The sequence below is a fragment of the Triticum aestivum genome, chromosome 3B (genome assembly GCF_018294505.1).
Source record: "Triticum aestivum cultivar Chinese Spring chromosome 3B, IWGSC CS RefSeq v2.1, whole genome shotgun sequence".
In the NCBI taxonomy this organism is placed as follows: Eukaryota; Viridiplantae; Streptophyta; class Magnoliopsida; order Poales; family Poaceae; genus Triticum; species Triticum aestivum.
Window position 1 is genome coordinate 423,651,304 of NC_057801.1, and position 72,089 is coordinate 423,723,392.

Below are 72,089 nucleotides of genomic sequence, written 5' to 3' on the forward strand. Positions count from 1 at the left end.
CATGCGGCCCGTCGTCTTGTGCACGAACAATGCCGCTCGCTAGGCTTTGACTGCCAGAGCGATGTGGGTGTTCGTGGGCTGCGCCACTGGTTCTGTCCGCGACCGCCCCGCTACTTGCTTGCACTGATACGAGCAGTCTTGAACCGATCGCTGTCGTCGTCTTCCTCGTGGGAGCCATGGGGACGAAGAACCGCTAGATTAGCTACTAGACCAGATTTTCACAACTGCGCCCCCTGCCTGGCGCGCCAAAGATGTCGGTGGGAATGACACCTATGGGATCACTGGAATCCCTACTACAGTCGGCGGGCGCGAGGTTGTGAAAGAGCGGGTCTAGGAGCCAGCACAAAGATCGTTTAACCAGGTTTGGGCCGCGAGGATGCGTAATACCCTAGTCCTGCTTTGGTGTATATTTGAGTGTTCTTGAGCTAGCTACGGTGTGTGACTTGCTCAAAAGAGCCGAATCCCCCTCCAGTACGCCTCGGGCCTCCTTTTATAGGAAAAAGCGGATGCCACAGTGGCACACAGGAGGTGGAAAGGTGTACAGTGGCTGAGCTTATCGCCTATCTTTACAGGACAGAATGCATTAAATGCACTCCTTAGGTGTCCCCTTGCTTAATTGGGGACGGGAATGAGGCCCATCCCATCCGTCGCCACCTCGCCTTGCTTCGACCCGCGTCCAGGCCAACAAGGCGTGTGGCTCCATGTAGGCTGGCAGGCTGCTGAGCTGGTGCGGTGGCAGTGTCTTCACGAAGATTTGCATGCCACCATGCAGGTGCTTGCTGAGTTGGTCCAGAGGCCGCACGTCGCCACTCAGGTGCTCTCCTAGCTAGCTTGGCTGGCAGCTGCATGGGAACGGTGGTGGAGTCTCGGCAGGTGCGGGCCTGGCCACGGCCCCGCTGATGTCCTCGGCAAGGGCCTTGCCGGGGCCCCGACAAGAGTCTTGCCGTGACGTCGCAATTGTCCCTGGCAAGGATCTTGCCGGAGGTCTCGTGGATTTCCTCGGCAAAGATCTTGTCAAGGATTGTTGTCTTCTGGTCCTCATCTGATCTCGTCTGTTCATGATCTTCATGAAGATCTGCATGCTACCATGGAGGTGCCTCCTGAGCCTTGGTTCCAATGTGGTTGATGGTGTTGGAACCCTTGGGCTCAAGGGTGGCGCGCTTTGCTGGCGTTGGGAAAGTTGCCCCGGGAAGGCTCTTGCCGGGGCTGCGGAGGCTGTGCCCGGCAAGGGTCTTGCCGGGGGAGTCCACCTTGCCCTCTTGCTCTTTGTGTCTCTAGTCTTGGCGTTGCCTTAATTGTCTTGTGGCTTTGGCTTCCCTCCTCTGCCGTGCTAAGTGTGGCCGTAGGCGCGACTCTGACTGCCCGTGCACAAGTATAGGAGTACAAAGGGAAGCCCCTACTTTTGTACACCGACAGAGAGGTTTTCACATATAAATATACTATCTTGGACATATTTTATGATTGTGAGCACTCATTAAAATATGACATGCTAAAAATTTGATGTTGGACAAGGAAGATAACGTAATGAGTTATCTTTCCTTATATCCGAATAAGTTATATTGTCATGGATCATCCAACATGTTGAGCTTGACTTTCCCCCTCATGCTAGCCAAATTCCTTGCACCATGTAGAGATACTACTTGTGCTTCCAAACATCCCTAAACCCAGTTTTGCCATGAGAGTCCACCATACCTACCTACAGATTGAGTAAGATCTTTCAAGTAAGTTTTCATCGGTGCAAGCAATTAAAATTCCTCTCTAAATATTTATGACCTATTAGTGTGAAGAAAATAAACTTTATATGAGCTTGTGATATGGAAGAAATAAAAGCGATGGACTACATAATAGAGGTCCCTATCACAAATGGCAATATAAAGTGACGTTCTTTTGTATTAATATTTTGCACATCCAACCTTAAAAGTGCATGACAACTCGTGCTTCCCTCTGCGAAGGGCCTATCTTTTATTTCTTTTATCTTCTACCTTCATACAAGAGTCATGTTGATCTTCACCTTTCCTTTTTACACTTTATCCTTTGGCAAGCACTATGTGTTGGAAAGATCCTGATATATATATATATATATATATATCCACTTGGATGTAGGTTTTCATAAATTATTATTGTTGACATTACCATTGAGGTAAAAGGTTGGGAGGCGAAACTATATGCCCCTATCTTTCTCTGTGTCCGATTGAAACTTCATACCCATAAGTATCGCATGAGTGTTAGCAATTATGAAAGACTAAATGATAGTTGAGTATGTGGACTTGCTGAAAAGCTCTTATATTGACTCTTTCCGGTGTTATGATAAATTGCAATTGCTTCAATGACCGAGGTCATAGTTTGCTAGTTTTCAATGAGGTTTCTGATTCATACTTTACATTGTGAATAGATTGTTACTTTAGCATAAGAAATCATATGACAATATATATGTTGTTGTTCTAAGAATGATCATGATGCCCTCATGTCCGTATTTTATTTTATCGACACCTCTATCTCTAAACATGTGGACGTATTTTTCGATTTAGGCTGTCGCTTGAGGACAAGCGAGGTTAAAGCTTGGGGGAGTTGATACGCCCATTTTGCATCATGCTTTTATATCAATATTTATTGCATTATGGGTTGTTACTACACATTATGTCACAATACTTATGCCTTTTCTCTCTTATTTTACAAGGTTTACATGAAGAGGGAGAATGCCGGCAGCTGGAGTTCTAGGCTGAAAAAGGAGCAAATATTAGAGACCTATTCTGCACAACTCTAAAAGTCCTAAAACTCCGTGAAAGTTAGTTTTGGAATATATTATATATATTGGGCAAAGAAAGCACCAGAGGGGGGCCACCTACCAGCCACAAGGGTGGAGGGCACGCCCTACCCCCTGGGCGCGCCCCTGCCTCGTAGGCCACCTGGCAGGCCCCCGATTCCCATATTCTGCTATATGGTGTCTTTTTCCCTGCAAAAAATCATAAGGAAGCTTTTGGGATGAAGCGCCGCCGTCTCGAGGCGGAACCTAGGAAGGACCAATCTAGGGCTCCGGCAGAGCTGTTCTGCCAGGGAAACATCCCTCCGGGAGGGGGAAATTGTCGCCATCATCATCACCATCGATCCTCTCATCGAGAGGGGGTCAATGTACATCAACATCTTCACCAGCACCATCTCCTCTCAAACCCTAGTTCATCTCTTGTATCCGATCCTTGTCTCAAAACCTCAGATTGATACCCATGGATTCCTAGTAGTGTTGATTACTCCTTGTAGTTGATGCGAGGTTGTTTATTCGGTGGAAGATCATATGTTCAGATCCTTAATGATATTCAATACCCCTATGATTATGAACATGAATATGATTTTTGAGTAGTTACATTTGTTCCTTAGGACATGGGAGAAGTCTTGTTATAAGTAATCATGTGAATTTGGTATTCGTTCGATATTTTTATGAGATGTATGTTGTATCTCCTCTAGTGGTGTTATGTGAACGGCGACTACATGACACTTCACCATGATTTGGGCCAAGGGGAAGGCATTGGGAAGTAATAAGTAGATGATGGGTTGCTAGAGTGACAGAAAATTAAACACTAGTTTATGCGTTGCTTTGTAAGGGGTGATTTGGATCCATATGTTTCATGCTATGGTTAGGTTTACCTTAATTCTTCTTTCATAGGTGTGGATGCTTGCGAGAGGGGTTAATCATAAGTGGGATGCTTGTCCAAGGAAAGACAGTACCCAAGCACCGGTCCACCCACATATCATATTATCAAAGTAACGAACGCAAATCATATGAGCATGATGAAAACTAGCTTGACAGAAATTCCCATGTGTCCTCGGGAGCGCTTTGCTTTATATAAGAGTTTGTCATGGCTTGTCATTTGATACAAAAAGGATTGGGCCACCTTGCTACACCTTGTTTACCTTTGTTACTTGTTACCCGTTACGAATTACCTTATCACAAAACTATTTGTTACCAATAATTTCAGTGCTTGCAGAGAACACCTCAACGAAAATTGCTTGTCACTTACTTCTGCTCCTCGTTGGGTTCGACACTCTTACTTATCGAAAGGACTATGATAGATCCCTAATACATCTCCATCATATCTATAATTTTTGATTGTTACATGCCAATATTACTCAACTTTCATATACTTTTGGCAACTTTTTATATTATTTTTGGGACTAACATATTGATTCAATGCCCAGTGCCAGTTCCTGTTTGTTGCATGTTTTATGTTTCGCACAAACCCAATACCAAACAGAGTCCAAACGGGATAAACGGATGGAGCTTACTTTTGGAATATTTATGATTTTTGGGAAGTAAAATCAATGCAAGACGGTGCCCAAGGTGGCCACGAGGCAGGGGGGCGCGCCTGCACCTACTGGCCGCGCCGCTGACCCTCGTGGGCCCCTCGTAAGGCGGTTGATGCTCTTCTTTTGCCGCAAGAAAGCTAATTTTTGGAAAAATATCTGAGCGAAGGTTTCAATCCAGTCGGAGTTAAGGATCTCCGGATATAAAAGAAACGGTGTCATGGTAGAATTTGGGAACGCAAAAACAGAGAGAGACAGAGAGAAAGATCCAATCTCGGAGCGGCTCTCGCCCCTACCATGCCATGGGAGCCAAGGCCTAGAGGGAAAACCCTTCTCACATCTAGGGAGAAGGTCAAGGAAGAAGAAGAAGAAGGGGGGCTCTCTCCCCCTTGCTTCCGGTGGCGTCGGAACGCTGCCGGGGGCCATCATCATCGCCGCGATCTATAGCAACACCTCCACCATCTTCACCAACATCTCCATCACCTTCCCCCATCTATATTCAGAGGTCCACTCTCCCGCAACCCACTATACCCTCTACTTAAACATGGTGCTTTATACTTCATATTATTATCCAATGATGTGTTGCCATCCTATGATGTTTGAGTAGATTTTCGTTGTCCTATCGGTGATTGATGAATTGCTATGATTGGTTTAATTTACTTGTGGTTATGTTGCTATCCTATTGTGCCCTCCGTGTCGCGCAAGAGTGAGGGATTACCACTGTAGGGTGTTGCAATACGTTCATGATTCGCTTATAGTGGGTTGCTTGAGTGACAGAAGCATAAACCCGAGTAAGGGGGTTGTGGCGTATGGAGGGGACTTGATGCTTTAATGCTATGGTTGGGTTTTACCTTAATGATCTTTAGTAGCTGTGGATGCTTGCTAGAGTTCCAATTAAGTGCATATGATCGAAGAAGAGAAAGTATGTTAGCTTATCCCTCTCCCACATAAAAGTTGCTATCGGTCTAGTAAAGTAGTCAATTGCTTAGGGACAATTTCACAACTCCTACCACCACTTTTCCACACTCGCTATATTTACTTTATTGCTTCTTTATCTAAATAGCCCCTACTTTTTATTTACGTGTTCTTTATTATCTTGCAAACCTATCATATCACACCTACAAAGTACTTCTAGTTTCATACTTGCTCTAGGTAAAGCGAACGCTAAACGTGCATAGAGTCGTATCAGTGGCAGATAGGACTTGAGAGAATATTTGTTCTACCTTTAGCTCCTCGTTGGGTTCGACACTCTTACTTATCGAAAGAGGCTACAATTATCCCCTACACTTGTGGGTTATGAAGACCTTTTTCTGGCGCCGTTGCCGGGGAGTCATAGTGTGGGGTGAATATTCTCGTGTGTGCTTGTTTGCTTTATCACTAATTAATTTTTATTTGTTGTTCTAAGTTGTTTTCTATCTTTAGTTATGGATATGGAACACGAAATACCAAAAAATTAGGTGTACTTGCTACTCATGGAGATGGGGAACCTCCTAAAACCCTTGATGCTCGTTATGTGAAAGAAATTATGTACTACTTTGATAATCCTGAGAAAACCCCATTCAATTATGTTATGGGAGACACGTTGGATCAACTTGAATACTTTAGGGATTATCGCTTGACACAAAAAGGGCAACTATTATGGGATCTAATTTATATGTTGCGTTGGTATGCTCGGGATCTATGCTTGAGACATGATTATACTTGTTGCTCTAGGATAAAGTCTCCACACATTCCCTTTTCATGCAAATTCAATGATAATAAAACCTTGGCTTCTTATGCTAATGGTATCTATGATTACTATGATGTGGAACAAATAGAAGAATTTGTTGCTTTTATGGGTGCTTATGAGATTGAATCTATGTTTAAAGAGTTTGAAGATTTTGATGATTCAGTTTACACACCTGAAAATTTTGCTATACTTAGATATTGCTATGAAAATTATGAATACAATTCTGATATTGATGCATTTATTGATAAAGTCTCCGCTATCCAAGAAGAGACTAATATTTTGCAGGAGTCTATGGAAGAAGAAATTGATGAAACTGTGAGCTCATTGGATGAAAACGATGATGAGGAGAATGAAGAACAAAAGGAGGAAGAGCAGATTAGCTACCCGTGCCCACATTCTAACGAGAGTAACTCTTCAACTCATACATTGTTTAATTTCCCTTCGTGCTTACTGAAGGATGATTGCTATGATGATTGCTATAATGATTGTTATGATCCCGTTGATTCTCTTAAAATATCCCTTTTTGATGATGCTTGATATGCTTGTGGCCAAGATGCCAATATGAATTATGCTTATGGAGATGAACTTGCTATAGTTCCTTATGTTAAACATGAAATTTTTGCTATTGCACCCACACATGATAGTCCTATCTTTTTGAATTCTCCATACTACACTATATCGGAGAAGTTTGTGCTTTTTAAGGATTATATTGATGTGTTGCCTTTTACTATGATGATTTTGATAGATATAATATGCATGTGCTTTCTGCTCCTACTTGCAATTATTATGAGAGAGGAACTATATCTCCACCTCTCTATGTTTCCAATATGATACAATTACAAGAAACTGCTTATACTATGCATTGGCCTTTACTATGTGTGCATGAATTTTTCTTTTATGACATGTCAATGCATAGGAAGAGAGTTAGACTTCATTGTTGCATTATATATGTTACTTTGTGATCACTACTAAATTACAAATCATTGTTAATTAAAATTGGCTTTGATATACCTTGGGATCTGGGTGGATCCATTACATGAGCACTATATGCCTAGCTTAATGGCTTTAAATAAAGCGCTGCCAGGGAGACAACCCGGAAGTTTTAGAGAGTCATTTATTTCTGTTGTGCGCTTTCATATAGTCTAAAAACAAAAAAATAAAGAGGGGAACCCAAAACTTTTCAAAAAGGAAAGTGAAAGTGAGAAAGACAAGCATTGTTGAAGTGGGGGAGCTCCTTGAACTTCGTTCATGCTCATAGAGACTTTGTGAATCTTAATTACAGAAACTTTTCATCAAACATAATTATCCCCTTGTACAATTCCATTGTATTATAAAAATAATGTGCTAAGGTTTGCCTTTAGGATGTTTACATTGCTTGTTGGTTTGTATGGTGCAGGACAGAAACTTTGGCTGTAGTGCGTGATTTTACATTTTTTTACTGGAATGCCAAACGGTTCTGATCATTTTTGCACTGTCTTTCTATACAAATTTTTTATTTTTTCTTATTTTGGTAGAATTTTTGGGGTACAATAAGTATGGTAAATGTTCAGATTGCTACAGACTATTCTGTTTTTGACAGATTCTGTTTTTGATGCATAGTTTGCTTGTTTTGATGAAACTATCAATTTCTATCAGTGGATTAAGCCATGGAAAAGTTATATTACAGTAGACACAATGAAAAAATAAAATATGAATTGGTTTGCAATAGTGCTTAGAGTAGTGATTTGCTTTATTATACTAACGGATCTTACCGAGTTTTCTGTCGAAGTTTTGTGTGGATGAAGTGTTTGATCGAGGAGGTCTCGATATGAGGAAAAGGAAGAGAGGCAAGAGCTCAAGCTTGGGGATGCCCAAGGCACCCCAAGTAAATATTCAAGGAGACTCAAGCGTCTAAGCTTGGGGATGCCCCGGAATGCATCCCCTCATTCTTCAACAAGTATCGGTATGTTTTCGGATTCATTTCGTTCATGCGATATGTGCAAGTCTTGGAGCGTCTTTTGCATTTAGTTTTCACTTTTATTTTATGCACCATGCTGGTATAAGATAATCCTTGGTTGATTTATAGAATTCTCATTGCACTTCACTTAAATCTTTTGAGTATGGGCTTATAGAATGCTTCATGTGCTTCATTTATATCTTTTGAAGTTTGGATTGCGTGTTTCTCTTCACATAGAAAACCGTCATTTGTAGAATGCTCTTTTTCTTCACTTATATTTGTTAGAGCGTGGGCATATCTTTCGTAGAAATAATTAAACTCTCTTGCTTCACTTATATCTATTTAGAGAGATGACAGGAATTGGTCATTCACATGGTTAGTCATAAAATCCTACATAAACTTGTAGATCGCTGAATATGATATGTTTGATTCCTTGCAATAGTTTTGCGATATGAAGATGGTGATATTAGAGTCATGCTAGTGGGTAGTTGTGGATTGTACAAATACTTGTGTTGAAGTTTGTGATTCCCGTAGCATGCACATATGGTGAACCGTTATGTAACAAAGTTGGAGCTTGAGGTATTTATTGATTGTCTTCCTTATGAGTGGCGGTCAGGGACGAGCGATGGTCTTTTCCTACCAATCTATCCCCCTAGGAGCATGCGTGTAGTACTCTGTTTCGATGGCTAATAAATTTTTGCAATAAGTATGTGAGTTCTTCATGACTAATGTTGAGTCCATGGATTATATGCACTCTCACCCTTCCATCATTGCTAGCCTCTTCGGTACCGTGCATTGCCCTTTCTCACCTCAAGAGTCGGTGCAAACTTCGCCGGTGCATCCATACCCCGTGATACGATACGCTCTATCACACATAAGCCTCCTTATATCTTCCTCAAAATAGCCACCATACCTACCTATCATGGCATTTCCATAGCCATTCCGGGATATATTGCCATGCAACTTCCATCATCATCATATACATGACTTGAGCATTCATTGTCATATTGCCTTGCATGATCGTAACATAGCTAGCATGATGTTTTCATGGCTTGTCCGTTTTTTGATGTCATTGCTACGCTAGATCATTGCACATCCCGGTACACCACCGGAGGCATTTATATAGAGTCATATCTTTGTTCTAGTATCGAGTTGTAATATTGAGTTGTAAGTAAATAAAGTGTGATGATCATCATTATAGAGCATTACCCCATAAAAAAGGAGAGGCCAAAGAAGCCTAAATAAAAAAAGGGGGGCCAAAGAAGCCCGCCCAAAAAAAGAAGAAAAAAAAGGGGCAATGTTACTATCCTTTTCCACACTTGTGCTTCAAAGTAGCACCATGTTCTTCATATAGAGAGTCTCCTATATTGTCACTTTCATATACTAGTGGGAATTTTCATTATAGAACTTGGCTTGTATATTCCAACGATGGGCTTCCTCAAATGCCCTAGGTCTTCATGAGCAAGCAAGTTGGATGGACACCCACTTAGTTTCAGTTTGAGCTTTCATACACTTATAGCTCTTAGTGCATCCGTTGCATGGCAATCCCTACTCCTCGCATTGACATCAATTGATGGGCATCTCCATAGCCCGTTGATTAGCCGCGTCGATGTGAGACTTTCTCCCTTTATGTCTTCTCCACACAACCTCCAACATCATATTCTATTCCACCTATAGTGCTATATCCATGGCTCACGCTCATGTATTGCGTGAAAGTTGAAAAGGTTTGAGAATGTTAAAAGTATGAAACAATTGCTTGGCTTGTCATCGGGGTTGTGCATGATTTGAATACTTTGTGTGATGAAGATGGAGCATAGCCAAACTATATGGTTTTGTAGGGATAACTTTCTTTGGCCATGTTGTTTTGAAAAGACATGATTGCTTTATTAGTACGCTCGAAGTATTATTGTTTTTATGTCAAATGATAGACTATTGCTTTGAATCACTTGTGTCTTAATATTCATGCCATGATTAGATACATGATCAAGATTATTCTAGGTAGCATTCCACATTAAAAATTATCTTTTTTTATCATTTACCTACTTGAGGACGAGCATGATTTAAGCTTGGGGATGCTGATACGTCTCCATTGTATCTATAATTTTTGATTGTTACATGCCAATATCACTCAACTTTGATATACTTTTGGTAACTTTTTATATTATTTTTGGGACTAACATATTGATCCAGTGCCCAGTGCCAGTTCCTGTTTGTTGCATGTTCTATGTTTCGCAGAAACCCAATATCAAATGGAGTCCAAACGGGATAAAATGGATGGAGCTTATTTTTGGAATATTTATGATTTTTGGGAAGTAAAATCAACGCGAGACGGTGCCCGAGGTGGCCACAAGGCAGGGGCAGGCGCGCCCCTGACGCACGTGGGCCCCTCGTAAGGCGGTTGACGCTCTTCTTTGGCTGCAAGAAAGCTAATTTTTGGAAAAATATCTGGGTGAAGGTTTCAATCCAATCGGAGTTACAGATCTCTGGATATAAAAGAAACGGTGCCAGGGCAGAATCTGGGAACGTGGAAACAGAGAGAGACAGATCCAATCTCGGAGGGGCTCTCGCCCCTCCCATGCCATGGGAGCCAAGGCCCAGAGGGAAGCCCTTCTCCCATCTAGGTAGAATGTCAAGGAAGAAGAAGAAGGGGGGCTCTCTCTCCCTCTTGCTTCCAGTGGCACCGGAACGCTGCCAGGGGCCATCATCATCACCGCGATCTACACCAACACCTCCGCCATCGTCACCAACATCTCCATCACCTTCCCCCATCTATATTCAGCGGTCCACTCTCCCGCAACCCGCTGTACCCTCTACATAAACATGGTGCTTTATGCCTCATATTATTTTCCAATGATGTGTTGCCATCCTATGATGTTTGAGTAGATTTTCGTTGTCCTATCGGTGATTGATGAATTTCTATGATTGGTTTAATTTACTTGTGGTTATGTTGATATCCTATTGTGCCCTCCGTGTCGCGCAAGAGTGAGGGATTCCCACTGTAGGGTGTTGCAATACGTTCATGATTCGCTTATAGTGGGTTGCTTGAGTGACAGAAGCATAAACCCGAGTAAGGGGGGTTATGGCGTATGGGATAAAGGGGACTTGATGCTTTAATGCTATGGTTGGGTTTTACCTTAATGATCTTTAGTAGTTGGGGATGCTTGCTAGAGTTCCAATCATAAGTGCATATGATCCAAGAAGAGAAAGTATGTTAGTTTATGCCTCTCCCACATAAAACTTGCTATCGGTCTAGTAAAGTAGTCAATTGCTTAGGGACAATTTCACAACTCCTACCACCACTTTTCCACACTCGCTATATTTACTTTATTGCTTCTTTATCTAAACAGACCCTACTTTTTACTTACGTGTTCTTTATTATCTTGCAAACCTATGCTATCACACCTACAAAGTACTTCTAGTTTCATACTTGTTCTAGGTAAAGCGAACACTAAGCGTGCGCAGAGTCGTATTAGTGGCACATAGGACTTGAGAGAATATTTGTTCTACCTTTAGCTCCTCGTTGGGTTCGACACTCTTACTTATCGAAAGAGGCTACAATTATCCCCTACACTTGTGGGTTATCAATCCCCTATACTTCTGGGTCCTCATGGGCCACCATATTTCACAAAAAAAACGTTTCCCCCTGACTGCTGGGACCCATCAGCTACATCTTCGCATGCAAGGAAGTGCGGCCATATTACGGGCCAAAAAAATGATTCTCCCCCTGACAGCTGGGACCCACTAGCAATAACTTCGCACGAAAGGAAGTGCCTTCTTATCCTCCCTGACAGTCGGGACCCACCTAGTCGAAGGGTACGTAGCGTTGTCATTCTGGTCACGAACGTGTACGTACATACTGTCGATCGGTGTGTCTGCAGGCTGTAGGGATGAACTGTGGCCGAGTAAGGAAGGGCACGTGCCGTAGTAGAGGCGCGGACGTAGCATGTCACGCAGTCCCGTCAATATCGTGTACACGTACATACAACCAGGGTGCAAGAAAGTAAATACGGCCACATATGTACATACGGGCGGGGTCTCGAGTGCCTACTCGCGCATACGTACGGCCAGGGATCATGTACATGGAGAGGCAGCGGAGAGCAGTGACGACATCCTGTTCATCGACAGCTAACTAGCTGGGTCGGAACTGAGAAATTGCATCGTCGTGTTCATCAGGAGGCAACAGAATGTGTCGTGTTCATCGGGAGCCAACCGGCTTGGATGGAACAGCCGAAACGAGGCCTGGCGTACCGCAGAATGGAGGAAACGGCCTTCTATTCGACCGCCTATGGTCGAAACGGGATCTTGTTCATCGGGAGGGGTCTGGCATACCGCAAAACGGAGGAAACAGACTTGTGTTCGAGCTCCTACGATCGAAACAGGGTGCTGTTGATCGGGAGGGGTGTGGCGTACCGCAAAACGGAGGAAGCGAACTTCTCGTCGACCTCCTACGGTTGAACGGGGGTCCTGTTCATCGGGAGGGGTGTGGCGTACCGCAAAATAGGACTCCACGGGCTACTGTTCATCCATCATCTACTGCCTCGCTCCAGCCTCCACGGGCTACTGTTCATCCACCGTCGACCTCCTCTAGCCTGCACCTGCAACTGTTCATCCATGGCGTCTCCCTCCTTCCTCCACCAGCTACTGTTCATCCATGGGCTCCTGTTCATCCAGCCTCCACCGGCTACTATTCAGCCACCCATCCACGGGCTACTGTTCATCCAGCCCTCCACTGGCTATTGTTCAACCAGCCCTCCACGGGGTCCTGTTCATCCACCCCCAACCGGCTCGATCGGGGTCTTGTTCATCGAGCGACAACAGCCTCTACCCCACGGGGTCCTGTTCATCCAACCCCCACCGGTAACTGTTCATCCAACCCCCAACAACGCTCACTGTTCATCAAGAGGCAGCATGTCGACCGGCTTCAATTAGCAGCAGTAGCGAAGGAATCGCTCGATCGGATTCAGTTAACAGCCACAGATCGATCGATAGCTCGGGTTCAGTAACGCGTAGCTAGTGCAATCACTCGGGTTCAGTGGGCGAATGCCTCGCTGGGGCTCAGTTAGAGCCGAACGCCTTGCACCCAGGCACGTACGTGTACGAGAGAAACATGCAAACCTCCATGCATCGCTCGGCCCCGACCACCCGCCGTAACCGGGAACTCCCCGAAATTTTCCTCACCCTCGCTTCTACCACGATTTTTCCCGTCATGGACGGCCCAAAGAATGTCATGCAGGTGCATCTCCGGCCCACCCAGGATGGAAAGCCCATTTTCTGTCATGATTTTTTTCATAGAAGTAGGAGCCCACCACATCTATGATTATACCGGGTTTTGTCATAATTATCGTCATAGAAGTGTCATAAGTATAACAGAAAAAATCGTTCTGCCCAAAATGTCACGGATGTGTATTTTTTTGTAGTGGTTGTTATTGATTGCAATAAAGGCAATGTCACTTTTCATGTTAATGGTAATGAGCATACGGTGCACTTTCCAAAGAAACAACCTCAATTGAATAGCATCAATTCTATTCGAAAATTTCAACAATTACTATTGGAGGTTTTGACTTCCCTATTCCTACTGTCAAAAATAAATATGATATTCTTATTGTTGGGGACATGCATATCCCCGTTGAGGTAACCTAGTGTCCTGCAAATATTCTCCTCTTTCATGTCATTCAGAAGAGGTTTGTTAATAAGACTTGATCAACCTTATTATTGGATTCCTTTTGACGGGCATGTGATGAATTTAGTAAACACAACTTTCTGTACCCACTTTTTACTTTATGTTATTTTGAATTAATAAAGTAGAATGCTATTGTCTTACTGTTTTCTGAATTATCGGTGCAATAAAAAAAGGCCAAAAAATAAAAGTTCTCCTGATGGCCTAAAAATTTAGTATGATTTTTTATGCAATATCTGAAAATTTTTGGCACTGAACATACCCCAGGGGGGGTTCACCTGTGAGCCACAAGCTCACAGGGCGCGCCCACCCCCTGGGCACGCCTAGGTGGCTTGTGGGGCCCATGTAGGCCCCCTCACTTATTCCAGCACCCATCCACTTTGTCTTCCTCCAAAAAAATCACTCCATTTCTCAAACCCATGTTCTTGCTCATCTTCCTGCCATTTTTGATCTCCTTGATCAGAGCTCTGTCTCCGAATCTATTTTGGGGGATTGTTCATTGGTATGTGGCTCCTCCAATGGTCCAATTAGTTCTTGTCCTAGTGCTTTATATATTGCAAATTTTTTTTGGTGTGGTGGCCATCTTCTTGAGCTTGCATGTTAAATTTATATGGTCCAAGGTAGTTTTGTTGCATGATATAGCCTCTGGGCACTTATGTGACTAGTTGCTATCAATTTTATTGACTTTTTTAAATTTTATTTTGAGTCACTAAAAATTTCAGAAATTTTCAGAGAAAAGAAAAACCATGAGGATGTGGTTAAGGGGCTCATCAAACCGTAATTCGAAGGAAACTTCAGAGGAAACTCCGGTGGAGAAGCCCAAGTACAACCTTCCGCGTGCGGCGGAGGTTCGGCAATGCGAATGGCCAAGTGATACATTCTTGAAGGAGGAAGGAATTTATGATGATTTCTATCATTTGGCGGACAATGCGGGCATCATCCCTTTCCTCCAAGATAAGTGCGACCAATACCTCCTACTCACTAATACCTTTGTGCAAATTTTTTGTTTTTATCCTAGGAAGGATCCACCCACGGTAGAATTCCACTTGTATGATGAGCCTAAGGAAATGACATTATATGATTTTTGCAATGTTTGCAAAATACCTTATGAGGGCCGTATTAGTGAGCCATGTCCTAGTGACATGGAGGATTTCATCGCTGAAACTACTGTAGGGGAGGAGAGAGGAGTGTCAGAAGCTAGAGTGGCTAGTTTACATTTTCCTGTTTTACGTTACTATGCATTATTTGCCGGGAGATGTTTGATTGGTCGTGGGGAGAGTGGAACTCTCAGTGCACCAGACCTTGCTATTTTGCGCCATGCTTTATATGTTGACATAACTTTTAGTTTGGATGTTGTTGTTGCTCGGCGGTTGTCAGTGTCAAAACCGGCGGATCTTGGGTAGGGGGGCCCAAGCTGTGTGTCTAAGGATAGATGGTAACAGGAGACCAGGGGACGCGGTGTTTACCCAGGTTTGGTCCCTCTTATGGTAGGTAAAACCCTACTCCTGCTTGATTATATTCGACGAGTATGAAGGTTACAAGAGTTGATCTACCTTGAGATCGTAATGGCTAAACCCTATATGTCTAGCCTATGAGTATTCTGATAACGGTGAAGAAGAAAGCCTCTATAGACTAACATCTCCAGTTTATATACACACGGGAGGGGCCTAGGGTTTGTACAATGTCGGTTCATTAGGGAAGGAAACTTCCTGACTCTATTATTGCCGTCTGCGTATTGAGAAGTCCCATCCGGACACGGAGGATACTCTTCAGTTGATCTTGTATGGCCCATCCAACCCGGCCCATACTCCCGGGCCGGACACCTGAGGACCCCCGGATCCAGGACTCCCTCAATAGCCCCCGAACTTGCCTTCAATGATGATGTAGTGTGCGGATACAAGTCTTCGGCTTTGCAAGGCAGGTTCTCCATCATATTCCGGATTGATGATAGTCCAGCATCGATTTCTATGTCCAGTCTTTATGATTCCTTCCTGCCGTCGCCTTGATTTCCATGCGTCTGAGTGAATGCGAACGGTCTGTTATCCTTGTATTTTAATATTTCCAATAGGCACAGGCAGCGCCTATATAATGAGGCTAGATCTTCAAAATGCCATCTCACATCGCCCCAAGAGCAACAGAGCAAGCCACGAAAAAAATTCAAACCATGCCTAGTGTCCCTGGCTCCTCCTCGCATCCTCAGGGCCCTCAAGAGGGGGATTGGTAGAGTTGCTCCGTATCTCACCTCCAGCTCAATCGGCTCTAGACACAAGGATATCCCCCCCCCCCCCCCCCCCCGCAGATCTAGTCCCCATATAGGCAGGGTTAACTTCTATGCGTGATGACGCATTGGCAGAAAATTTCCCCAATCCTAGTCAAGGAGAGAGGGTGTGCTTCATCTCGTTCCTTCTGAGGGGCATGGGATTCCCAATCCACCCCTTCCTCGGGGGTCTACTGGAGTATTACGGGATCCAACTACACAACCTCACACCAGGTTCTATTTTGCACATTACCGGTTTTGTCGCCCTTTGCGAGCTATTTTTAGGCTATGAGGCTCATTTTAAACTGTGGAAGAAGTTCTTCTGCCTCGTCCCCCACCACCAGGGCGGAGGGCCCATATTTGAGGTGGGCGGTACCGAAGTATGGCACATAGCCGGATCCGGTTACCCAGTCGGGACTCCAAAGAGGGGGTCCGACGAATGGTCTTCGGAATGGTTCTACATTGATGATGTTCCTCTTCCGAACCCTGTTCAGCGCGGGCTTCCCAAATTCTCAGTGCTCCTTTAAAGAAGTTGTTCAGCTGGCGCCCCAAGTCCCCTAGACAAGAGGATAGTCCGGAAGTAATGAGATTGGTCAGCAAGGTCAGATTATTGACCCATTTCGGACTCTCCATCGTTGAAGTCGTGGCCATTGCAATAAAGTGATGTATCCAGCCTCTTCAGTCCAGAGTGGGACCTTTATGGAACTACAACGGGGAGGACGACGCGTCTCCCTATACGCGAAAGGGTCTGGACAACCAAGACGCATTGGCGGCCATGCTTATGGACTTCTATAAGGGAGAGCAAGAAGACTTCGTCCGATTACAATGCCATGACGGTTTCTCCACACACAACCCCATTGATTGGGTAAGTTTAGTCATTCAGCACCTTTTTTATCACTGAGGTGCATTAACTGAATAATCTGGTTGTTTCAAAAACAGTCATGGAGGAAGGTAGTCGAGAACATCTATCGTCCTCCTCCGCAACCAGAAGACCACGCACGTCACGAAGACCCCGGATTCCATGAAGATCCGGATATATTGTTGAATTTGAAGACGAAGTCAACTACCAGGCGAGCCTTGACGGCTCGGAGGTAGTCATCATGGCCGACTACCCCGATCTCTACCCCTTCATCAAGGTAAGTGTCCGGGAATCAAAAAGGAGTGTCATTTCCGCACATGACTTATTCTCCGTGTTGGGCCGCACTTCACAGGATCGGCGCTCAGCGAACCGTACCCAAGGACGGGCAACAAGAAGAAGAACGACACCCTCAAGGTGTGGTCGTGCAAAGTGAAAGGAAGCCGGGAGCACCAGTAATCCTGCTCCATCACCCAAAAGTTATGTGCCTTATTTCATATTTAGGCGTGAAGCCGAATTGTCATTTTTATCCTCCTTCTATTATCTCAGGAGGGGTACCCGGCGGACCATAAACAAAATCCCGGCTAGCCAGGCCGCAGCCAATCCGGCGCCGGAGACGTCAACTAGGACCAGGGCGCATGCTGACACGGCGCAGACCCATCTGTCCCATCAAGAACCGGATGAGGTGTCTGTCACCAACTCCGAAGTAGAAAGTGCGATGAATCACCGACACTTGAAAGGAGCTTTGCGCATCTTTGCTTTAACAGAGCTGGAGTTTACCGCTCTTAGCACTGCGTGGGCGCATACATCCGAGCTGCCCAGGATAGACTTACAGGATTTGCTCGCCTGCTCTCAAAAGATATACAGGTATAAACTTAGTAGATAGATAGCAGTAGCCCCGAGACATAAAGCGGGTGGAAAACCCGATTTGAGGATCGTTTATGACCGTAGGTTCTCAAGGAGAAGAATAGTGCATTGTCCCAGGAGCTCGAGACAAGCCGTACACAGCTAAATGCCGCTGTCTCCGATCTTGAAGAAATGAAGAGTGCCCCGATGTATTTTGGCAAAGATAAAAAACTAGAAAAGGAGGTGAAGAAGCAGGCCGAAGAGATAAAGAGCTTAAAGGCTAAACTCTTGGAGGCACGACAGGAAAAGCAGAAGCTGAAGGGCGGCAGGTATGACTTGAGAACCATCCGAATTATTGATATAATCGTATAATGCGAAATGTTATAGTTCGGTTGATATAGGTATGTTGACCGGCCGCCACGAGGAGGAAGTGTCCGGGCTGCAAAGCGATGTTCTAAAGGAACTAGCAAAGGCTCCACGAGCATGCCCGGAAGGCCATGAAGAATATGGCCAAAGCCTTATGGCCCTCCAATGCTACTCCAGAAAGTATGGAGGGGTTGGTAGATCTATTCAAAGGTGCTCGGTGTCACTTCGAGCTGTGACACGTCTGCATGCCGTGAAGGTGCACGAGAGGCATGGACCATGGTGAAGACACGCTACACCGGACTCGATCTGAACCATATGGCCCGAGTTGGACCCCAAGGACCTGACAGGAAGGAAACTCCTGCAAGCTTGGTATATGACCAAGTAATGACAGTGGCGAAATATTCGCAACAAGATTGTAAATTAGATAGTCTACTAGATGGTGTAGAAAGAGAGTAGGCATTCGACTTCTATGTAACAATGTACTTTATGACCGAACTTATCTCCTACCGAACTTTATAAAATTTTTGTCGTCGCAGACCTTCGGCTTCCACCTTCGAACCAAGAAGTTGGAGTGTTTCCATATACCATGTTTAACTAAGAAACTTTTAGTATCTTTGGAAACCAGGCAATCCGGTCATATTGCTCAAACAGACAAAAAGTGTTCGGGGAGTTATATTATATTACTTTTTAATGTAAGAAACATCTTCCAAGAAAAATAGTTCCGTTAGGGGTTCCTTTCCTTGGGCTGGCATGCCAAATGATGCATGCCTAGGCTCGTATCCGAAGTACGGGCAGCCAATTTCATAGTTTGTCCAGAAACAGTCTATTCTATATGTGCCGACCAATTATTCCCTTAAGAATGCTAGCTTTTGGCTTCACCAGTCTGAGGTACAGGTCCAGATAACCCAGTTGTAGCAATCACAGAGGTATTCCCTTCACACCCTAGCCAAACAATCTAGAACATAGGGTATAAACACAGGAGCAAGGCAACCCAGCTTGGCAAAAACTTAAGTCATTGAGGTGCATAAAATGGCAGAAGCAACAACCATTATGGACAAAAGAAGCTTATAAGCTTTTCAGTAAAATGCTTCTTCAAAAGAAGCCACCATGTATGGTGGGGTGTATACATTTAAATATGTGTACCCCAAACAACGCGGTCAATCCGAACATACATTTGAGAAGAAAAGGGAAAAAATTAAAAAGGGAGAGAAAAAAAGGAAAAAACCTAGTTTAAAATGAAACCTAAGGAGGCCGAACTATGCGTAAAATCTTCGAAGCCGGGCAGCGTTCCATGGGTTCGGCTCAAGGCAATTATCCTCTGCATTGCGAAGGCCATAGGCTCCTCAAGTAAGGACTTCATCTATGACAAAGGGGCCGTCCCATTTGGGTTTGAGCTTATCCTTTTTCTTCTCTGTGAGGCGTAGAACAAGTTCTCTGACATTGTATGTCTTGGCCCGCACTTCTCTGCTTTGGTAACGCCTAGCTTGTTGTTGATAGAATGCAGAACGGGCCTTAGCAACATCGCACTCTTCTTCAAGTCCGTCTAGGTCATCCTGCCGATCTAGTTCGGCTTCTCTCTCTTTGTACATGTGCACTCTAGGTGAGCCATGAATAATATCGCAGGGTAATACGGCCTCTGCGTCGTAGACCATAAAGAAAGGTGTGTATCTGCCTATCTGGTCATTCGGTTGGGCGTGGTCCGGAGTCCCCAAAGTACAGAATCGAGTTCCTCAACCCAGTGCTTGTTTGATTCTCGTAAAGAGCACACTAGTCTAGGCTTAATACCACTCATGATCAGACCATTGGCATGTTCAACTTGGCCATTTGTTTGAGGTTGGTATACTGATGCATAGTCAAGTTTAATGGCCAACTTCGCGCACCAAGTTTTCACCTCATCAGCTGTGGAATTAGAGCCATTATCAGTGATGATACTGTGTGGGACACCATAACGGTGGACTACGCCGGATATAAAGTCAATCACTGGTCCGGCCTCAGCTGTTTTTACAGGTTTGGCCTCTATCCATTTAGTGAATTTATCAACCATCACTAGCAAGTATTTCTTTTTGTGGCTTCCCCCTTTAAGGGGTCCAACCATATCAAGCCCCTAGACCGCAAAGGGCTAAGTAATGGGGATTGTTCTTAATGTGGTGGGAGGCTTTGATTGGCAAAAAGCTGTCAGCCCACGCAACATTGGACAAGGGCTTGAGCGTCTGCTCGAGCCGTGGGCTAGAAAAACCCTGTCAGAAATGCCTTGCTTACGAGGGCTCGAGCTGCGGCATGATGACCGCTGAGGCCAGCATGTATTTCTACCAAGAGCTGCCTTCCCTCTTCTTCGGAGATACGCCTTTGAAGGACTCTCGTAGTACTTATTTTATATAGTTCTCCCTCATGTACTTTAAAAGTTTTATAGAGCCGAATTATGCATCGAGCTTCATTTTGATCATTGGGAAGCTCCTGCCTATTAAGGTAGGCTAGAATGGTTCGGTCCAGGGAGCGATAACCGCCATGATATCATGAGCAGAGGGTGTTATCTCGATGTCTAGACCCCCGACGATGTTTGCATTGTGTTTGGCGGCTGGGGGTGAGATCAAGTCTGTGTTGCCTTCTCTGCTCTCACCCTGCCACACAACAGATGGATTAAAGAGCCTTTCCACAAAGGTGTTAGGTGGCACAGGGTCGCGCTTAGCACCCATACAAGCGAGGATGTCGGCTGCCTGATTGCTCTCTCGAGCGACATGATGAAACTCCAGTCCTTCGAATCAGGCTGATTTTTTTAGTATGGCATTTCGATATGCCGCCATTTTTGGGTCCTTTGCATCGAACTCTTTGTTGACCTAGGAAATTGCAAGGTTGGAATCACCGCGTACCTCCAGGCGTTGTATACCCATAGAGACAGACATGCGAAGACCATGTAGCAGCGCCTCGTAAAAATTGCGAGGTTGAAATCGCATACATAATTTGTAGTGCACAGCAGACCGTGTCCCCAGTAGGGGATGTTAGGCTGACGCCAGCCCCCAGTCCGGCCAGCATTTTAGAGCCATCGAAGTACATAATCCAATTGAAGTATGAGCTATACTCTTTGGGGAGTTCAGCTTCCGTCCATTCAGCGACAAAGTCGGCCATTGCCTGGTATTTAATAGCCCGACGTGGCTTGTATGCGATTTTGAATGGTAAAAGCTCGATGGCCCATTTGGCTATGAGGCCAGTGGCGTCCCTGTTATTGATAATGTCATTGAGTGGTACTTCAGATGCCACTGTGATTGAACACTCTTGAAAGTAGTGTCGCAGTTTACGGGATGCCATGATTGTGTAGATTGTCTTCTGGTAGTGGGGGTATCGGGATTTGCAAGGTGTAAGGACCTCCGATACATAATAGACTGGTTTTTGTGTGGGGAATTTATGTCCCTCCTCCCCTCGTTCGACGACGAGCACAACACTAACCACTTGGTTAGTCGCCGAAATATATAATAACATGGGCTCTCCAACACCTGGTGCAGCTAGGATTGGGTTGCTTGCAAGAAGGGTTTTAATTTCTTCCAGTCTGGCTGTGGCAGCGTCCCTCCATTTCAAGTTGTCTTTGCGTCGTAATAGCTTGTAGAGTGGCAGTGCTTTTTCTTCCAATTTGGAGATAAAGTGGCTTAAGGCCGTGATGCAACCAGCTAGCTTTTGGACTTGCTTTAGGTCTGTTGGTATGGCCAATTGTGATGACGCTCAGATCTTTGTTGGGTTTGCTTCAATTCCTCTATGGGAAACAATGAACCCGAGCAGCTTTCCGACCGGAACTCCAAAGACACATGCTTCCGGATTAAGCCGTATGTCGTATGTTCGAAGGTTGTCGAAGGTGAGGCGAAGATCTTCCACTAGTGTCTCGACATGCTTTGTCTTGATGACCATGTCGTCCATATATGCTTCGACCATTTTTCCTGTTTGCTTTTCTAGGCAAGTTTGAATCATGCGCTGGTAGGTAGCCCCAGCGTTTTTGAGTCCGAAGGGCATAGTGCTGAAGCGGAAGGGACCGTAAGGGGTGATGAACGTGGTTGCATCCTGGTCCAATTCTTCATATTAATCTGATGGTATCCGCAATAGGCGTCGAGGAAACACAAAGAGTCGTGCCCTACAGTTGTGTCCATAATTTGGTCAATGCAAGGAAATGGGAAGGGGTCTTTAGGGCAAGCCTTGTTAAGGTCCTTGAAATCGACACACAGGCGCCAGGATTTGTCCTTCTTTGGTACCATAACCAAGTAGGCTAACGAATCCAGATGTCTAATTTCCCTAATAAACCCAGCCTCTAACAACTTTTCCAGCTCTTCTCCCATGGCTTGATGCTTGGGTTCGGAGAATCGTCGTAGTGTCTGCTTCACAGGTTTGAATCCCTTGAATACATTAAGATTGTGTTCGAACAGTCTTCGTGGGATGTCGGGCATGTCTGAAGGGTGCCAGGCAAAGATATCCCAATTCTCTCGCAGGAATGTGCATAGGGTGGCGTCCATTGCCGGATCCAGCTGTGCTCTAATAGATGCTATTTTATTAGGGTCCATCGGGTGCACTTGGAATTTGACTATTTCCTCGGCTGGCTTGAAAGGTGGATTTGGATCTCTTGTCGAGGATCACATCATCCCTATCCACCATGGACCGCAGGGTGGTTAATTCCTCCGCCGCTAGGGCTTCGGATAGTGCCTCGAGGGCCAAGGATGCAGTTTTGTTTTCGGCACGAAGTCCGGGTTGCTCGAAATTGTGATGATTCTATTAGGACCGGGCATTTTGAGTTTCATATACGCATAATGGGGTATAGCTTGAAAGTATGAGAAAGCATCCCGACCGAGGATGGTGTGGTACCCACTATTGAAGGGGACCACATGAAAGAGCAACTCTTTGGATCTATAGTTCTCAGGCGTGCCGAACACCACATCCAGTTTAATTTTTCTCGAGCAGTCTGCTTCGCGGCTGCGGATAATACCTCTAAAGGTGGTATTGCTTTGCTCGATGCGTGATCTATCCATCTGCATTTTGTCGAGCGTGTCCTCATAAATGAGGTTAAGTCCACTGTCGCCGTCCATGAGCACTTTGGTAAGCCTAAAACCATCAACAATGGGGTTTAGTACTAAGGCGGCGGGTCTCGGACTAACCGAGCCTTTTATTTGTCTTCGGTTGTAAAGGTTATTCTCGCGTCGTTCCATGTGCACAGTGTGGTAACTTCGTGGACTTCGGTGAGGTCGCGGAGCGCTCGTTTGTGTCGATTGTTCAAAGAGAAGGTCTCAAAGACTGTTAAGACGTTGAAGTTGTCCTTCTCCGGTGGGTATTTCTCTGGAGTTGTAGTGAGGATGGCCTCTCCACTTTTTGCTACTTGCCGGAGTACCCAACATGTTCGGAGGCTATGGGTTGGGATTCTGTGCAGAGTGGCATGAATCCGGCAGGGCTTGTCCAGCAGTTCGTCAAGAACGGACTTGTGTCCAGTGAAGGGTTTATTTTTCCTGCCCGTAGACTGGTGGTCGGGTGACCCGCCAGGATGTGTCCGTTTGGTCCAGGCCGCACATTGCTTCAAGCAGCGGGCTCCAGTTGATTATTCTGGGCCCTCCATGTGCTTTCCATTGCACAGTACTTTTCTACTACTTGTGATAATTCGTGAAACTCTGTATGTGGCGACGGTCGAGGGAATTCAATATTCCCTCGTCGGTGCAGTTACGGTGAAAAACTGAAATTAAGTCATCGTTCGAGCAGTCTTCGATCGTGCTTTTAACAAGCAGGAATCTGGCCCAAAAGTGGTGGACCGTTTCTTGAGGTTACTACCGCACATACATCAGGTCGTATATATCTGGAGGACCTGATTTCCTTGGAGAATATAGATTGGGGTGGGTGGTGGATTAAATTTTGGATCCTGTCCCACATCTGTGTTTGGAGTGAGAACGGTTTCCGAGGCAGCCGGTTCGCGTCCAGTTAGGCACAAGGGCTCCGGCAATCCTATGCTTGAACCAAAGTCTGGAGGGCATAACCTCCCATTCGGAGGGGAAGTATCCGGCTCAAGGGATTTGGAGACCCGAACGTACTTGGTTTTCAACATGGGGATGGAAGTGTCTTTGGCCGGTTCCTCAACAACCGCCACGAGGTGGGTGACCGGCGGGCGATTAATTTTCCTCTGGTCAGGCTTGAGCCCAATCCGATCATAGTCTGTTGAGACCCCCAGGGCGTCGATGCGGTCCAACAGTTAGTTTAAAGACGAAACATCCGCCGGATCCAACTTTTCGGAGTACTTAAGGTCGATGTGAAGACGGCGTCCAGCGGCCATGGGAGGAGTTGCAAGCTCGACGGACGCACAAGCCCTTTTGGTGAAGCCACCGAATTGGAGGGTCTGACCAGAAGCTAGGCATCCTCCAGAAGTGATAATGTCGCTGATGACTAGGCGAGCCATAGATCGCTTTTTGTTGACAACTCGGCAGAGCTCTCAATGAAAGCACCAATGTCGGTGTCGAAACCGGCGGATCTTGGGTATGCAGGCCCAAGTTGTGTGTCTAAGGATTGATGGTAACAGGAGACCAGGGGACACGGTGTTTACCAAGGTTCGGGCCCTCTTAAGGGAGGTAAAACCCTACTCCTGCTTGATTATATGCGACGAGTATGAAGGTTACAAGAGTTGATCTACCTCGAGATCATAATGGCTAAACCCTAGATGTCTATCCTATGAGTATTCCGATAACGGTGAAAAAGATAGCCTCTACGGACTAACCCCTCTAGTTTATATACACACCGGAGGGGCCTAGGGTTTGTACAAGGTCGGTTCATCAGGGAAGCAAACTTCCGGACTCTATTCTTGCCGTCTGCATATTGAGAAGTCCCATTTGGACGCGGAGGATAATCTTCAGTTGATCTTGTATGGCCCATCCAACCCGGCCCATACTCCTGGGCCGGACACCTGAGGACCCCCGGATCCAGGACTCCCTCAGCGGTTACACACAAACCATTTGAAGGGTAGTATTTTTGGTGGTGTTTATGCCTCTCACCTCGCTAAATACTTTGAGATTCCTATTAGGCATGACGAGGAGGACGAGATGCGGCTACCCACCAAATATTTAGATTATGCCAGTATGGTAGCGCATCATTTCGTTGATAACTATAGGCACAAACGACTACACTATAACTTAGTATTCAGTCAGGGCACCTGTGAGATTATTACCTTGCCTGCACCCTCTTTGTTTGATATTCATTCAAGTAGGTACATTATTATTCCCAAGGACATCTACGCGTATTGAGAACTGACGTAACCCCCAGTACCTGAGCCAGCACCAGCACCTGAGACATATCATGAGCCTGTTAATTAGTGGGAGCCACAGGAGCTCACCAACCAGTGGAGAGGTATCTCTGGGCCCTCTTGGTAATACTCATCACTATAAGCATTCAAAGCATTGTGACTAATGAGTTAGTTACGAGACAAAGTATTACAGAATGAGTAAAGAGACTTACTGGTAATGAGATTGAACTAGGTATGATGATACCGACGATCAAATCTTGGGCAAGTAACATACCGATGACAAAGGGAACAATGTATGTTGTTATGCAGTTTGACCAATAAAGATCTTCGTAGAATATGTAGGAACCAATATGAGCATCTAGGTTCCACTATTGGTTTTTACTAGAGACGTGTCTCGGTCATGTCTACATAGTTCTCGAACCCGTAGGGTCCGCACACTTAACGTACGATGACGATTGGTATTCTGAGTTTATGTGGTATGATGTGCCAAAGTTTGTTTGGAGTCCCGGATGTGATCACGTACATCACGAGGAGTCTCGAAATGGTCAAGAGATAAAGATTGATATATTGGACAACTATGTTCGGACTCCAGAAAGTGTTCCGGAGAAGTTTTGGATAAAAACGGAGTGTCGGAGGGTTATCGGAACCCCCGGGGGAACTAATGGGCCTCGATGGGCCTTAGTGGAAAGACAGAGGGGCGGCCAGGGCAGGCCGCACGCCCCCTCCCCCTTGAGTCCGAATAGGACAAGGAAGGGGGTGGCGCCTGTCGGTGTCAAAACCGGCGGATCTCGGGTAGGGTGTCCCGATCTGTGCGTCTAAGGCTGATGGTAACAGGAGGCAAGGGACACAATGTTTTACCCAGGTTCGGGCCCTCTCGATGGAGGTAAAACCCTACTTCCTGCTTGATTGATATTCATGATATGAGTAGTACAAGAGTTGATCTACCACGAGATCGTAGAGGCTAAACCCTAGGAGCTAGCCTATGATGATTATGATTCTGTCTCTAAGGACTAAACTCTCCGGTTTATATAGACACCAGAGAGGGCTAGGGTTTACATGGAGTCGGTTACAAAGAAGGAAATATAATATCTGGATCACCAAGCTTGTCTTCCATGCAAAGGAGAGTCCCATCCGGACACGGGACGGAGTCTTGAGTCTTGTATCTTCACGCTCCAATAGTCCGGCCAAAGTATATAGTCCGGCAGTACGGATACCCCCTAATCCAGGACTCCCTCAGTAGCCCCTGAACCAGGCTTCAATGACGATGAGTCTGGCGCGCATTTCTTCTTCGGCATTGCAAGGCGGGTTCCATCTCCGAATACTCCAAAGTAATTATCGAACACCTAAACCGTGTCTGAATCTGCAAGATGATCTTCACATACCGCGGTAGAGGGCATAGCACTTCATAAATCTGATCTGCTGGCAATTTTTGTACGTTGTGCCCCTGCATCATGGCCCGGCCCAAAATGAACCAGTTTTTCTTAGCCCGCTTCGATACGCGTTGTGAGGCGGTTTTATTGGCACGCCCTGCCAAAGCAGAGATCGTGCTCCCCTTATCGTGGGATCTTCCATTAATATAGGCGCATGCGTCCTCACGACGTCTGTTGGTATGACTCTGTGTTTTTGGGTAAGTCCCGAGCGGTTACGCTGAGGACGCTTGATATTCACTCTCTTTATAAAGGGTCCGAGGCCTATACCTCTTTTCCACCACCCTTGCGCCTTTTCGCATCTCGAGTTCTAACACCCGAAACCCAAGCTCAAGCACCCCGGATCCTCCACTATGTCCGGATCCAACCCTCAAGGCCGGTGGGTGGCCTCCTCAGTCACAGAGGAGGACATTACGAAGCTTAGGGAGGTCGGATATCTGAGTGCGGACATCCAGCACAGGCTTCCTGCTTCGGGGCAGGCCATCCCTACTCCCGAGCCCAACGAGAGCGTCGTATTTGTTTCTCACTTCCTCCCCGGCTTGGGCCTCACCCTTGATCCCTTTGTGAGAGGGCTCATGTTCTATTACGGGTTAGATTTCCACAATCTAGCTCCGGACGCTATCCTCCATATCTTGTCGTTCATCGTTGTGTGCGAAGCTTTTCTCCATGTCACTCCACACTTGGGCTTATGGCTCAAGACCTTCAATGTGAAGCCGAAGATGATTGAGGGGTGACACGCGGAGTGCGGAGGTGCCGTAATAAGCAGGAACGCCGATGCCCCATGGCCAGAGGGTTCCTTCCGAGAGGTGTCCGATTTATGGCAGCGGAGGTGGTTTTACGTCACGGCTCCCAGAGGCACAAAGTGGGTGGCTGCCCCCGACTTCCGTTCGGGCCCTCCGTCACAACTGGCGTCATGGACCAATGTAGGACGGGATTGGGGGTCTTCTAGTGATGTACCAACACTGCAGAGCCGTATCCGGGAGCTTCTTGAGAGGGACATTAGCCTTGTCAGCACAATTCAGGTAATGCTATTCCGACGGATGTTGTCGTGCAAACACCGGCCTCTCCAGATGTGGGAGTTCAATCCGGAGGGTCCGTGGACTATTCTGCACTTCTTTGGCCTGACACTCGAAGGGATGTGTAAATTATTCTTCGGACCACAAGTAAAGTGTCCGGACACCACCGAGGATGCGGGCCTGAGCTGCAATCGCCCATATACCCAAGTAAGTAACCCCAAAACCGAACACTTCGTTTATATTTATTATAATCATTATTCTGAAAATCCTCCGTGGCCAGGAATGGCTCAGCAAGGTGGAGAGAATCAGGTGTCCGGTGCCACTTCCCGAAGGCTCGCCTAGTCCCACGATAGCCAAGATGCTTGGTCGGGTGCTTAGCAAAATGCCCTCAGGGAAAGACGAAGGGAAGAACAGAGAAGCGGAACTTCACACATTGGGCATCCAAACCGGGGGAATTACTACCTCCCCAAAGGAGGATAGTCGGGGAGGGGAATCTAAGGCCTCCTCCCCTCGTGGGAAGAAGAGGGCCGCCTCCGGAGATTTGGAGACGGAGGTGCCCAAACAAGGGAAGAAAGCTTCACCAGGGGGCCCTGCCCTGAAGGGCGCCCTCACCGCGCCATGCCCGCCAACGGGCCAGCCCTCAGCCGAGCTATAAGTTAATCGTAAATACGAAGGTACCGCTTTCTTCTCCGAGAACACTAACCCGGATCAATTCTTTGCAGTCCGGCTAGCAGCTCTTCTCGACAGAGTTCATCATCAGGGGATCTCCTTCCGGAGATGATGGAGAGTGAGACTCCACCGACCTCTCCGCCTCATGAGGCGGGCGACCCCGAGGTGTCGTCACGGAGGAGTCCAGATTTGCTGAAGCCAGGAGCTAATACTTTGGCTGCCCTGAGCCCGGAGCGTTCGACTCCCACGGGGGGCGATAGGAAGGGTCCAGCACAGTTCGGTGTCCGGCTGGACACACTGACGGGTCTTCCGGAGCGAGCTGCTCTCCAGGAGGAGCACCGTTCATTAATGAGCATGGTGCTTGAGAAGATTTCATCCGCCACCAACGGGTTGAATGAAGCTTTTACGAGCCTGCTCAGAGGCTTCGAGGTATGTAAGGAAAATACATAATTTTTGACTGTGATGCGCGCGCTAGGTGTGCTCCATATGGATAGTAGCCCCTGAGACTCTGGTTGCCAGCCCTAGGCGGCAAACGGAGGATCGCATTTTGAAGTAACGATCGCACTGTATTTATGCGCAGGTGTCTAAGGATCCGGCAGCTGACCGGTCCGTTGATGTTTCCAAACTGAGGAGGCAGATTGGAGTTATTGATGCCGACATCACGCTTGTGAATGAGCGGTTGAACGAGTCACAAGGTATGTGCTGTACTTTCCTTATTATTTATAGGAAAAATTGAAACGAGCATAATATTGATGTGATGTCCTTGGACAGCAGATGGTGCTACTGCCGTGGAAGCCCTGAGGGCGGAATTTGCCCAGGCCAAGGAACAAGCTCGAGCTAGCAATGCGGCTGCCCTAAAGGCGGCCGAAGAGTTGAGAGCCGAACAGGCTGCTCATCGCCGAAGCAAAGACAAAATAGCCGAGATGGCTGTGGAGCTGAAAAATGCCGCCAACTGGTATGAGCTCCTTGAGAGGGAGAATTAGGTGAACTTGGCTGCCCTGAAGAAGGCACTTGATACGGCCAAGGAGACGCGGTCTGAAAGCAGGGATGCGCGGGAGCAGCTTCGCCTGGCTGGAGAAATCGTGGCTGGAAACCCCTACTTATTGCGGATGAAGTTTTTAGATCCGAAGTATGCTCCCCTGGATCAACGCTGGAGCCCTGCAGACGTGTACGCGGACTTGACGAAGAGTACGGCTGATGCGGCCAAGTTTTTCGAGGATCAAGATGATAAAGAAGTGGAGAAGTTGTTTGATAACCCACAAGTATAGGGGATCGCAACAGTTTTCGATAAGTAAGAGTGTCGAACCCAATGAGGAGCTAAAGGTAGAACAAGTATTCCCTCAAGTTCTATCGACCATCGATACAACTCTACGCGCACTTGACGTTCGCTTTACCGGAAACAAGTATGAAACTAGAAGTACTTTGTAGGTGTTTTTGGATAGGTTAGCAAGAAAGTAAAGAGCACGTAAACAAAACTAGGGGCTGTTTAGATAAAGACACAACTAAAGTAAATATGGCGACTATGGAAAAGTGGTGGTAGGAGTTGTGGAATTGTCCCTAAGCAATTGACTATGTTACTAGACCGGTAATCACTATTGCAATTCTATTTGAGGGAGAGGCATAAGCTAACATACTTTCTCTAATTGCATCATATGCACTTATGATTGGAACTCTAGCAAGCATCCGCAACTACTAAAGATGCATTAAGGTAAAACCCAACCATAGCATTAAAGCATCAAGTCCCCTTTTATCCCATACGCAAACAACCTACTTACTTGGGTCTGTGCTTCTATCACTCACGCCACCCACCATAAGAAAATCATAAACATATTGCAAACCCTACAACGGGAATCCCTCACGCTTGCGTGACACGGAGGGCACAATAGGACAGCACCAATAAAACATGCAACTCAAACCAATCATAGCAATTCATCAATCACCAATAGGACAACGAAAATCTACTTAGACATCATAGGATGGCAACACATTATTGGAAAATAATATGAAGCATAAAGCACCATGTTCAAGTAGAGGGTACAGCGGATTGCGGGAGAGTGGACCACTGAATATAGAAGGGGGAAGGTGATGGAGATGTTGGTGAACATGACGGTGGTGTTGGTGAAGATTGCGGTGATGATGATGGCCCCCGGCAGCGCTCCGGCACCACCGGAAGCAAGGGGGAGAGAGCCCCCCTTCTTCTTCGTCTTCCTTGACCTTCTCCCTAGATGGGAGAAGGGTTTTCCCTCTGGTCCTTGGCTCCCATGGCTTGGGAGGGGCGAGAGCCCCCCGAGATTGGATCTATCTCTGTGTTTCTGTGTTCTAAGATTCTACCCCTTCACCGTTTCCTTTATATCTGGAGATCCGTATCTCCGATTGGGGTGAATCTTTTGCCCAGATCTTTCTCATAAAATTATCTTTCTTGCGCCAAAAGAAGAGCATCAACCGCCTTACGGGTGGACCACGAGGGTCAGGGGCTCGCCTGGGGGGGTAGGGCGCGCCCCTTACCTCGTGACCACCTCGGACACCGTTTCATGTTGATTTTAATTCCCAAAACTCATAAATATTCCAAAAAATCTCCGTCCGTTTTTATCCCGTTTGGACTCCGTTTGATATTGGGTTTCTGTGAAACAAAAAACATGCAACAGACAGGAACTGGCACTGGGCACTGGATCAATATGTTAGTCCCAAAAATAATATAAAAAGTTGCCAAAAAGTAAATGAAAGTGAATAATATTGGCATGGAACAATCAAAAATTATAGATACGATGGAGACGTATCAGCATCCCCAAGCTTAATTCCTGCTCATCCTCGAGTAAGTAAATGATAAAAAAAGAATAATTTTTGATGTGGAATGCTACCTAGCATAATCTTGATCACATGTCTAATCGTGGCATGAATATTAAGACACGAGTGATTCAGAGCAATAGTCTATCATTTGACATAAAACAATAATACTTCGAGTGTACCAATAAAGCAATCATGTCTTTTCAAAACAACAAGGCAAAAGCAAGCTTATCCCTACAAAATCATACAGTTTTGCCATGCTTCATTTTCGTCACACAAAATGCCCCCATCATGCACAACCCCGATGACAAGCCGAGCAATTGGTTCATACTTTTTAACGCGCTTCAGCTTTCTCAACCCTCACGCAATACATGAGCGCAAGCCATGGATATAGCACTATAGGTGGAATAGAATATAATGATGGAGGTTAGGTGGAGAAGACAAAAAAGGGAGAAAGTCTCTCATCGACGCGGCTAATCAACGGGCTATGGAGATGCCCATCAATTGATGTCAATGCGAGGAGTAGGGATTGCCATGCAACGGATGCACTAAGAGCTATAAGTGTATGAAAGCTCAACAAAAGAAACTAAGTGGGTGTGCATCCAACTTGCTTGCTCATGAAGACCTAGGGCATTTGAGGAAGCCCATCGTTGGAATATACAAGCCACGTTCTATAATGAAAATTCCCACTAGTATATGAAAGTGACAACATAGGAGACAATCTATATGAAGAACATGGTGCTACTTTGAAGCACAAGATATGAGACACTACATGAAGAACATGGTGCTACTTTGAAGCACAAAGGGGGGAAAAGAGATAGTAACATTGCCCCTTTTTTTGGTGGGCTTCTTTGGCCCCCTTTTTTATTTAGGCTTCTTTGGCCTTTCCCTTTTTTTTCCTTTTTTTTCTTTTTGTTTTTTTATGGGGCAATGTTCTATAATGATGATCATCACACTTTTATTTACTTACAACTCGATATTACAACTTGATACTGGAACAAAGATATGACTCTATATGAATGCTTCCGGCGGTGTACCGGGATGTGCAATGATCTAGCGTAGCAATGACATCAAAAAATGGACAAGCCATGAAAACATCATGCTAGCTATCTTACGATCATGCAAAGCAATATGACAATAAATGCTCAAGTCATGAATATGATGATGATGGAAGTTGCATGGCAATATATCTCGGAATGGCTATGGAAATGCCATGATAGGTAGGTATGGTGGCTATTTTGAGGAAGATATAATGAGGCTTATGTGTGATAGAGCGTATCGTATCACGGGGTTTGGATGCACCGGCGAAGTTTGCACCATCTCTCGAGGTGAGAAAGGGCAATGCACGGTACCGAAGAGGCTAGCAATGATGGAAAGGTAAAAGTGCGTATAATCCATGGACTCACATTAGTCATAAAGAACTCATATACTTATTGCAAAAGTTTATTAGCCCTCGAAGCAAAGTACTACTACGCATGCCCCTAGGGGGATAGATTGGTACAAAAAGACCATCGCTCGTCCCCGACCGCCACTCATAAGGAAGACAATCAAAGAAACACCCCATGCTTCAAATTTATCACACAACGGTTACCATACGTGCATGCTACGGGACTTGCAAACCTCAACACAAGTGTCTTTACAATCCACAACCACCCACTAGCATAACTCTAATATCACAATCTTTATATCGCAAAATTATTGCAAGGAATCAAACATATCATATTCAGCAAGTTTATGTAGGATTTTATGACTAACCATATGAATGGCCAACTCCTGTCATCTCTCTAAAAAGATATAAGTGAAGCAAGAGAGTTTAATTCTTTCTACAAAAGATATGCCCACGCTCTAACAAGTATAGGTGAAGCAAAAGAGCATTCTACAAATGGCGGTTTTCTATGTGAAGAGAAACAGGCAATCCAAACTTCAAATGATATAAGTGAAGCACATGAAGCATTCTATAAGGCCATACTCAAGGGATTTAAGTGAAGTGCAATGAGCATTCCATAAATCAACCAAGGACTATCTCATACCAGCATGGTGCATAAAAGAAAAATAAAAACCTAATTGCAAAAGACGCTCCAAGACTTGAACATAATGCATGAACGAAACGAATCCGAAACATACTGATACTTGTTGAAGAAAGAGGGGATGCCTCCCCAGCATCTCCAAGCTTAGACACTTGAGTCTCCTTGAATATTTACTTGGGGTGCCTCGGGCATCCCCAAGCTTGAGCTCTTGCCTCTCTTCATTCTTCTCACATCGAAACATCCTCGATTAGACACTACATCCACACAAAACTTCAACAGAAAACTCGGTAAGATCCGTTAGTATAATAAAGCAAATCACCACTCTAAGTGCTGTTGCAAACCAATTCATATTTTGTTTTTGCATTATGTCTACTATAATATAACTTTTTCATGGCTTAAACCCACTGATATAAATTGATAGATTCATCAAAACAAGCAAACTATGCATCAAAAACAGAATCTGTCAAAAACAGAACAGTCTGTAGAAATCTGAACATCCACCATACTTATGTTATCCCAAAAATTCTACAAAAATTAGGAAAAATCTACAAGTTGTATATCAAGACAGTTCAAAAGGAATCAGAACCAAATGACATTCCAGTTAAAAATGTAAAATCGTGCACTACAGCCAAAGTTTCCGTCCTGCACCGTACAAACCAACAAGCATTGTAAACATCCTAAAGGCAAACCTTAGCACATTATTTTTATAATACAATGGAATTGTACAAGGGGGTAATTATTTTTATTGAAAAGTTTCTGTAATTAAGATTCACAAAGTTCCCATGGGCCTGAACAAGTTTAAGGACGTCCCCCACTTTCACAATGCTCGTCTCTCTCACTTTCACTTCTCTTTTTGAAAAGTTTTGGGTTCCCCTCTTTATTTTTATTGTTTTTAAACTATATGAAAGCACTCAACAGAAATAAATGACTCTCTAAAACTTCCGGGTTGTCTCCCTGGCAGCGCTTTCTTTAAAGCCATTAAGCTAGGCATATAGTGCTCAAGTAGTGAATCCACCCGGATCCCGAGGTATATCAAAGCCAATTTTAATTAACAATGATTTGTAATTTAGTAGTGAGCACAAAGTATATATCATGCAACAACGAAGTTTAATTCTCTTCCTATGCATCGGCATGTCATAAAAGAACAATTCATGCACACATAGTAAAGGCCAATGCATAGTATAAACAGTTTCTTGCAATTTTATCGTGTGGGAAACATAGAGAGGTGGAGATATAGTTCCTCTATCATAATAATTGCAAGTAGGAGCACCAAGCACATGCATATTACATTCATCAAAATCATCATGTGCAATGGTAAAAGGCAACCCATCAATATAATCCTTAATAAGGGCAAACTTCTCCGATATAGTATATTCGGGAGAATTCAAAAAGATAATAGGACTATCATGCGTGGGTGCAATAGCAACAATTTCATGTTTAACATAAGGAACTATAGCAAGTTCATCTCCATAAGCATAATTCATATTGGCATCTTGGCCATAAGCATAGAAAGCATCATCAAAAAGGGATATTTCAAGAGAATCAACGGGATCATAACAATCATCATAGCAATCATTATGGCAATCATCCTTCGGTAAGCACGAAGGGGAATTAAACAATGTATGAGTTGAAGAGTTACTCTCATTAGAAGGTGGGCACGGGTGATCAATCTGCTCTTCCTCCTTTTGTTCTTCGCTCTCCTCATCATCTTTTTCATCCAATGAGCTCACAATTTCATCAATTTCTTCTTCCATAGCTTCCTGCAAAATATTAGTCTCTTCTTGGAAGGCGGAGACTTCCTCAATAAATTGTTTAACATAGGCATTAGAAGCATAATTCTTATAGCAATATTCAAGTATGGCAAAATTTTCAGATTTGTGAAAAGTAGCATCATACGTTTCAATCAAAGAAGCAATTTCCTAAGCACCCTTAAAAGCAACTAATTCTTCAATTTGTTGAACATCATAGTAATTGTAAACACCCTTAGCATACGAAGATACGATTCCATTATCACTAAACAAGCATTGATAGGGTAGGTGTTTCTTAGGGTCTTCAGAACAACAAGTAACATCATATATCTCACATAAATTCCAAGCATAGCATTGCAAACGTTGAATTTGACCCCATAATAGTTTCCCTTTTTCAGATATACGGTGTCGCACATAACAAGCATGCTCATCTAAAGATTTGCCCTCAACTAAGCTAGTTGGGCTTTCAGCACGAGCACATAGGGATCAAAGATGATCCAAGTAATAAGCTTCAGCAGTGTGATAGATTTTGAGTGGTTCTTCAACAACTGGAGCAGTAGGTACAACTAATTTTTTTGGTATTTTGCGTTTCCTACCCATAGCTAAAGATATAAAACAACTAAGAACAGCAAATAAAAATTACTTAGTGATAAAGAAAATAAGCACACACGAGAATATTCACCCCACGCTATGACTCCCCGGCAACGGCGCCAGAAAAAAGGTCTTGATAACCCACAAGTATAGGGGATCGCCACAGTTTTCGATAAGTAAGAGTGTCGAACCCAGCGAGGAGCTAAAGGTAGAACAAATATTCCCTCAAGTTCTATCGACCACCGATACAACTCTACGCGCACTTGACGTTCGCTTTACCGGAAACAAGTATGAAACTAGAAGTACTTTGTAGGTGTTTTTGGATAGGTTAGCAAGAAAGTAAAGAGCACGTAAACAAAACTAGGGGCTTTTTAAATAAAGACACAACTAAAGTAAATATGGCGACTATGGAAAAGTGGTTGTAGGAGTTGTGGAATTGTCCCTAAGCAATTGACTATGTTACTAGACCGGTAATCACAATTGCAATTCTATTTGAGGGAGAGGCATAAGCTAACATACTTTCTCTACTTGGATCATATGCACTTATGATTGGAACTCTAGCAAGCATCCGCAACTACTAAAGATTCATTAAGGTAAAACCCAACCATAGCATTAAAGCATCAAGTCCCCTTTTATCCCATACGCAAACAACCTACTTACTCGAGTCTGTGCTTCTGTCACTCACGCCACCCACCATAAGCAAATCATAAACATATTGCAAACCCTACATCGGGAATCCCTCACGCTTACGCGACACGGAGGGCACAATAGGACAGCACCAATAAAACATGCAACTCAAACCAATCATAGCAATTCATCAATCACCAATAGGACAACGAAAATCTACTCAGACATCATAGGATGGCAACACATCATTGGAAAATAATATGAAGCATAAAGCACCATGTTCAAGTAGAGGGTACAGCGGGTTGCGGGAGAGTGGACCGCTGAATATAGAAGGGGGAAGGTGATGGAGATGTTGGTGAAGATGACGGTGTTGTTGGTGAAGATCGCGGTGATGATGATGGCCCCCGGCAGCGCTCCGGCGCCACCGGAAGCAAGGGGGAGAGAGCCCCTGTCACATCCTCTGGTATGCACTAGGCTAGCCCTTTATGTGTGCATCATGTTTAAATTTTCAAATGAACTTGGAATGGGGATTGTTCAAACCCTAGCACCAGATCAAATCAAATAGGTTCAACCTAAAATAATCTTCAATGAACCCAAAATGCCTTTGGAAATGTTCATGATTTTTGATAAAGGTGAAAACCTCTGCCAAAAATGATGAGCATATTTCTTGGCCATTTATGGATTTTTGAATTAACTCATATTATATTTGAATTGGGGCATTTAAATTCTATAAAAATTTTAAATGCTCTAATAATTCTGAAAATAGTTGAGGGCTATTGGGAATAATCCAGTATGTGCCCACAATTTATTTCAGGATTTTATAAAGTGATTTAGTATTTTACTAAATCCAAAAAAACAAAGACAGAAAATAGAAAACATTAATAAAAGGAGAGAGAGAGAGAGAAAGGTTTACCTGGACTTACCCGCAGCCCACCTAGCGCCCAACCTGGCCCAGCACTGTGGTTGAGGCCCAGCCCAACTCCCCACCGTCTTCAACCTGTGCCAGTAGGCAGAGGCATGCCGACGCGCGCGCGCCCGAGCTCCACCTCCTGCTTCCACCTCCGGCTTCCCCCTGGCCTTGTTCTCGTGCCTGGGAAACGGCTAGCACACCCCCTCGGCCTCTCCCTTGCCTCCCTTCTCTCTCCCTCTCACCCCCTGATCTTTTCCCCTCATGGCCAAAGCCGCCATGGCCACTCCGCTGAGAAACACCGCGGCCAGCCACTCCCTCGCTCCCTCTCCATGTTCCGAGATCCGTATCGTCGCCAGCTTCCTCCTCACTGGGCCACTTGGTGCTTGAAGCCCCGGGACGCCGCTAGCACCGCCGTTCCCCTCTTCGGTCGCCGTGGATCATCGTCGTCGATTCGGGAGCTACATAGCATCCCCGACCTCACCCTCGCACTCGTTGGCCTCGATGTGAGCCTCCGCACCGAATCTCTCTCTCCCCTATGCCGATTTCTTCCTGTAACCGCGGGCTCCATCGAGCCCGAGAGTTCCTCGCCACCGACCATGACGCCGCCAAGGCTAGAGCCCACCCGCACCGCGTATGAGCGTGCCAACGCGACCATCACGTCTGCAGGAGCCCGTAGCACCCAACTATTCTTGCTCCCGTGCACCACAACGCCGAGCCCGAGCTCGCCGAGCTGCGGCCGCCGCGATCGAGCTCCCCGCCGTCGCCTCCGGCTGCCCCAGGCCCGGCTGGCTCCACCACCTGACGCACGCTGGTCTACGCTCTCGAACGAGCCCAGCCACGCTGCAAACGGGGCACCACAGCCCGTGCCCGAGAGACCCGCCGCATCTGCTGCCGCCGGCGGCTAAACGCCGGCGTCTTTGGCCTGGGGTTTGACCTCCCCTGGGTCAATGACAAGTGGGCCCAGGCCCCAGCTCATTTTAGTTAAGTGTTAACTAAACTTAATTAGCGTGCTGATACTGACATGTGGGCCCGGGGCCTTAACTAAGCTCGATTAGGATTCGATTAGTACTAATTAACTTACGTTAGTTAGTTAGACACTGCCATATGGGTCCCACTGGTTAGGTTTGACCTGGACCGACCCGTTAACCTGCTGACGTCACTCAGACATCATGCTGACGCAATAAGTCATTTTCTGGATTTAATTTAGTTCAGGAAATTCCAGAAAATGCCCAAAACTTCTAAAAAATCATAGAAATTCAACCGTAACTCCAAATGAAATAAATTATATATGAAAAATGATCAGAAAAATCCAATCTATCCATCTGTACTGGTTTCATGCATGCTTAAACAACTTAAGGATTGGCTCAAGCTTCAAGCTCAAGACTCTTCATTTTACATTTTAGTGGTCCAAGATCACATTAAGTCTATAGGAAAAGCCAATACTATCAAGGAGGGATGAGGTGTTGCTTAATGAGCCTCTTGCTTCATGTGCTTAGTGATATGCTCCAAAACCCTCAACTACTTTCCCACATCCACAAATGATCTAAACCTAAAGCCAAAATCGGTCACACCGATTCTTCCTATCCGGCGCCACCGATTCCAAAAGTCATAGACACTGCCACAAACCCTAAGCAAATCGGTCTTACCGATAGGGATCTCGGTCTCACCGAGATGGGATTGTAATCTCTCTGTGTATGTCCATTATCAAAATCGGTCTCACCGAGTTTGAGCAATCGGTACTACCAAGATTAGAATGCAAACTCTCTGGAAAACTTATTACCAAAATCGGTCTCACCGTGTTTGAGTAATCGGTCCCACCGAGTTTGCCTGACCAACTCTCTGGAAAGCTTATTACCAAATCGGCCTCACCGAGTTTGTGTAATCGGTCCTACCGAGATTACGTTCTGCCCTAACCCTAACTGAGTCGGTCTCACCGAGTTGCATTTCGGTCCCACCGAAAACCCTAACGGTCACATTATTTGCTGAATCGGTCTGACCGAGTTTAACGATTCGGTCCCACCGAGTTTGGTAGATTGTGTGTAACGGTTATATTTTGTGTGGATGCTATATATACCCCTCCACCTCCTCTTCATTCATGGAGAGAGCCATCAGAACGAACCTACACTTCCAGCATACATTTTCTGAGAGAGAACTACCTACTCATGTGTTGAGACCAAGATATTCCATTCCTACCATATGAATCTTGATCTCTAGCCTTCCCCAAGTTGCTTTCCACTCAAATCTTCTTTCCACCAGATCCAAAACCTATGAAAGAGAGTTGAGTGTTGGGGAGACTATCATTTGAAGCACAAGAGCAAGGAGTTCATCATCAACGCACCATTTGTTACTTCTTGGAGAGTGGTGTCTCCTAGATTGGCTAGGTGTCACTTGGGAGCCTTCGACAAGTTTGTGGAGTTGAACCAAGGAGTTTGTAAGGGCAAGGAGATCGCCTACTTCGTGAAGATCTACCGCTAGTGAGGCAAGTCCTTCGTGGGCGACGGCCATGGTGGGATAGACAAGGTTTCTTCTTCGTGGACCCTTCGTGGGTGGAGCCCTCCATGGACTCGCGCAGCCGTTACCCTTCATGGGTTGAAGTCTCCATCAACGTGGATGTACGATAGCACCACCTATCGGAACCACGCCAAAAACATCCGTGTCTCCAATTGCGTTTGAATCCTCCAAACCCTTCCCTTTACTTTCTTGCAAGTTGCATGCTTTACTTTCCGCTGCTCATATACTCGTTGCATGCTTGCTTGATATGTATTGTGAATGTTGAAATTGTGCCTAAACTCCACTCAAACTTAAAGAAACTTAAAAACTGCAACTTTGGTACTTAGTGTCTAATCACCCCCCTCTAGACACCTCTTCTCAAGGTCCTACAAGTGGTATCAGAGCATTGATCTCCATTGCTTTGGTTTAATCACCATTGGAGGAAGATGGATGAGTCTACTATTGGGAGTCTTAGACATAGAGTGCCTATTCTTGATGGAGAGTATTTTCATGAATGGAAAAATGAGATGCTTGTTATTTTCAATCAATATCATTTTAACAAGTACACTGCTAGCCCTTGTGCACCTTATGTTGATCCTATGCATCCTACCCATGATGAGTCAATTGACATGATTAGGAATCTTAGAACTGCCGAACTTATCATTAGAGGATTGCCTAGAAACTTGATTGGATGCTTGCCTACTTTTAAATGTGCCTACACCATATGGAAATTTCTTGAGGAATGATTTCCCGATTATTCCTTGAAGAATCTTGATGAAATTCTCCATAAGTCTATTGCCTTGAGTAAGATGAATACTAGTGAACCTATGTTTGGTGATCGTCTATTTGAGCTTACAAACCTTATGCGTGCCAAAGGAAATGTTGGTATTATTAGTGACATTATTTCCAAAGCTATAAGAATTCATAAGCAAGATTATTGTCAAACTCATTCTAATGAATTACCCTCTTTAGGACTTGATCCACCACATGACGATGTTGAACATGGATACTATGATGAGGATGATGATAGTGACTTCGATCTTGATGATGCAATGAGACATTTTGGTCTTATGGCAAATCTTCGGGGATATATGTCAGGAGGAAAGGAATGGGTTCTTGATAGTGGATGTACCGATCACATGACCGGAGATAAAGACATGTTCCGTGAGCTTGCTGATAATGATAGTCCTCGAAAGTATGTCACTTTCGGTGAAAACTCAAAGGGTAAGGTGGTTGGCCTCGGTAAGGTGGCCATATCACATGATAGCTCCATACAAAATGTCATGCTCGTTGAATCTCTTGGTTACAACTTACTTTCAGTATCTAGACTTGCTGATTTCGGTTTCAATGTTCTATTTACTGAAGTAGATTGCCAAGTGTTTCGTCGAGATAATCATAAAATGGTCTTCACCGGTGTGCGTAGAGGTGATCTATACGTTGTTGATTTCACTAAAAAAGGCTCAACCTAAAACTTGCTTCATTGCTAAATCCTCAAAAGGTTTGTTGTGGCATAGACGACTAGGTCATGTTGGTATGCGAAACCTTGACAAGCTTATTAAAGGAAATCATATCCTTGGAGTTAACGATGTCATATTTGATAAGGATAGACTTTGCAGTGCTTGTCAAGCAGGTAAACAGGTTGGAGGAAGGCATCCCGTGAAGAACATCATGACCACAAGGAGGCCACTCGAGCTAGTTCACATGGATCTCTTCAGTCCCAACTCCTACAAGAGTCTCGGTGGAAATTCTTTTGGTCTAGTTATAGTTCATGATTTTTCAAGATTTACATGGGTGTTCTTTCTCGATGATAAATCGCAGGTCCAAAAGATCTTCAAAAACTTCACTAGGAAAGCCCAAAATCAATTTGAAGTGAAGATCAAGAAGGTTCGCAGTGACAACGGAACGGTGTTCAAGAATGCAAATGTGGAGACCTCTCTTGACGAAGAAGGGATTTCACATGAGTTCTCGGCTACGTACACAGCTCAACAAAACGGAGTTGTTGAGAGGAAGAACCAGACGCTCATCGAAATGGCGAGAATGATGCTTGATGACTACGACGCCGAAGCACTTTTGGGCGGAAGCAGTTGAGACAGCTTGTCATGCAACAAATCGCTTGTATCTTCACAAGCTACTCGGCAAGATGGCATACGAGCTCCTCACCGGTAACAAACCCCAAGTTGGATACTTTCGAGTATTCGGCTCAAAGTGCTACATTCTTGACAAGCATCGTCGCTCTAAATTTGCTCCTAAATCTCATGAAGGTTTCCTACTAGGTTATGGCTCAAACTCTCACACTTACCGTGTCTACAACAATTTCACCCGAAAGGTTGAAGAGACGGTAGATGTGAAGTTTGATGAATCTAACGGCTCACAAGTAGAGCAATTGCCAATTGATGTAGGTGACAAAGATCCTTCGGAAGCAATTCAAGACTTGGCTATTGGCAAGGTTCGTCCAACGGAGGTGAAGGAGAGTACCTCGTCCGTCCAAGTGGAAGCTTCAACTTCACAAAAAGGTGAACCAAGAGTTGATACGGAAGCATCCACAAGTGGGACACACCAAGATGAAGAAAATGAGGAAGTGCATCAAGATGAACGTCAACGACCTCCTTCTCCACCACGACAAGAGAACGACAATGCCAACAATGAAGAAGGCCAAGAAGAAGAAGAACAAGATGAAGAAGATGTTCAACGAAGACCCAAGCAAAAGCTTTCACGAGTTCGAGCAAGAGTTGCTAAAGATCATCCCGTCGAGCAAATCTACAATGACATTCAAACCGGGAGAATCACTCGCTCTAAAACTCGTTTAGCTAACTTTTGTGAAAACTATTCTTTCATATCTAGCATTGAACCTATGAAGGTCGAAGAAGCATTGGAAGATCCGGATTGGATAAATGCATGCATGAAGAGCTACATAACTTTGAGAGGAATCAAGTTTGGACATTGGTTGAGAAGCCCGACAACAACCACAACGTCATCGGTACCAAATGGGTGTTTCGCAACAAGCAAGATGAAGATGGACAAGTAGTTCGCAACAAAGCACGTCTCGTCGCCCAAGGCTACACACAAGTCGAAGGTATGGACTATGGTGAGACTTACGCCCCCGTTGCTAGACTTGAGTCCATTCGCATCTTACTTGCCTATGCTAATCATCATGATATCACCTTGTACCAAATGGACATTAAAAGTGCTTTTCTAAATGGTGAAATAGAGGAGGAAGTTTATGTTAAGCAACCTCCCGGCTTTGTCAATCCTAAGAAACCCAATCATGTTTACAAACTTCACAAAGCTCTTTATGGTCTTAAACAAGCTCCTAGAGCTTGGTATAAATGCTTGACCAAGTTCCTTATTGAAAAAGGCTTTGAAATTGGGAAAATTGATTCTACTCTTTTTACTAAAAGGGTTAATGGAGAACTATTTGTGTGCCAAATTTATGTTGATGATATCATATTTGGTTCAACTAACCCTCATTTTAGTGAAAAGTTTGGGAAGCTAATGTCGCAGAAGTTTGAGATGTCTATGATGAGTGAACTCAAATTCTTTCTTGGGTTGCAAATCAAGCAAACTAAGGAAGGTACCTTTGTTTCTCAAACAAAGTACACCAAGGACTTATTCAAGAAGTTCAATATGCAAGAATGCAAAGGTATGTCTACACCCATGCCTACTAGTGGACATAATGACTTGACCAAAGACGGTGAACCGGTTGATCAAAAGGTTTATCGCTCTATGATCGGTTCATTGTTATATCTATGTGCTTCACGTCCCGATATCATGCTAAGTGTGTGCATGTGTGCACGATATCAAGCTGCTCCTAAGGAATGTCATCTTAAGGCCGTGAAAAGGATAGTGAGATACTTAATCCATACACCAAACTTTGGCATTTGGTATCCTAAGAGGGCCTCTTTCGATCTTGTTGGCTATTCCGACTCGGACTATGCCGGAGACAAGGTTGATAGAAAGTCCACTTCGGGTACTTGTCAATTTCTTGGTAGATCTCTTGTGTCTTGGTCCTCCAAGAAACAAAACTCGGTATCCTTATCCACCGCCGAAGCTGAATATATTGCCGCTGGTTCATGTTGTGCTCAATTACTTTGGATGACCCAAACTCTTAAAGATTATGGGATATATGTGAGACATGTTCCATTGCTTTGTGACAATGAAAGTGCTATCAAAATTGGTCATAATCCTGTGCAACATTCTCGAACTAAGCATATTGAAGTTCGTCATCATTTCATTCGAGATCATGTTGCTAAGGGTGACATTGATCTTAAGCATGTTCGCACCGAAAAGCAATTAGCGGATATATTCACTAAACCTCTTGATGAGAAAGTGTTTTGTAGGTTAAGAGGAGAATTGAACATCATAGATGCTTCAAACTTGGAGTAGAAACTCCATTGGATACATGCAAGACATGAGCTTATGACTAATCCTTGATATTTCTCTTATGATGAATATCTTATGTCTTGGATATATTTGTATCTTGCATGTTATCTAACCCATGTAGGTACTTGGTGAAATCCAACTCCATGAGATTGTAATCTACTCACATCTTGCGCAATCTCTACATCACCAAGTCTCTACACTATGGTGGTTGAAGACAAGGAAGCACAGAACCACTCAAACATATCCTTTCACAAATTCTATGTTGAGCTTCACGATTGACATTTTTGGATACACAAGTGCTCTTCCTTGCAAGAACTAACCCATGTAGGTAGATGGACTCAAATTCCAAGTGGTGCTCCAAACTCTTGATGAGCTACATCAACCTTGAGCAACCCACACAAGTTCAACTACATGGACTACACCACCAACCAAGGTATGTTATTCCATCTTAGAGAAGCTTTACTTCAAGTCATGAGCTAAAGCAACTCGACAAGATGTTAATACATCAAGATGCTTAAACGAAAAATGGCAACCCCATTTTGAGCTTAAACGATGAGTATGACCTATGATCAAGTGATCTCACTTGACTCCTAAGTCAATATACTCTAACATAGGTGACTTTGTCGCCGACCATCTCTAGATGAAGTTCTCTTGTGTTCTTTTCTGTGTTTTTGCATTTGCCTCATGCATATTTGTTTCCCCTTTCAAAAAAAACTTCATCTAGATTTCTTTATTTCTGTTTGTTCTGCATTTTCTGCATTCCAATTCATTGCACATCTTTCAGTAAATTCCTTGCAAATCTTTGTGAGATCTTACTAGTCTAGTGAGCTGAGGTGACAAGTGTTTTCCTTGCGATGAACTCGGTTTCACCGATTTGTTATTTTCGGCCCAACCGAATCTTTTCGGTACGACCGAAGCATACCACTCGGTGCCACTGACTTCATAACAGGAAAAACAGTTTGCCACATAATTCTGTGTTTCTTCTGATCCAGCTCCATTCAATGAATCTTGTCCTCTACAAGCATCACATTTTTTATCATTGCTTTGTCTGTGTCTCAAGGACCAAACCCATTCGATAGATTCCAGAAGACCCTTCTTGGAAATTGATGTCAAAGGGGGAGAGAGAGAACATCAAAGCTTATCATCTGAAGAGAGAGAGCATCAAAGCTTATCACCTTCTTGAGAGAGAGAGATATCATCTCCTAAAGGGGGAGAGAGACCTTCTAGGGGAGAGACCCTCAAAGGGAAGAGAGAGATCTCCAGGGGGAGAGAATACTTAAGTAGAAAGTATTTCTCAAGGATCCCAGATGCTTGGTGTTCAAGAGGAGAGATGTTCACATGTCTTCTTGAGGGGAGAGACATGTTCATTTGATCTGTTGTGCTTATTTGCATTAGCATGCATCAGCTCTGATCGTCATTCATATCTATCAGCTCTGATCATCATTCATATCTTTCAGCTCTATTTTTCCTTCAGCTCTGATTTTCTGTTCCCTATCTTCTCCCAGTATCCCATGTTAGATTTAGGGGGAGCAAGACATCTAAGGGAAAGAGATCATTTAAATTCATTGCATATCTTTACTCTTGGGGACATGTCTAATCCAATGTGGTACTCAGTACACACTCTCTACATGTCATCCTAGTCTTGGTATTCTTGTGGTTTCTTCTGTTTGCTCTAGCTAGTAGAAGTATCTGTGTTATCTAACCTTGTTTACACAGGTTCATTTAATCCTAAGACAACTCAAGACTACAAGGTAAGTGTATGCATCACAATCATGTGTATGAGGAATTCTTGCTGATGTACATATTGTTTGCAAGAAGGACTCATGAGCATGAAGGTATTTTCTTCAACATTCTTTGCTCTGATGCATATGGCCAAGATACATGTAACACATTGCCTGCTCTATCATGTTTATGCTCTCACATGCTTCTACATTCCATATTCACATGATTGCATACATGTAGGGGGAGCCTATGTTTGTTACATGTCTTTCCAAAGCTTTACTTGCTATTCTTTATATCTTTATCTAAAGCTTTGATGTATGTTGCCATCAATTACCAAAAAGGGGGAGATTGAAAGCACAAGTGCTCCCTAGGTGGTTTTGGTAATTAATGTCGACATATCTCTTGTTGGACTAACACTTTATCTAGTATATTTCAGATAAGTTCAACAATGGAGTGGCATGGACTAAAGGACGTGGGAACTCCTTCAAGATGCTAAGGACAAAGGATTGGCTCAAGCTTCAAGCTCAAGACTCTTCATTTTACATTTTAGTGGTCCAAGATCACATTGAGTCTATAGGAAAAGCCAATACTATCAAGGAGGGATGAGGTGTTGCTTAATGAGCCTCTTGCTTCATGTGCTTAGTGATATGCTCCAAAACCCTCAACTACTTTCCCACATCCACAAATGACCTAAACCTAAAGCCAAAATCGGTCACACCGATTCTTCCTATCCGGCGCCACCGATTCCAAAAGTCATAGCCACTGCCACAAACCCTAAGCAAATCGGTCTTACCGATAGGGATCTCGGTCTCACCGAGATGGGATTGTAATCTCTCTGTGTATGTCCATTATCAAAATCGGTCTCACCGAGTTTGAGCAATCGGTACTACCGAGATTACAATGCAAACTCTCTGGAAAACTTATTACCAAAATCGGTCTCACCGAGTTTGAGTAATTGGTCCCACCGAGTTTGCCTGACCAACTCTCTGGAAAGCTTATTACCAAATCGGTCTCACCGAGTTTGTGTAATCGGTCCTACCGAGATTACGTTATGCCCTAACCCTAACCGAGTCGGTCTCACCGAGTTGCATTTTGGTCCCACCGAAAACCCTAACGGTCACATTATTTGCTGAATCGGTCTGACCGAGTTTAACGATTCGGTCCCACCGAGTTTGGTAGATTGTGTGTAACGGTTAGATTTTGTGTGGAGGCTATATATACCCCTCCACCTCCTCTTCATTCGTGGAGAGAGCCATCAGAACGAACCTACACTTCCAGCATACATTTTCTGAGAGAGAACTACCTACTCATGTGTTGAGGCCAAGATATTCCATTCCTACCATATGAATCTTGATCTCTAGCCTTCCCCAAGTTGCTTTCCACTCAAATCTTCTTTCCACCAGATCCAAAACCTATGAGAGAGAGTTGAGTGTTGGGAAGACTATCATTTGAAGCACAAGAGCAAGGAGTTCATCATCAACGCACCATTTGTTACTTCTTGGAGAGTGGTGTCTCCTAGATTGGCTAGGTGTCACTTGGGAGCCTCCGACAAGATTGTGGAGTTGAACCAAGGAGTTTGTAAGGGCAAGGAGATCGCCTACTTCGTGAAGATCTACCGCTAGTGAGGCAACTCCTTCATAGGCGACGGCCATGGTGGGATAGACAACGTTGCTTCTTCGTGGACCCTTCGTGGGTGGAGCCCTCCGTGGACTCACGCAGCCATTACCCTTCGTGGGTTGAAGTCTCCACCAACGTGGATGTACGATAGGACCACCTATCGGAACCACGCCAAAAACATCCGTGTCTCCAATTGCGTTTGAATCCTCCAAACCCTTCCCTTTACTTTCTTGCAAGTTGCATGCTTTACTTTCCGCTGCTCATATACTCGTTGCATGCTTGCTTGATATGTATTATGAATGTTGAAATTGTGCCTAAACTCCACTTAAACTTAAAGAAACTTAAAAACCGCAACTTTGGTACTTAGTGTCTAATCACCCCCGCCCCTCTAGACACCTCTTCTCAAGGTCCTACACACCGATGAAGAGATATAATATCTTCATAAGTGCCAGGCAACCAAAACCCCCTTGTTCATTCCGATACAATCCCACTCTCTCGCTCCTACTCTCTTTTACTGCACTAGGACAACAATGATTCAACTGTTACATGTTGCGGTAGTTGAACCCCTTTCCTCTGCATGACCTGTCATTGCCACAGTAAATAGATGAAACCCACTAGCATGAGTAGGAGTTGTTTGAGCCCTGATGTGCCTACTCATTCATGCTTGTTTGTCATGCCTGCTACTGCTTATAGTTGAGTCAGGTCTGATTCATCAGGGATGAATCGGAGGTGTGTGAACATGTCCTACTGTGTGTGAGCTAAGTGTGTGAACATGATTTGGTAAAGGTAGCAGTGAGAGGCCATGTAGGAGTACATGGTGGGTTGTCTCATTGAAACCGTCCTCAGGAACTGAGTTCTGTGTTTGTGATCCATGAATAGTTACTACCACACATTGGGTTCCGGTAACTCGATCCCTCTCGGCTTATTAATCAACTTGATCTCTGTACAGGAGTTGCAATTAGTTTCTAGTGTTTGTAGGTAGTGTTAGTAGTCTACCAAGTGGCACCCAGTACAGGTGGGCTTGGGATAGACTAGGCACAGTGGCCCGGTGTACCAAGTGGCACCCGGATGGTGGGCTTGGGAACCCTGCACACATCATTTGGGGCCGTGAGCGACACCCCGGCCGGATCTCCTTGTGGATGGAACCCGAATAGGCGATAAACCTGGACGAGAGACTTGTGTGGTTAGTCAGGTCGTGGCCGACTCCCTTGCCATGCTTCCGCTTGAAGGTTGCCGAGATACACGATGTGTACATGGTGGTAAGTGGCGAGAGCGTGTGTGAAGAAGTACACCCCTGCAGGGTTAATATGATCTATTTGAATAGCCGTGTCCGCGGCAAAGGACTTCTGCGTTACATGTATAGTTCATATACAAGTGAAAGTGGATACTCTAAAATGTGCAAGATAAGCATGAGTGCTATGGATGGCGTTCTCGTAGGGAGACGGGAGCGGATCCATAGTGGTGTATTGTTATGGTGAATATGTGGACTCGTGTGCGCCACCTCAAAAGAGTTACATGAAGTCGTAGTTTAGGATAGCCACCGAGTCAAAGCTGGCTTGCTGTAGTTAAACCCCACAATCCCCTTTGTTGATAATGATGCATATGTAGTTAGTTCTGATGTAAGTCTTGCTAGGTACATTTGTACTCACGTTTGCCTATTTTATGTTATTGCAGAGACTTCCGTCTCACTAGTAGTTCCATGTGGACTTCGACGTTTAGCTTATTACCTCAGCTACGATCTTGTGCCCTCGTCAGGATCTGGTAGATAGTCAGGCTTCTCAGCCTTTTTCTTTTGTAGATGTCTGTACTCAGACATGTTAAGCTTCCGCTTGTGCTTGACTTGTATGCTCTGAATGCTGGGTCGAGAGACCCATGTTTGTAATATCTCGCTCCTCGGAGCCTATTGAATAAATACTTGAGTTGTAGAGTCATGTTGTGATTCCATGTTGTATTTTCACATATCGAGCATATTGTGTGTATGTTATTGAAATGCTTGGTATGTGTGGGATCTGACTATCTAGTTGTTTATCCTTGGTAGCCTCTCTTACCGGGAAATGTCTCCTAGTGCTTCCATTGAGCCTTGGTAGCCTGCTACTGCTCCCGAACACTTAGGCTGGCTGGCATGTGTCCTTCTTCGTTCCTGTGTCTGTCCCTTTGGGGAAATGTCACGCGGTGTCTACCGGAGTCCTGTTAGGCTGCTACAGCCCGATTTACCGGAGTCCTGCTAGCCCAGTTGCTACAGCCCGGATTCACTCGCTGATGACCGACACGTTCTTTGCTGGGTCATGTATGCCTGTCCCTGTAAGTTAGTGCCACTTTGGGTTCACGACTAGCCATGTCAGCCCGGGCTCCTTGTCATATGGATGCTAGCGACACTATCATATACGTGTGCCAAAAGGCGCAAACGGTACCAGGCCTGGTAAGGCGACACCCGTGGGAATACCGTGCGTGAGGCCGCAAAGTGATATGAGGTGTTACATGCTAGATCGGTGTGCCATTGAGTCGGGGTCCTGACAGATTTGGTATCAGAGCTTGACTGCGTGTAGGATTACCAAGCCAAACTAGTCTAAGTTGAGTCTAGAAATTCTTGAGTTATATGTAGGGGAATTGATTGTGGAAGGGAACGTAAGGATCTTTTACTCCTTTACCTTATGCCCTTCTGATCTGAGTCAACCTCTTCTTTTCTACGGGGATTAAGAACTAGGCCTTCTCATCTATCTATCAGGATGACGAGTTACTATGATAGAGACTTATACGATTGATGGATTTAAGCCCCAGTTCAGTTTCTACTACTTTCTGTGCTCATAGTTGGTCTCGGAATCTTGATATTGTGCTTCTGAGTGGTTATGCCACTATTTTGCAGGATGTCTCAAATATTTTTGAGCATTTACAGTCGTTATGCTGTCCAAGTCATCCCAGGTTTCTAAATAGTCTAATGCATTTGCAATTCCTTCCTTCTGTTCTCGATGTTCCTTTGAGCCAGATTAACCACACTAATCAGTGAGTTGAGGTACTCTATTGCCTTGACGTATATGTTGGAGCTATTATTATGACCCTAGGTGTCTAGAGTATCACCTAGTAATCTAGCCATGTTTTGTGTTTCCAGTGTGATGATTCTGTCCTTTATTCTCGAAAGCATCCCGTGATGTCACTTAGTAGTAGGTACTCTATTACTGGGTTTTTGAACCCAAGATTCACTCCACTTACTTCATGTTGATAGTGTTTGCTAGTCCCTTCAGGATATTAGTAACCTTTGCAATAGTCCTCGAGGTTCGTGGTATTACCTTCTTCCAAGTACCATGAGCTGTTTATGGCAGAAGTTCCTCACTGAACCGAAAGATCACAACCAGAGTGCTCTTGACTAGTTCTCGATTCTATGTTGTTATTCCGCCACTTCTACCTTTCTGCATGGGTTATCCAGAAGAAACCTGTTGAACTTGGTTCAACATACTAATCTATGCATCCACAACTCAGAAAGTTACATGTTCCTTGAGTTGTCCCTCTTTAGTTGTATTCTGACCCCGTCTATCAATTGATAGTCAAGAGTAGTCGTGCACTCTTGTTATCGATGCCCATTACTCCTGTTGTTCATCAAGCCATTCTAATCGGAATGACTAGGAGAAACAAACTCCATAACCTCATCCATATCTAGGATTGGGTCAAAGCAATTGTATTCCGCAGATCAAAATGCCAATCCAGCTTCTGCTCTGCTCTACCTTGGAGTGTTACCATCTTTATGTCAAGAGCGTCATGAGAATTGCACCACCTCTTATGAATTCTTGACGCAGTAATACTTCTTGCCATCATTGTTAATCCCTCAGTTCCCGTGTTATTGTAACCGGAATGCCGACAAGTGAATCGTGATGTGTGAAATCAATACTGCTAGCAACCCCGTTGCTTGGTAGTTAATGGACAATAATCTCATTCTTAGCGTGTTGGTATTGAATCATCATTCTAAGATAGATTGTGCTACCTAGTCCTTATTTCTGGTGCACTCTTCGATCAAAGAGTTAGGATTTTTAAATCCCTTGCTTATTTGATCATATCGTCTTGCTCTAAAAAGCAAGATTGTTCTCGAGCTTAGTAACATATTGGCGGTTCGTGATTTTCCAAATATCTTCCCAGAAGTGTTACCAAGTTATCCCCTGACTGTTATGTTGAGCTCGTGATCAAGTTGGTTTTCTTATAAACCACCCCTTCTCCAAGAATCTGTGCTGGATACCCTAAGCTAATTGGTTAAGCTGAACAGCAACTTGGAGAGTTGGAAGATAAAAGCTTGCCTAACTTAGTTCATTTCCAAAGGGATATCTTGTGTTTGTGTGTTTGTTGTAGAAAGATGATTTCTTCATCGATTGGTCCTCGTGATCAGTTGTTGAACCTATCGTCTTGCCCAAACCTTGATTTGAGTGTGGGCCGTCGTCAAATCAAGTTAGAACCAACGATATTTGTAATGTTGTTTTACTCGTGGTTGATTCCTCGAGCATACACCCTTACATCTTTTGGTCTGACCAATACTATCACATTGTTCACATAATGGTGGAAGTCCAGTGATATGGAAATTCCGGTGAGTTGTTGTTGAGTTCATCAGTGGCATTTTGTCTCCTCCATGATTCATGTTGAACATCAAGATAGCGTTGGAAACTTTTGTAAGCATTATCTTCATGTCCCATTCGTGAAGAATATGTTGGATGAAAGAAGTGGCTTTCTCTGATTCACGTGCATTTGGTGCAAGTTGTCGTCGTGAGTTCAAGAAAGATTGTTTTTGTTTCCTCTGGTACTATCCCAAGTCAGTCATGCATATGCGAAGTATGCTATGGTTTGACAGGCTCGCAACCTTCATTCCATACGTATCCCTAGCACACCAAGCCACTGATTGATTTGTTCAAGGAGAAGAAGCTCCTTCTTAAGAATCATGACTTATATTAGGACTTCGTTATCCTCGTTGATGGTTTCCCTCCTGAACTCGGTAGTGTTCTATTATAAGACTACTATGTGGTCATGCTTGTCTGAGACAGCGTGTTCACATGCGTGTAGCAGAACCAGCTCATGTTTTGGAGCTTACTACCGTAGTTCATTTCCCGAGAATCTCGCAACTTCATCTCGTTGATTTGTGTTGCAAACTTTAATTTTTCTTTCTGGACTTGACGTGTCTGGAATATTCTGACACCAACCAGATCTGAATCTCAGGCAGATATGATGGTTGGAAATGTTTCCCGAGAATTATAATATTGGTCTGTCTATAACCTGGTAAAGTGGATGTATTGGCCAACACACCCAGCCGGAAGACCTATGATTGTAGTATCTTGATTGAAGAAGTTGGCCACCTCCCCATAAGGATTTCGTAGGATTTACTGCCCAGTCATCCCTTATGGATTTTTGTATTTCCGAAGTCCAACCTTTTACTTGATGTTCTAGATATCAAACCATATCTATGAATGGGATATGCTATTGCATCAAGGAGAACATTATAAGCGGAGTGCTAAATGTCTCTTGGTCGATTATCAAGATTTTGTGGCCTTGGCATTGCTAAGGTGAAATCTGAGAAGGTTATCTTCCTTTGCATCTGCATCGTCCATCACTATTCATCATGGTAGTATGTTGTGTTGCCAGGATGCTTGGCACGGATGTTGGTAAAACCTTGATGAATATGGAAATGCTCAAGTTCTTGAGAGCACGCTCAGTCACTAGGTTATATCCTCGGTATCAAATCTGAATGTGCCTCCCGTTTCCGAGTTGTGCTATAACCATAGCTCCCTTTCCGATCAGAGTATGCAATTTCTTCGAACTTCTTCACACGATCGTTTGTGATTTTCCTTAGGCTGGTTTACAGAATTTCAATGATCTATGCATCAAAAGTAATTCTTTTGCCACTTATGGGAATAATTCTACGGGTCACCTTCCCTGAGGTGCCCTATTATGAGATCATGGCAACTTATCTCCTCGCCACTTTGATCCATACTCACCATCTATATAAGTGTGGAATTGTTGTCCACCTAGTGAACCCTTGTCATCTGTTCCACTCCATCCCTCTAGATGTGTGCTTCGTGTCTCAACTTGAGAGATGTTGCTATGTCTCATTCTGTGAGTTGATCCTGAGTTGTTCGATCTTCGAGAAGATCGATCCTTCTAGAGTTTTCCTTTTCCTCTTGTTGTCATGTTGGTTGGAGTCCCCAGAGCAAGACCTCGAGACAAAGATGGTGATCGAGTCAATGTTCTTATGAAGTGCAAGCTGGATCGTGAAGATTGTGTTAGTTTGCATTCCCCCCTTCATCTTACCATACGCTTGAATCTCGGGACGAGATTCTTGTTTAGTGGGGGTGAGTTGTCACATTCTCTGGTATGCACTAGGCTAGCCCTTTATGTGTGCATCATGTTTAAATTTTCAAATGAACTTGAAATGGGGATTGCTCAAACCCTAGCACCAGATCAAATCAAATAGGTTCAACCTAAAATAATCTTCAATGAACCCAAAATGCCTTTGGAAATGTTCATGATTTTTGATAAAGGTGAAAACCTCTGCCAAAAATGATGAGCATATTTCTTGGCCATTTATGGATTTTTGAATTAACTCATATTATATTTGAATTGGGGCATTTAAATTCTATAATATTTTAAATGCTCTAATAATTCTGAAAATAGTTGAGGGCTGTTGATAATATTCCAGTATGTGCCCACAATTTATTTCAGGATTTTATAAAGTGATTTAGTATTTTACTAAATCCAAAAAAACAAAGACAGAAAATAGAAAACATTAATAAAAGGAGAGAGAGAAAGGTTTACCTGGACTTACCTGCAGCCCACCTAGCGCCCCACCTGGCCCAGCACTGTGGCTGAGGCCCAGCCCAACTCCCCACCGTCTTCAACCTCTGCCAGTAGGTAGAGGCGTGTCGACGCGCGCGCGCCCGAGCTCCACCTCCTCCTTCCACCTCCTGCTTCCCCCTCGCCTTGTTCTCGTGCCTGGGAAACGGCCAGCACACCCCCCTCGGCCGCTCCCTTGCCTCCCTGCTCTTTCCCTCTCACTCCCCTACTCTTTTCCCCTCATGGCTGAAGCCGCCATGGCCACCCCGCTGAGAAACACCACGGCCAGCCACTCCCTCGCTCCCTCTCCGCGTCCCGAGATCCGTATCGTCGCCAGCTTCCTCCTCACCAGGCCACTTGGTGCTTGAAGTCCCTGGACGCTGCTAGCACCGCCGTTCCCCTCGTCGGTCGCCGTGGATCATCGTCGTCGATTCGGGAGATACAGAGCGTCCCCGACCTCGCCCTCGTACTCGTTGGCCTCGCTGTGAGCCTCCGCACCGAACCTCTCTCTCCCAGATGCCGATTTCTTCCTGTAACCGCGGGCTCCGCCGAGCCCAAGAGTTCCTCGCTGATGGCCATGACGCCGCCGAGGCTAGAGCCCACCCGCACCGCATATGAGCGTGCCAACGCAGCCATAACGTCTGCAGGAGCCCGTAGCCACCAGCTATTCTTGCTCCCGTGCACCACAACGCCGAGCCCGAGCTCGCCGAGCTCCGGCCACCGCGGCCGAGCTCCCCGTCGTCGCCTCCGGCCGCCCCAGGTCCGGCTGGCTCCACCACCCGACGCATGCTGGTCTATGCTCTCAAACGAGCCCAGTCACACTGCAAACGGGGCACCACAGCCCGTGCCCGAGAGACCCGCCGCGTCTGCTGCCGCCGGCGGCTAAACATCGGCGTGTTTGACCTGGGGTTTGACCTCCCCTGGGTCAATGACAAGTGGGCCCAGGCCCCAGCTAATTTTAGTTAAGTGTTAACTAAACTTAATTAGCCTGCTGATACTGACATGTGGGCCCGGGGCCTTAACTAAGCTGGATTAGGATTCGATTAGTACTAATTAACTTAGGTTAGTTAGTTAGACACTGACATATGGGTCCCACTGGTCAGGTTTGACCTGGACCAACCCGTTGACCTGCTGACGTCACTCAGACATCATGCTGACGCAATAAGTCATTTTCTAGATTTAATTTAGTTTAGGAAATTCCAGAAAATGCCCAAAACTTCTAAAAAATCATAGAAATTCAACTGTAACTCCAAATGAAATAAATTATATATGAAAAATGATCAGAAAAATCCAATCTATCCATCTGTACTGGTATTATGCATGTTTAAACAACTTAACCTTACTGTTTAGCTCAAAACACGTTAATGCACTTTATAAACCCATAACTTGAGTTTGCATTTGAATCTTTGATTCAAATGAGCTCAAACCACCCTGGTTGTAGATGTATTAGCCAAACACACTCATTTTGCCATGTCATATCATGCATCATATTGTTGCATTGCATTGATCGTGCTTCTTCTCTTTTTGCTGGTATTGTTCCTCCTCGGTAGACGTTGTTCCAACGCTGTGATCGTTGACACCGATGAGGAGATATACTATCTTCAGAAGTGCCAGGCAAGCAAAACCCTCCTTGTTCATTCCGATACAATCCCGCTCTCTCGCTCCTGCTCTCTTTTACTGCATTAGGACAACAACGATTCAACTGTTACATGCTGCGGTAGTTGAACCCCTTTCCTCCGCATGACCTGTCATTGCCACAGTAAATAGATGAAACCCACTAGCATGAGAAGGAGTTGTCTGAGCCCTGATGTGCCTACTCATTCATGCTTGTTTGTCATGCCTGCTACTGCTTAGAGTTGAGTCAGGTCTGATTCATCGAGGATGAATCGGAGGTGTGTGAACATGTCCTACTGCGTGTGAGCTAAGTGTGTGAACACGATTTGGTAAAGGTAGCGGTGAGAGGCCATGTAGGAGTACATGGTGGGTTGTCTCATTGAAGCCGTCCTCAGGAACTGAGTTATGTGTTTGTGATCCATGAACAGTTACTACCACACATTGGGTTCCGGTAACTCGACCCCTCTCGGCTTATTAATCAACTTGATCTCTGTCCAGGAGTTGCAACTAGTTTCTGGTGTTTGTAGGTAGTGTTAGTAGTCTACCAAGTGGCACCCAGTACAGGTGGGCTTGGGACAGACTAGACACTGTGGCCCGGTGTACCAAGTGGCACCCGGATGGTGGGCTTGGGAACCCTGCACACATCATTTGGGGCCGTGAGCGACACCCCGGCTGGATCTCCTTGTGGATGGAACCCGAATAGGCGATAAACCTGGATGAGTGACTTGTGTGGTTAGTCAGGTCGTGGCCGACTCCCTCGCCATGCTTCCGCTTGAAGGTTGCCGAGATACACGACGTGTACATGGTGGTAAGTGGCGAGAGTGTGTGTGAAGAAGTACACCCCTGCAGGGTTAATATGATCTATTCGAATAGCCGTGTCCGCGGTAAAGGACTTCTGGGTTGCCTGTACAGTTCATAGACAAGTGAAAGTGGATACTCTAAAATGCGCAAGATAAGCGTGAGTGCTATGGATGGCGTTCTAGTAGGGAGACGGGAGCGGATCCATAGTGGTGTATTGTTATGGTGAATATGTGGACTCGTGTGCGCCACCTCAAAAGAGTTACATGAAGTCGTAGTTCAGGATAGCCACCGAGTCAAAGCTGGCTTGCTGCAGTTAAACCCCACCATCCCCTTTGTTGATAATGATGCATATGTAGTTAGTTCTGATGTAAGTCTTGCTGGGTACATTTGTACTCACGTTTGCCTATTTTATGTTATTGCAGAGACTTCCGTCTCACTAGTAGTTCCGTGTGGACTTTGACGTTTAGATTCTTACCTCAGCTAGGATCTTGTGCCCTCGTCAGGATCTGGTAGATAGTTAGGCTTCTCAGCCTTTTTCTTTTGTAGATGTCTGTACTCAGACATGTTAAGCTTCCGCTTGTGCTTGACTTGTATGCTCTTAATGCTGGGTCGAGAGACCCATGTTTGTAATATCTCGCTCCTCGGAGCCTATTGAATAAATACTTGAGTTGTAGAGTCATGTTGTGATGCCATGTTGTATTTTCACATATCGAGCATATTGTGTGTATGTTATTGAAATGCTTGGTATGTGTGGGATCTGACTATCTAGTTGTTTATCCTTGGTAGCCTCTCTTACCGGCAAATGTCTCCTAGTGCTTCCATTGAGCCTTGGTAGCTTGCTACTGCTCTGGAACACTTAGGCTGGCCGGCATGTGTCCTTCTTCGTTCCTGTGTCTGTCCCTTCGGGGAAATGTCACACGGTGTCTACCGGAGTCCTGTTAGCCTGCTACAGCCCGGTTTACCGGAGTCCTGCTAGCCCAGTTCCTATAGCCCGGATTCACTCGCTGATGACCGACACGTTCATTCCTGGATCATGTATGCCTGTCCCTGTAAGTTAGTGCCACTTTGGGTTCACGACTAGCCATGTCAGCTCGGGCTCCTTGTCATATGGATGCTAGCGACACTATCATATATGTGTGCCAAAAGGCGCAAATGGTCCCGGGCCTGGTAAGACACCCGTGGGAATACCGTGCGTGAGGCCGCAAAGTGATATGAGGTGTTACATGCTAGATCGGTGTGCCATTGAGTCGGGGTCCTGACAGCCCCCCCTTCTTCTTCTTCTTCCTTGATCTTCTCCCTACATGGGAGAAGGGTTTCCCCTCTGGTCCTTGGCTCCCATGGCTTGGGAGGGGTGAGAGCCCCTCCAAGATTGGATCTATCTCTCTGTTTCTGCATTCTCAGATTCTACCCCTTGACTGTTTCCTTTATATCTGGAGATCCGTAACTCCGATTGGGGTGAATCTTTCGCCCAGATCTTTCTCATAAAATTATCTTTCTTGTGCGAAAAGAAGAGCATCAACTGCCTTACGGGTGGACCACGAGGGTCAGGGGCGCGCCTGGGGGGTAGGTCTCGCCCCCTACCTCGTGACCACCTCGGACACCGTTTCGGGTTGATTTTACTTCCCAAAAGTCATAAATATTCCAAAAGAAATCTCCATCCATTTTTATCCCGTTTGGACTCCGTTTGATATTGGGTTTCTGCGAAACAAAAAACATGCAACAGACAGGAACTGGCACTGGGCACTGGATTAATATGTTAGTCCCAAAAATAATATAAAAAGTTGCCAAAAAGTATATAAAAGTGAATAATATTGGCATGGAACAATCAAAATTTATAGATACGACGGAGGCGTATCACTGTTCTGGTCGCAGTTCAATGCTCCCGCGTGCCCATTGCCATTGAGTGAGAAGATGGCTGCTGTGGCTGAGCTTCGTAGGTTGTCCGGTCTTGCAATGCGGTCTGTAATAGATCATCTTTGGCCGAAGGGGCCTAAGCCGGACAGTTATTTTGGTTTAGTGCAACAATTCCTTGGTGTCGTATCACATATCGATGCCATGAGGAGGTCGGCGTGTATAGAGGGTGCACGGATGGCGCTTGCCCGCGTTAAAGCATGTTGGACAGATATGGAGGCCACCATCATTGCGACCCAGAATCCGGCGGGAGGCCAGGATCCGGCCGAGCACTACTTGGAGCAGGTAACAGAAGGTGCTCGCTTGATAGAGGCTCAGTGCTCAAAAAATGTCATGTTCGAGTGACAAATTGTTTCATTGTAAAAACAATGCTATTTTAATGATGAAGGCTATTTTTATACTTTTGCCCGAAAGTATTATGGTGCCTTCTGTGCGGCCGTTTTATGTATAAATGTAATTTGAAAGATAGCAGTCGTTGGCTTCAGCCCCCACGCCTACAATGCGGGGGTGTTCGCGAAAATATGCATAATCACACTTGACCCAACGTCTTGGTCCGTTAAGGAGGTGATCGCACGTCGAACTAGGCAACCGGACTATATAGCTTTAACACTTTCACTTAGCCATAGGAGTTTGACGGTGGGTCTACTATGTAGCCCCTGGTACCTTCGCGTGCATCCGAATACGGGCGCGTGTGTACATGACTGGGAAATGGTCCTTCGTTAATGCGGGGGAATCCTATAGATTCCGATAAGTCTTTGAGTGGTTGAACAGTCTCTCGCTATATCATGACAGTCAGTTTTCGGCTTTCTCTACTGAGGTGCTCATCCGGAATAACCAGGGCACAATCGCAGTAGTTCTCCTTTGGCCGCCTTAGCCGATAAGAACGGAACGTAAGGCGGCAAACCCAGGAGCCGGGCAAACCCAACATTTGACCAAAGACATGATTCGGAGCTGATGCATATAAGGCCAAACTCGTGACGCCGAACACTCCCGAAGGTATTCAGACTTTGTAACATAAAAGGGGCTGAAGAATGCCCTTCATTATGAACCCTGTATTTCCAGGTACGTGCATTAGTCTGTCGTGGTGAAATGCCAATAACAGCAGTACCCTCTGTGGGTATAGTACCCATGGGATGTGTAAACAACAAGAGACAATAAAAAGGTTTACACAGGGGCTTAATCTAAAGAGAAACCTTTGAGCGGGGCCCTACTGCACGTCTGCGCCTTTATCTCCGTTGTGCCGTGTCCTGGAAGGGTATCGCACGAATGGTGTCTATAAAAAGAAAAACTCATGTAGAAGAGTATAACGTAAACGTGCGATGGATAGTAAAAGTGTAAGACATTGGCCTGTTAATAAGGTCAAGCCAACAGTGGGGCTTTATTAAATATCTATAGCCCCTGGTGTCCTCTATGGGATGGTGCCATAGCTCAGGTTTATCCGGGCTGCCAGACTCGTCTAACCGTGTCCATGGTCTTAACGACCAGTCGTGCTTTCTGGTGTTAGAGGTTGCTTAGAGTCCGGCCGCTGGAGCCGTCGCGTATTCCTCCGCGCGTGAGGAGCGCTCTGTGTTTCTGTTAACGGTGATGACGCCACGTGGACCGGGCATCTTGAGTGTAAGGTAGGCGTAATGCAGTACTGCGTTGAAGCGGGCGAAGGTTGTTCTCCCAAGCAATGCTTGATAGCCGCTTTGGAGGGGGGCGATGGTGAAGAGTACTTCTTCGCTTCTGGAGTTGCCTGGGGAACCGAATGTTACCTTAAGTACGATGGAGCCCCTGTCATAGGCTTCAACGCCTGGTATCACCCCTTCAAAGGTGGTGTTACTTTGGCTGATTCTGGATGGGTCTATCCCCATCCCGCAGATAGTGTCCTAGTATATTAGATTAAGACTACTACCGTCGTCCATGAGGACGTGAGTAAGATGGTATCCGTCGATTATTGGGTCGAGCACCAAGGCGTCTGATCCTTCGTGCCGAATACTAGTCAGGCAGTCTGTGTGATCGAAAGTGATTGGACAAGCCGACCAGTGGTTAAGTTTGGGTGCGATGTGCTCTATAGCGTATGCATCTCTGAGCGCGCATTCGCGCCCTTTCGTGGATGTGTGAGTCACGTGGATCATGTTTACTGTTTTTACCTCTGGCGGCAATTTTTTCTGCCCCCCAGTGTTCGGATGGCGAGGCTCATCCTCGTCTTCACTTGCTGTTTCCCTTCCCTTGTGTTTGGCATTTAATTTGCCAGCCTGCTTGAAGAACCAGCATTCTCTATGAGTGTGGTTCGCAGGTTTGTCGGGGGTGCCATGAATTTGGCACAGTCTATCCAGGACTTTGTTCAGGCCGGACGGTCCCTCTTTGCTGCCTTTAAATGGCTTCTTTTGTTGACCGGGTCGAGAGCCCCTGAATCCGGCGTTGACCATTGTGTTCCCAGACTCTCTTCCTTGTTTTGACGTTTGTTTTTATTGCGCTGTGGCCTCCCATTGCCATCCCTGATTTCAGATGTACTTGGGTCGCTGGTGCCTTTATGGGCCAACCAGCTATCTTCACCTGCACAAAGGCAGGTCATAAGGCTTGTTAAGGCTGCCATTGTCCTCGGCTTTTCTTGGCCGAGGCATCTAGCAAGCCACTCGTCTCGGATGCTGTGTTTGAAGGCTGCTAAGGCTTCGGCATCCGGACAATTGACAATTTGATTCTTCTTAGTGAGGAATCTGTTCCAAAGCTTGCGGGCGGACTCTCCGGGCTGTTGAATTATGTGACTTAAATCGTCCGCGTCCAGAGGCCGGACGTAGGTCCCTTGAAAATTGGCCCTAAAAGCGTCCTCGAGTTCCTCCCAACTTCCAATTGAATTTTCGGGGAGGCTTTTCAACCAGTGTCGAGCTGGTCCCTTCAACTTGAGGGGAAGGTATTTGACGGCGTGGAGGTCGTCCCCACGAGCCATGTGGATATGCATGATAAAATCCTTGATCTAGACCTCGGGGTCTGTCGTTCCGTCATATGCCTCTATGTTCACAGGTTTAAAACCCTGTGGAAATTCATGGTCCAGCACCTCTTCGGTGAAGACCAGGGGGTGAGAAGCCGCTCTGTATCTGGACGTGTTGTGGTATGCCGTCCGCTGTTGTTGTGTCCGGTACTGATTCCGAACTGGTATCCGGTTGGTTTGATCGTTTTGGTGACCGTAGTCCTGCACCGGGGTGTGTCCTTTACATCCGTAGATGGACCTGGCTGCACCGGCCTTTTTATCCAGGAGCTCACGCAAATCGTGTGCGGCGTCGGTAGATGCTCTATTGCGGTTACGAAGTGGTTTGTCCGGCCTCCTGGCCATATTGTTCTTTGGTGGAGCGGCCTCACCGTTGAATTCTGGCAGCAGCTTGCGTTTTGGGTAGCTCTTTGTGTGGCGATCGTCGCTGTACTTTTCTTCAGTGTCTAGCACTTTATTTCATCTGCGATTGAGCATTTCCTGTGCAGCCTTAAGCCTTTGCTTCTGCTTCTTTAGACTTTTCACAATGGCCATAGGCCTTCTGTGGAGGTTTTCTCGTTCCAATCTTGTTTCCGGGATGATGAATGAATCGTCATCCGGACTACGTTCGGCGTGACCTGGCTCATCCTGCTCCATTGCTGGGTCCATATGGTCGTTGTTGCCTTCGGAGTCGACTGGGGTGCCGATCTTTCTAGCGCTGTTGTCGCTATTTTTACTGTTGCTGGACTTGGAGCGGCATCTGCGCCATCGTTTTGGCTTTTGTCTGGGGGTTTTATCCTCCGATTTGTCGCCGTCGTCTTCTTTAGGCGTATCCACCATGTATATATCATATGACGAGGTGGCAGTCCACCGCCCCGTTGGTTCTGAGTCGTCTCCTGCGCCGACGTCCATACCATCGGTATCATTAGAGTCGAAGTCAAGCATGTGTGATACATCATCGACAGAGGCTATGAAGTGGGTGGTGGGTGGGCAACGGATTTCTTCGTCGCCTTCTTCCCCTCTGAGCCGGACATAGTTCGGCCAAGAGTCTCCTAACAAAGAAAGAGACTTTAATGAGTTTAGCATGTCACCAAAGGGCGAGTACTGGAAGATATTCGCAGCGGTAAACTCCATTATCGGAGCCAAACCAAGTTCGGTGGGCTCGAGGGTGCGCGGATCGGAACCTACAGCCAGATACGAGTCCGGGGGTCCGGCATCATAGGCTTCCTTGGGGGTGAGGTCTGTGTTCGGCCCTACCACCGATGAGCGTGCAGCTTCCAGGGCGAGGTCCATCCACCCGTCCTAGGGCGACGCGATCTGCTCCAGATTTAGGTCCGGGGCTCCAGCAGGGGCGATATCCCGAGCATTGTCCGACAGCAGGTCTAACCCATGCTCATCGTGATTGTCCGGTGCTCCTGGCGCAGGCCCGAATACGTTGAAGATCAAGTCTCCGCGGATATCGGCCATGTAGTTCAAGTTTCCGAACCTGGCCTGATGGCCAGGGGTGTAGCTGTCGATCTGCTCCAGATGGCCAAGCAAATTGGCCCGCAGTGCGAGGCCACCGAACACGAAGATCTGTCCGGGGAGAAAAGTCTCACCCTGGACCATGTTGTTGTTGATGATTGAAGGAGCCATCAAGCCTTGCAGCAACGACACAGAGGAACTCTCAATGAAAGCACCAATGTCGGTGTCAAAACCGATGGATCTCGGGTAGGGGTCCCGATCTGTGCGTCTAAGGCTGATGGTAACAGGAGGCAAGGGACACAATGTTTTACCTAGGTTCGGGCCCTCTCGATGGAGGTAAAACCCTACTTCCTGCTTGATTGATATTGATGATATAAGTAGTACAAGAGTTGATCTACTACGAGATCGTAGAGGCTGAACCCTAGGAGCTAGCCTATGATGATTATGATTCTGTCTCTAAGGACTAAACTCTCCAGTTTATATAGACACCGGAGAGGGCTAGGGTTTACATGGAGTCGGTTACAAAGAAGGAAATATAATATCCGGATCACCAAGCTTGTCTTCCACGCAAAGGAGAGTCCCATCCGGACACGGGACGGAGTCTTGAGTCTTGTATCTTCACGCTCCAATAGTCCGGCCAAAGTATATAGTCCGGTAGTCCGGATACCCCCTAATCCAGGACTCCCTCAGCGCCCCCTTTACTTCCCCCTCTCCCTCTCCTTCCTTCCCCCTCTCTCCCTTTAGGTGGAAACCTACTAGGACTGGAGTCATAGTAGGATTCCCCTCTTGGGGGCGCGCCAAGGAGGGCCGGCCGGCCTCCCCTCATGCTCCTTTATATACGGGGGCAGGGGCACCCTAGAACACACAAGTTGATTGTTTAGTCGTGTGTGGTGCCCCTTGAGGGAGTCCTGGATTAGGGGGTATCCGGACAGCTGGACTATATACTTTGGCTGGACTGTTGGACTATGAAGATACAAGACTCAAGATTTCGTCCCGTGTCCGGATGGAACTCTCCTTTGCGTGGAAGACAAGCTTGGTGATTCAGATGTTAGATCTCCTTCTTTGTAACTGACTCTGTGTAACCCTAGCCCCCTCCGGTGTCTATATAAACCAGAGGGTTTAGTCTGTAGGACAACAACAATCAGAATCATAGGCTAGCTCCTAGGGTTTAGCCTCTACGATCTCGGGGTAGATCAACTCTTGTAATACTCATATCATCAAGATCAATCAAGCAGGAAGTAGGGTATTACCTCCATCGAGAGGACCCGAACCTGGGTAAAACATCGTGTCCCCTGCCTCCTGTTACCATTAGCCTTAGACGCACAGTTCGGGACCCCCTACCCGAGATCCGCCGGTTTTGACACCAACATTGGTGCTTTCATTGAGAGTTCCTCTGTGTCGTCGCAGCAAGGCTCGATGGCTCCTTCAATCATCAAAAACAACACGGTCTGGGGTGAGACTTTTCTCCCCGGACAGATCTTCGTGTTCGGCGGCTTCGCACTGCGGGCCAATTCGCTTGGCCATCTGGAGCAGATCGACAGCTACGCCCCTGGCCATTAGGTCAGGTTAGGAAGCTTGAACTACACAGCCGATATCTGCGGAGACTTTATCTTCGATGGATTCAGGCCTACGCCAGGAGCACCGAACAGTCCTGACAAGCACGGCTTAGATCTGCTGTCAGACAATATTCGGGATATCACACCTGCAGTAGCTCCGGACCTAAATCCAGGACAGATCGTGTCGTCCGAGGACGGGTGGATGGACCCCGCCCCGAAGGCCGCATACTCATTGGTGGTAGAGCCGAACACAGACCCCACCTCCAAGGACATCTGTGTCACCGGACCCCCGGACTTGTGTCCGGCTGTAGGCTCCGGACCGTACGCGCCCGGGGCCATCGAATCCGATTGTACTCCGGTAATGGAATTCACCGCTGCGGAAATCTTTCAGCACTCGCCCCTCGGTGACATGTTGAATTCATTAAGGTCTCTCTCTTTGTCAAGAGACTCTTGGCCGAACTATGTCCGGCTCGAGTGGGAAGCAGGCGACGAGGAAATTTGTTACCCACCTACCACCCATTTCATTGCCACTGTCGATGATTTGACCGACGTGCTTGACTTCGACTCTGAAGACATCGACGGTGTGGACGATGATGCAGGAGAGGAACAGGAACCACCGCCCACGGGGCGTTGGACAGCCACCTCCTCGTATGATATATACATAGTGGACACCCCCAAAGAAACCAATGGCGATGAGGCAGCAGAAGATAACCCCTTACAGAAAAAATCAAAGCACGGGCGTCATCGGCGCCGCTCTAAGCCCCGCCACAGCAATACCGGCACAGGAGACGAAAACAATCAGGATGGTGCCGAAGATGAATACAATCCCGATCAGCCTGCCTTCGAGCAGGCCGGACAGGAAGACGGGCAGGTTAGCCCAGATGAACAGGCGACGGACGGACACTTGGAGGAGGACAACTACATGCCCCCCTTCGAAGACGAGGTGAGCCTCGGTGACGATGAATTTGGCGTGCCTGAGGATCCCGTGGAGCAGGAGCGCTTCAAGCGCCGGCTTGTGGCCACTACAAGAATCCTGAAAAAGAAGCAGCAACAACTCCAAGCTGATCAAGATCTGCTCAAAGACAGATGGACTGAGGTCCTGGCAGCCGAGGAATACGGACTCGAGCGCCACACCAAAGGTTACCCAAAGCACAAGTTGCTACCTCAACTCGAGGAGGAGGTCCTAAAGCGCACACTACCAGCACAGGACGAGGCTGACCGGCCACCTCATGGCCGGGATAAAACGGCGTATCAACCCGAATACCAGCCCGCACCCCCACGCCAATACACTACGGCTCGACGAAATAGGCAGGACCTGTGAGACATACTGGAAAACAACGCAGGACAGCCAAGATTGATCTACGGGTCGCGGGGGCGCGCCCCAACACGTGACAATGATCGTCATGCCGGATACACTATCAACAAGTCCGGCCGAGCCGAACATAGCCGACCAGACTTATTCAAACTGCGTAGCAACATAGCCCGGCATAGAGGCGCCGTACACCCCCTCTGCTTCACTGATGAAGTAATGGATCACGAATTCCCAGAAGGGTTTTAACCCGTAAACATCGAATCATACGATGGCACAACAGACCCCGCGGTATGGATCGAAGATTTCCTTCTCCACAGTCACATGGCCCACGGTGACGATCTACATGCCATCAAGTATCTTCCCCTTAAACTCAAAGGACCGGCCCGACACTGGCTGAATAGCCTGCCGGCAAATTCCATCGGCAGTTGGGAAAACATGGAGGACGCGTTCCTAGACAACTTCCAAGGCACTTATGTGCGACCACCGGATGCTGACGACTTGAGTCACATTACTCAACAGCCCGGAGAGTCGGCCAGGAAATTCTAGACTCGGTTCCTAACTAAAAAGAACCAAATTGTCGACTGTCCGGACGCCAAAGCCTTGGCGGCCTTTAAGTATAATATCCGCGACGAGTGGCTCGTCCGCCTCGGCCAAGAAAAACCGAAGTCCAAGGCGACCCTCACAACACTCATGACCCACTTCTGCGCGGGCGAGGACAGATGGTTGGCTCGCAGTAGCACCACGCCAAGAAACTCCGGCACTTCAGATGTCCGCGATAGTAACGGCAAGTAATGGCGCAACAAACACAAGCGTCGGAACAATGGCGACAACACCGAAGACACGGCAGTCAACGCCGGATTCAGTGGCTCAAATCTGGTGAGCTGAAAAAGCCGTTCAAAAGAAACAATCAGGGATCATCCAGTCTGGACCGCATACTTGATCGCCCGTGCCAAATTCACGGCACCCCTGATAAGCCAGCCAACCACACTAATAGAGATTGCTGGGTGTTCAAACAGGCCGGCAAGATAAATGCCAAAAACAAGGACAAGGGGCTGCACAACAACGATGACGAGGAGCCCCGGTGTCCGAACACTGGGGGACAGAAGAAATTTCCTCCCCGGGTGAAAATGGTAAACATGATCTATGCCACCCACATTCCCAAACGGGAACGAAAGCGAGCACTAAGGGACGACTATGCGATGGAGCTAGTCGCCCCAAAGTTTAACCCATGGTCGACCTGTCCGATCACTTTTGATTGTAGGGACCACCCTACCAGCATCCGTCATGGCGGTTCAGCCGCATTGGTCCTTGACCCAATCATCGACGGATTCCACCTCACGCGAGTCCTCATGGACGGTGGCAGTAGCCTGAACCTGCTTTATCAGGACACAGTGCGCAAAATGGGCATCAAACCTTCAAGGATCAAACCCACCAAAACCACCTTTAAAGGTGTAATTCCAGGAGTAGAGGCCCATTGTACGGGCTCCATAACACTGGAAGTGGTCTTCGGATCCCCGGATAACTTCCGAAGCGAGGAGTTAATCTTTGATATCGTCCCTTTCTGTAGTGGCTATCATGCACTGCTTGGACGAACCGCATTTGCCTGATTCAATGTGGTAGCACACCATGCATACCTCAAGCTCAATATGCCAGGACCTCGCGGGGTTATAACAGTCAATGGAAACACAGACCGCTCTCTCCGTACAGAAGAGCACACTGCAGCCCTCACGGCAGAAGTACAAAGCAGCCTTCTCCGGCAGACAGCCAATTCGGCGACAACAACCCCGAACACCGTCAAGCTAGTCCGGACTACTCTGCAACAGGATCACCAGGCACGCCAAGAGCGCGACTAGCAGTCCGGCCTCCGCCCTAGCCCCATTCTGGCAGCATTTCTGCCGTGTGTACACAATTACGCACTCAAAATAATATGGGCATAGGCGGAGGCGCAACGGTGATGCGGTCCAGAGTGCGGTTCAACCGTCACAAGACCCACATACTTTAATAACCTTCTTTCTCTTTCAGGACCCTACTTTCGGGCAGCCCCTTCAGAGAATCGGATTATCGGACTTATCACAGGAGGGAAAACCAAGGAGGCAAAAGGCTTTTTGCACAAGGGGAATACCCAGGTGGTATCTATCAATGATCTTATACCTGTTTTACGTACCCGCATGCGGCCCGCCCATGGATAGGACATGTCAAATAGTCCTATTTGCTTTTTGCTTAACGCATTAATTGTACACATACGCTTGGACGTATTATTTAAATAACAACGGGAAATAATACATAGCGTCAGCTTACTATTCCTATCTTCACATTTTCCCTACAAATGTTTATTTAATATTGCATCCGTACACTTTGGTACGTTCAGTTTGCCAGGGGCTTCTTATGGTGCCCCATAATACGGCAAAATAAGTCCGAACACTTTTGACAGTGCGGCACCCCGAACTTATAGCATTATATGCATCAGCTCTGAATCATGTCTTGGGTCAATAGTTGGGTTTGCCCGGCTCCCTTGTTTTGGTACCTTATGTTCCGTTATATCGGCTAAGGTAGCGCAGGGAGAACTACTGTGATTGTGTCCCGATTCTTCTGGACGAGCACCTCAGTAGAGAAAGCCAAAAACTGACTGTCATGATGCGGCGATAGCTGGTCGCTGTTCGAGAGGTCTTAAATCCTTAAAGATTTTTTCCGCTTCAGGCGAGGAATAGGCCTTGTCCGATTTAGGCGTATATAGCGCCCCAATTCGGCTTTTCGAATTCTAGGGGCTTCGCTGATATTTAAAATTATAGACTTCTATGGCTAAGTGAGAGTTATAAAGCCGCATAGTCCGATTGCCTTGTTCGCTGTGCCAAACACCTCCTTAAATGACCGAAACATTTGGATAAAGAGTGTTTGGGTTTTCCACAAACACCCCAGTACTAGTTACGTGGGGGCGGAAGCCGACGAGTGGCCTACTTTCAGAATTTTATAAATAGCCGCACAGAAGGTAATATTTTAAATCAATAAAGCTCCATATAGCGCAAACAAGCTAGTTTTCATATTACAAAGACGACATGAGTACATTCACTCAAAGATTATGTCCTTGGTACATTCATCAGCTACGAGGCGAGCGCCTTTCATAACGCCATCATAATATTTCTCGGGGTAGCCATGCGCCTTGCCCTCCGGCGGTCAATCCTTCACCAGCTTCTCCGCATCCAGCTTAGCCCAATGCATCTTCGCACGGGCAAAGGCCCAGCGGGCACCCTCAATAAAAACGGATTGCTTGATAACTTCCAGCTGCGGATAGGCATTTACCATCTGCTTTATAAGGCCGAAGTAGTTGTCGGGAAGGGGCTCACCAGGCCACATCCGGACTATGAAGTCCTTCATGGCCACTTCGGTCGCCTTGTGGAGTTCAACCAATTGCTTCAGTTGGTCACTCAGAGGCATTGGGTGTCTGGCTCCAGTATACTGGGACCAGAACAGCTTCTCCGTCGAGCTCCCCTCTTCAGCACGGTAGAACTCTGTGGCATTCGATATGCTGCATAGCAGATCTGCGAATGCCCCTGGAGAGCTCTGAATTTGGGTAAGTAAAAGAAATGTCTCCTCCACATGCTTGCTTTGCATAATGAATGCCTTACCCGCCGCTATCTTCTTGGCTGCCTGGATTTCCTGTTGGGCCTTTTGGGCTTCGGCCTTGGCGTCTTTCGAGCTCCGATGGGCCTTTGCAAGCTCAGACTCTTGCGTCTTGAAGTCACGCTCCAAGGACTCGAACTGCTTGCCGAGCTCCTGGAGCTCTTGTTGTACCTCGCCCACCCTAGAATCTTGCTTTTCAAGCTCAATACGCTCCAGTGGCAGCCTTGTCTTCGGCCTCGGATAGCGCCTTCTTCAGGGCCGCCACTTCGGTCGTGGCCCCTAGTAAAAAATCATGACGTTCTTTGTTAGCGTCACTAATTTTTTCTCCTATATATGACACATGAACGGGGTATCACTTACCTTTGTTCTCTTCGAGCTGCCTCTTCATGAGGCTAAGCTCCTCTTCGGCCTGCTTCAGGTTCCGTTCGAGTCTGGCAACCTCTGTTGTGTGGGCAGCAGCGGCAAGCAGCACCGCCTACTTATTCACATAGGCACATACTGTTAGATTCCTGCGGTTTAGAGTTGACCCTCTGTTTGGCTTTTCTTTTCGAACACCAAACAGAGTATCAGGGGCTACTGTCTATTGGGTGATAGTTTCTCACACTTTTGACTACTTACCTCAAAGCCTATTAGGAGGCTGGTGCAGGCTACGGTCAATCCGCTTTTGGCGGACCGAACCTTCTGAATCACCGTACTCATAAGAGTACGGTGCTCTTCATCAACGGAAGCACCGCGAAGCACTTCCAGCAGACTATCTGATGCCTTCGGCGCGACGGAGGTCATCGGCACGGCCGGCTCGCCCTCCCTAGCGAGGGGCTGCCTACCCGAATCCGGAACCTTTGGAGGTTTCGGTGCAGTGTCCGGCTGGGAGCCCAACTTGCTGCGGCTCTCGTCAGCATAATCTATGGGGATCTTACCCCCCCATGTGCCCAGCGTCTGGAATTTCGCCTTGGGGCGTCTCCAGAGCCGCCTCCCCCTACTTTGGTACCCTTTGGGACAACACCTCCGTGTCATCCGCAGGCCGAGGGGAGGTGGCCGTCGGGAGCGATTTCATTGCCGAATCACTCAGAGACCCATCTGAAGAGTATACCTCGGGACGGGACCTGGCCGGACTGCATATGCGTGTTCGGCATTATAACAAACTATGAAGTTAAGTCGCACGAAAAGTATTACAGAGTGCTGATACTTACGATCTCGCCAGGGGCTTGCTCCAGGGTAGCCACTCCTCCTCGCTATAGGCGGCAGTTGTGGAGTGGTCCGGAGGGAGGGTCCATCCCTTCTTGGACCTTTCGGCCTCCCTGGAAGGGGTGGCCTTCCTCTTCTTCTCCCTCTTCTCTTGGGGGAGAGGGTTTTCCTCCTTCTCCTCCTCGTTGTCGTTGGAGGAGTGCGCCTGGTGTCTTCGGATGATGAGTCCAGCTGTTGGGGAACGTAGTAATTTCAAAAAATTTCCTACGCACACGCAAGATCATGGTTATGGCATAGCAACGAGAGGGGAGAGTGTTCGTCCATGTACCCTCGTAGACTGTAAGCGGAAGCGTTATCACAACGCGGTTGATGTAGTCGTACGTCTTCACGATCCGACCGATCCAAGCACCGAACGTACGGAGCCTCCGAGTTCAGCACACGTTCAGCTCGATGACGATCTCCGGTCTCCGATCCAGCCGAGCTCCGGAGATGAGTTCCGTCAGCACGACGGCGTGGTGACGATGATGATGTTCTACCGGCGCAGGGCTTCGCCTAAACTCCGCGACGATATGACCGAGGTGGAATATGGTGGAAGGGGGCACCGCACACGGCTAAGGAACGATCCGTAGATCAACTTGTGTGTCTATGGGGTGCCCCCCGCACCCGTATATAAAGGAGCCAGGGGGGAGGAGGCCGCCGGCCTAAGGGGGCGCGCCAAGGGGGGGAGTCCTACTCCCACCGGGAATAGGACTCCCCTTTTCCAAGTTGGAGTAGGAGAGAACAGGGAAAGAGGGGAAGGAGGGGAAGGAAAGGGGGGCGCCGCCCCCCTTCCCTTGTCCTATTCGGACTAGGAGGGGGAGGGGCGCGCGGCCCCCTCCTGGCTCCTTCCTCTTCTCCCTCTTGGCCCATGTAGGCCCATTAACCCCCCGGGGGGTTCCGGTAACCTCCCGGTACTCCGGTAAAATGCCGATTTCACCCGGAACCATTCCGATGTCCAAACACAGGCTTCCAATATATCAATCTTTATGTCTCGACCATTCCGAGACTCCTCGTCATGTTCGTGATCACATCCGGGACTCCGAACAAACTTCGGTACATCAAAACTTATAAACTCATAATAAAACTGTCATCGAAACGTTAAGCGTGCGGACCCTACGGGTTCGAGAACTATGTAGACATGACCTAAAACCATTCTCGGTCAATAACCAATAGCAGGACCTGGATGCCCATATTGGTTCCTACATATTCTACGAAGATCTTTATCGGTCAAACCGCATAACAACATACGTTGTTCCCTTTGTCATCGGTATGTTACTTGCCCGAGATTCGATCGTCGGTATCCAATACCTAGTTCAATCTCGTTACCGGCAAGTCTCTTTACTCATTCTGTAATACATCATCTCACAACTAACTCATTAGTTACATGCTTGCAAGGCTTAGGTGATGAGTATTACCGAGAGGGCCCAGAGATACCTCTCCGACAATCGGAGTGACAAATCCTAATCTCGAATTATGCCAACCCAACATGTACCTTCGGAAACATCTGTAGAGCACCTTTATAATCACCCAGTTACGTTGTGACTTTTGGTAGCACACAAAGTGTTCTTTCGGTAAACGGGAGTTGCACAATCTCATAGTTGTAGGAACTTTGTATAAGTCATGAAGAAAG